Genomic DNA, 72,089 nt, shown 5'->3' on the forward strand with positions numbered 1-72,089 from the left:
TGTTCATTAGATTTTACATATGTGTGAAATTACATGTCTTTCTCTGACTGGCTTATTTCACTTAGCATAATGTTCTCTAGATCCATCCATATTTGTTGCAAGGTAAAATTTTATTTTTTTACAGCTGACTAGTATTCCATTGTTTAAATATCCCATAGTTTATCCACTCATCTATTGATGGACACTTGGGCTGTTTCCATATGTTGGCGATTGTAAATAATGCTACAATGAATATAGGTGTGCATATGTTCTTTTGAACTAGTGTTTTGAGTTCCTTTGGATATAATCCAGGAGAGGGATTGTTGGGTCAAAAGACAGATCCATTTTTAATTTTTTGAGGTATCTCCGTACTGCTTTCCACAATGGCAGCACCAATCTGCATTCCCACCAAGAGTGTAGAAGGGTTCCCCTTTCTCTGCATCCTGGCTAGCACTTGTTTGTTGATTTATTGATGATAGCCATTTTGACAGGTGTGAGATGGTATCTCATTGTGGTTTTAATTTGCATTTCTCTGATGATTAGTGATGTTGAGCAGCTTTTCATATATATATTGGCCATCTGTATATTTTTTTGGAGAACTGTCTATTCAGTTCTTTGCTGATTTTTTAATCAGGTTGGTGGGGTTTGTTTGTTTTGTTTTATTTCGGTTATTTTTGGTGTTGAGTTTTGTGAGTTCTTTATAAATTTTGCATATTAACCTTTGTCACATATATCAGTGAATATGTTTTCCAATTCTGTGGGTTGTCTTTTTATTTTGTTGATATTTTTCTTTGCTGTGCAAATACATTTTAGTTTGATGTAGTCGTATTTGTTTGTATTTTCTTTTGTTTCCCTTGCTTGGGGAGCTATATGTGACAAAATACTACTATGAGCAATGTCCAAGATTTTACTACCTATGTTTTCTTCTAGGATTTTTATGGTTTTGGGCCTAACATTTAAGTCTGTAATTGATTTTGAATTTGTTTTTTTGTGTGGCATAAGAAGTTGGTCTAGTTTCATTTTTCTGCATGTATCTGTCCAATTTTCCCAATACCACTTATTAAATAAACTATATTTAGCCAATTGTATGGGTTTGCTTCTTCTGTTGACTATTAATTGACAATAAAGGTGTAGGTTTATTTCTGGGCTCTGTATTCTGTTCCATTGATCAATGTGTCTGTTTTTATGCCAGTGCCATGCTGTTTTGATTACTATGCCTTATAGTATAGTTTGATATTACATAGCATGATTCCTCCAACTTTGTTCTTCTTTTTCGGGATTGCTGTTGCTATTCAGGGACTTTTGTGGTTCCGTATAAATTTTTGAAATATTTGTTCTAGTTCTGTGAAATATGTCATTGGAATCTTGTTAAGAATTGTGTTGAATCTATAGATTGCTTTAGGTAGTATGGATATTTAATGATATTAATTCTTCCGATCCGTGAATACAGAATGCACTTTCACTTACTTGTATCTTTTTCAATTTCTTTCTTCAGTGTCTTATACATTCTTGGTCTTTTATATCCTTGGTTAGGTTTATTCCTAGGTATTTCATTCTTTTTGAAGCAATTGTAAGTGGGATTGTTTTCTTAATTTCCCTTTCTGTTAGTTCATTATTGGCATATAAAAATGCAACTGATTTCTGGAAATTAATTTTGTATTCTCCTACTTTGCTGAATTCATTTATCAGTTCTAGTAGTTTCTTGGTGGAATCTTTGGGATTGTCTATGTACAGTACCATGTCATCCTCAAATAAATATAATTTTACTTCTCCCGTTCCTTTACTTTTCCTGTTTGGGTGATTTTTATTTCTTCTTCTTGTCTGATTGCTGTGGCTAGGACTTCCAGTACTATGTTGAATAAAAGAGGTGAAAGTAGACATTCCTGTCTTATTCTTAAGGGGATCTTAAGGGGAATGCTTATAGTTTTTGCTCATTGAGAATGATCTTGGTGGAGGGTTTGTCATATATGGCTTTTATTATGGTCAGGTATGTTTCTCTATTCCCACTTTGCTGAGAGTTTTTATCATAAGTGGGTGTTGGATTTTATCAACTGCTTTTTCTGCATCTATTGGCATGATTGTGTGGTTTTTATTCTTTATTTTGTTTATGTGGTGAATAACACATTGATTTGTGAATGTAGTACCAACCTTGCATTTCCAAAATAAATCCCACTTGATCATGATGTATGATATTTTTGATGCATTGCTGTATTCAGTTTGCTAATATTTTATTGAGGATTTTAGCATCTATGTTCATCAGGGATATTGACCTATAATTTTCTTTTTTTGTAATGTCTTTGTCTGGTTTTAGAATTATGATAATGCTGTCCTTGTAAAATGAGCTTAGGAATCTTCTCTCCTCTTGAATTTTTTGAAGTAGTTTGAGAAAACAAGGTGTTAGTTCTTCTTAGAATGTTTGGTAAAATTCACTCATGAAGCCACCCAGCCCAGGACTTTTGTTGTACTCAGAGTTTTTTGATTACTATTTCAATTTCACTGGGTGTAATCTGTCTATTCAGATTATCTAATTCTTCCTTATTTAGTTTGGAATACTGTATTTTTTAAGGAATTTATCCATTTTCTCCAGTTGCCCAGTTTGTTGGTATGTAGTTGTTTATAATATTTTCTTACAATTCTTTGTATTTCTTTGGTGTCAGTTGTTATTTTTCCCCTTTCATTTCTGATTTTATTTATTTGGGTCCTCTCTCTTTTTTCTTGATGAGTCTGGTTAAATGTTTGTCAATCTTGCTTACCTTTTAAAAGATCCAGCTCTTGGATTCATTGATCTTTTGATCACTTTTTGGACTATTTCATTTATTTCTGTTCTGATCTTTATTATTCCCTTTCTTCTCACTTTGGGTTTTGTTTGTTCTTTTTTATGATCCTTTAAGTGTAAAGTTAGATTGTTTATTTTAGTTTTTTCTTACTTTTTGAGATAGGCCTGCAATGCTATGAATTTCCCTCTTAGGATTGTTTTCCCTGTATCACACATATATTTGATTGTTTTATTCTCATTTTCATTTGAAAAATGAACTCATTTCCATATCACATTTTTTGTAATTTCTACAAATAATGGAACTGGATTTTTAGTTTATCTTCTTTATTTTACCTGGCCCTTTCCCTCCAGATTTGTGCCTTTTCTCACTGTGTCTCCCTTATCAAGAATGCCCAGTTACATCTCCAATGCCTGGCAGAGCTCTACCTCCTCCTGGAAGCCTTCTCTGATCACCCCCGCTCCCTGAGAGCAATGCCTCTACTTTCTCTAAACTTTTATGGTACTGAAGTCTGCTCACTTATTTGGCTTTTTAATGAGCTCTTGGTAACTCTTTCGGGCTGAGAGCTTTGGGTTGTTTTTCTCTGGGTTTCCCAGTGGTTTAATTTGCTTTTGATAAATGTTAGTTCACTAGTTAATTCTTAGCCCTCTAAAGATTTGTGAGTCATTTTCAGAATGATCACAAGGATAGCAATGAAAAGTGTGTTGACAGCTTTCAGAAAAGCATGAAGTTACTACTGCTGCACCTCTGTAAGAATAATAAATACCACTACTATTGCTAATGTACAACCACCACTACTATGAGCACCACTATTACTGCTAATGTCCAACAAAGGTCTCAAAGTAAAAAAAATTTAAAAAATTAAAAAAAAAAGGATTGAGTAGAGTTGTCCAGTGAAACTTTAGAGCAAGGGGACTACTGAACGGTGGTTGTGAAAGCTGGTAGAGGGGGAGAATTCTGGAAAGGAAGGAGAAAAATGAAAAGAATAGAGCTAGAGGAGAGAGAATATTGTGAGAGGAAAAGAAAGGAGGACTGAGAGTCATTCCCTGCATGAGTAGAATGTTTGGAATAACAAAATTGAAATGAGACAAAGAACCAAAAATTGGTATAATGCAAAAATGGTGTACTCCTATAGAAGGGAAGCTATTTAAGCCCCCTAGTCATACAGAAGATGCTTGCCCAAGAGCAAGCTTAATGAATGGCTCAGAGAAACAGGGTTTTCAACTCCACAAAACCACTTCTCTAGAGATGTAGCTTCATTCTTTCAGTGACCCAAATTCATTGGAATAATTGGAAACTATTCCAGAGGTTATAGAGGCCAAGAGCCTTCTCAGGGTACAGTCTCATATCAGTCCAGCTTGGATGGAAATTAGAGCTTTGTGTATTTGGCAGTTTGGGCTAAGCCAAGAGCTGACTATTTTGACCCTTTCCTTTAGTGTGATGAAGCTAAAGAAATACCTGGATCGATATTACCAAAACCACCAATAAGTTTGTCATAAGTGTCAATCCTTTATCACTAACTGACTGAGTTCATTTTCATGGCCTTTAATACTTTTTTCCCATTTTCAAATGGAAAATAACTTCAACCCCAAAATTTCTAATATCAGGCATCAGACTTATATTGTTTTATCCTTTCAAAGTTACAACATTCTTTTCTTGGTTAATTTATTAACTAAGTTTTCTATGTTGTATGTGATGTGTTTTGATTAAAAATGCCTTGCTGAGCACATCAATCTATCTAGTTGCTGACTTTCAACTTTCTGGCTCAATCAATCACAAAGCACCCTAATCCTTCTTGACTTGTCCTAAATTACATTTGATACCAGTCCAACCTTATCTTTAATAAGTTCACCTAGGTAATTTGCATATAACAAACAAAATAGGTCTTACAATGATTATTTATAGGACTTCAAAGCCATAAATCAATCTAGAAATAATCTACCACTAGAAATTTTCTGGCTAGATGGGGAATTGAACTTAATAAGGAAATTAAGTTAATTCCTTCTCTCAAATTCAATTTGTTCTTTACAACTATACAGTTCCATTTGTCATCTACAATTAACAGATAAATTTAGGTCAGGAATAAACTTATGTGACAATTTTAGATGTTTTGGCATCAATTCTTTGATTATTTTGAACCTGTGATCACAAATTTGTGGTGTTCTCTGTTCTGCTTTAATGGTTCAACTAACTGTAAGTATACATGTGGAATGGGACAGAGAAGAGCCATAGGGGACCTGTGTTGTACATCTAGCTCTGACACAGAACCAGTTAGTTTTCAGTAATGTGCCACCTTTCCCTCAATTCCTCACTATAAATTGAATGAAAATGGACCTGTGGATAAATTTCAAGCCATCTGTAAACACTTGAAATGACATGTGACATTCTTGATGTGTTTGTGCATTTTTTCCTGTTAGAGAAAATTCCAAACTTTAACCTATTTCTAACATCAAAGGCTTAAGAAATTCCAGGTTACAGTGCATCTCATTCCTATTTCAGTATTTACATAATAAAATTTTATTATTAATTTATGTTTGCAAGGGAGATTTTTATCTTTCAAAAAGTTAGAGTTTAATGCACTTGACTGTATTTTCTAAATTGAATGTACCTTCAAATTTGGTGTAAGAAATAATTGGCTTTTGACAAACTATCCTGGGATAATTTGCCATATGAAGAAAAATTGAATCCTTACCTCACACCACATATTAGAAAAATCCAGATATATTAAAAACTTAAATGCAAAAAGCTAAAACTAAAAACTTTGAGAAGATATGCAAGAATATCCAGTAGTAAAGTATTTCTAAAATAAGGCAAAAATCACAACATAGAGAAAAACATGGATAAATGTTTACTATGCTATAGTTGCAAACTTCAACATTGTCAAACACACCTGATCAAATTTTTAAAAAACTCATAACTGACAAAGTATTAATATTTTCAATATATTAACATTTTTATTTTTCTATGTTAATAAGAAAAAGACCAAAAATTACCAAATAGGGAAAAAGTATTAAAAAGTAACATAAGGCAGAGGTACTGTGAATGGCCTCTATCATTCACATCCCTTCATACTCAAATATGCCCTGCCATTTCTACAGTCCATATTATTTTGTTATCAATTTAAAAATTTATTCTATGCCACTTGCCATGGTTATCTATTTCATCTGGACAACTTTTTTGTTAAATCTTTTGAGATAAGTACTAAGTTTTAAATTTTTTAATATGTATATATTTATCATATAGCCCCCAGCTCATCACTGGATACCCAGGAAAAACTAAATAAATGCTATGTATATATTAGGTTGACCAAAAAGTTTGTTTAGTTTTTTTTTCCATTAAATAAAAGACACATTTTTCATTTTCACCAATAACTTTATTGATTTGGATATTTGAATGTGTCAGATATCTCCTGCTATTGATTTCTAGTGGATAGAGGCCAGGAATGCTGATAAACATTTTCCAATCCATAAGACAGCCCCACAACAAAGAATTACTTGGCCAAAATGTCAGTAGTATCATTAAACTTCATAAACCACCCTTGCCACATTTAATCAGTCACAGCACCTTCTCTATACACTGCAAAAGTCTTTTTTGTTTTGGCATTTGAGTTGCATTTTTACCTTTCTTTAAATAATAAAGCAAAATACACTGAAAATGTTGTGTATCTTCTTCCGTGATTGATATTAAAATTAAAACTCAGAGAGGAATCAAGATGGCAGAGGAGTGAGTGGAACTAACACTGACCACCTCCCAGGACCAATCTGGAATTACAACTAAATTGTGCAAAAATCATCTGGAACAAACAACTGAACAATAGTGAGAGAGAAGCCTTAAAACCTCAGACAGACAGAAGAATCAGCTTTAGCATAACCTAACCGGTAAGGAGTGTGGTAGAGACTTGAGAAGGCAGGCAGGGTGCCCACAGGCGGCAATACCAGAAAGATATTGAGATGGCTAGTTGGATCCTCCTGAGAAGAGCGGAGCTTAAATCATAAGCAGGGATCTCCAGCCTCCAACACCAGAGCCAAAAAAGGACACAGACAACAGCCAGCTGAAAAAAGTGGCAGGGTTGCTCTTTGCCAGACACAGGGGGCTGGAGATGCAAAGAGCTGTTTAAAGGGCCAACACATAAATTTTTATTTGCAGCCACTTACCCTGGTCTCCAGCAAAGACAGGGGGCAGAACGGACTTGAGATGTTGAGGAGAGACTGGGGAAGGAGGCTCTGGGGAGAGAACTGAGAGAGTAGCTGGTGGGGTACTGGTGCTGACTCATCTCCCATATTGCAGCCTCCATCTTGCTCAGGAAGACCACTCCCCAGAGTGACAACAGCATGAGATGACACAATAGCGCCACCCCTAGGAGGGAATCAGCCCTGATCCAGTGGTGCTAAAGTATGACTGCTGAGAACAGAGTGACAGCCACAGATAGTAAATCCCTGGCTAAAGGGAGCACAGAGTGGTCTAGAGACACCTGAAGAGAGACTAGAGACAGAGGCTTTGGGGAGAACAGAAAGAGGCTGGTAGGATCCCAGTGCTGACTCTTCTCCCATATGGAAGCAGCCATCTTATTCAAGCAAACCAATCCCCTGAGCAGCAGTAGCCTGAGAGGACCCAATAACCCCACCCCCAGGAGGGTCTCTGCTTTGCCGTGAGGTGTCTATACTGGCCTGCTGAGTGCAGAGTGAGCAGATAAACACCAGAAAGAGACTGCCACAGACAGTAGATTCATGGAAGTCTCGAACTGGCTGTCTAAGGTCAGATGGGGTCAACAGCTGACATCATCAGAGGCAGATCCAGAAAGAAAAAGCAGCAGTCTCCTCCCATAGAAGTTCACACCACAAGGTCAGGAAATCAAGACAGACCAATTTAAGAAGCAGAAGCAAAAGAGAAGAATCTCGCAATAATGGGAAGACAAAGAAACACCCACCAGTCAAAGGGCAAGGAGGAATACCCAGAAAGAGAACTAAATGAAACAGAGACAAATAAACTACCAAATATTGAGTTCAAAACAGCAGTTTTAAGGAAGATCACTGAGCTCAATGAGCTCAGTGAGCTCAGAGAGAATTACAAAAAACTCAGGGAAACTACAAGGAACTTACTGCAAACTGTATCAGCATGAAAAAAGACATAGAAACTATCAGTAAGGGACAAGAGGAAATGAAAAATACAATTTATGAATTGAAGAACACAGTAGAAGGAATCAAAAGCAGATTGGATGAAGCAGAGGATTGAATCAGTGAGCTAGAGGATAAGGTAGAAAAAAGCTCCTAGAAAAAACAAGAACATGAAAAAAGATTCAAGAAGAATGAAGAGGTGTTGAGGGAATTGCAGGACAACCTGAAACAGTAGTATGGATATAATAGGGATACTAGAAGGAAAAGAAAAGGAGCAAGGGATAGAGAACCTTTTTGAGAAATTAATGATGGAAAACTTCCCTCATTGGAGGAGAGAAAAAGTCACACAAATCCAGGAAGCACAGAGGGTCCCATTTCAAGAGGAACTCAATGAGACCCACTCCAAGACACATCATCATTAAAATGGCAAATACCAAAGACAAACAGAGAATCCTAAAGGCAGCAAGGGAGAAACAGGTAGTAACATGCAAGGGAGCCCCGATCTGACTAGCAGCTGACTTCTCAATGGAAACACTACAAACCAGAAGGGAATGGCAAGAAATATTCCAAGGAATGAAAAGCAAAGGCCTGCAACCAAGACTGCTCCACCCATCAAGGCTCTCAATTAAAATGTAAGGCGAAATAACGAGTTTCCCAGACAAAACAAGACTAAAAGAATACCCCTCCACCAAACCAGGATTGCAAGATATGCTAAAGGGACTGCTTTAAGAAGATGAAGACAAAGAGTCTATGAATACCAAGCCCCTTTCACAGTTACCAATCTTGATATCACCAATATTTTTAATACGTATTAATTTGATTGTGACAATTATGTGTTATTTTCATTGTTACCTTATTATTTGTTGAAACAAAACCTGTTTTTGTGTTTTCCTTGCCTATTTCCATTATTTTTAAGAAGCTTTAAATGACTTTTTGGTGTTCTCTATCCATTTTTTGAATAAATGTTTGTAGAACTTTTTTTCCCTAAAAAAAGCAAACTGTTAACCCTTTTGTTGATGTGTTGCAAATACTTTCCTATTCTATTACCTTTCCTTTAACTTTTTTATATGTATATTACTGTATAGTCTTAAATGTTTAATATAATCATATTGTCAATATTTTACTTTATAGGCTCTGGGTTTGAATATTTTATTTAAGGGTAAGAAAAATATCATTTTGTATTTTCTCCTAAAACTCCTTAGATTTTACATATTGATTTTTTAACTCACCTGAATATTTTTTTATAATGTGTGAAATAGGGCTATTTTTTTAAAAGTTCAAGTAATAGTGGTCCATGCACCCTATTTGTTGAATAATCCTTATTTTCCCATTGATTTGAAATATCAGTTTAATCTTATATTACATTGTTAAAAAGATATATACATTTGTTTCTAGAATGCTCATTTTATTTCACTGATCTACTTAATTATTTCTGCGCTGGTATCATGTTGTTTTAATTGCTGAGACTTTATAATGGATATAAATTTTTAAATATTTTATAATGGATTTTGACATTTAAAAAATAAATAAATAAAATCAATTTTCATTTAAAGAAAAAGAAGGAACTCCTACCTTTTGTAACAACATGGATCGAAATGGAGAATATTATGCTAAGTGAAATAAGCCAGTTGGTGAAAGACAAATACCATATGATATCATCTATAAGTGGAATCTATTCAACAAGATAAACTAACAAACAAAATAAACCACTGACATGGAAACATGGAGCAGACTGAAAGTGACCAGAGGGGGTGGGGAAGGAGGATGATGCTAGAAAGAAGGAGATGGGACTAAACAAAGCACATGTGTGAATGACCCATGGACATGGAGAACAGTGTGGGAATTGACTGTGGAAGAAGGGGGCAGGGTGGGATGGGTGGAGGAGGGCAAAGGGGGGAAAATTGAAACAACTGTAATAGAATAAACATGATTGAAAAATAAAAAATTAAAAACAAAACAAAAAATGGCTACACAAAATTTCACCAATTTTGATATTTTTTATTAAATGCACACTGATATGAGAGCTGTCACAATACAATCTAAAAGAATTGTTTTGAATACTGTCAAAGATAACCAAGCTCTACTAGAGCCATCATAAAGAAAAAACTAAACAAAGTTTTTGGCCAACCTAAAACATTTTAAATATTTATTTATTTGTTTATATTTTGCTTTTTATTAAATTTATTGGGGTGACATTAGTTAATAAACTTACATAGGTTTCCCGTGTACAATTCTATAACACACCATCTGTTTATTGTATTGTACATTTACCACACCCAGTTGTCTCCTACTATCATCATTTATTCTCCCTTTACTCTCTTCTACTTCCCCCACATGCCTTTCCCTTTTGTAATCACCATACTATTGTCTGTGTCTATGAGATTTTGTTTGTTTGTTTGTTTGTTTTGCTTAATCCCTTTACTTTTTTCACCCAGGCTTCCATCTCTCCTTCCCCTCTGACAGCTGTCAGTCTGTACTCTGTATGTATGAGTCTGTTTCTATTTTGTTTATTAGTTTATTTTATTAGATTTCACATATAAGTGAGGTCATATGGGATTTGTCTTTCTCTGACTGATTTATTTCACTTAGCATAATACCCTGCAGGTCCATCCATGCTGTTGCAAAGGGTAAAGTTTCCTTCTTTTTTTTAGCTGAGTAGTATTCCATTGTGTAAATGTAGCACAGCTTTTTATTCACTGATCTACTGAGGACCACTTAGGCTATTTCCATAGCTTGAAGATTATAAAACACTACAATGCACATAAGAGTGCATACATTCTTTCAAATTAGTGTTTCAGGTTTCTCTGGATAAATTCTCAGAAGTGGAGTCACTGGGTCATAAGACAGTCCAATTTTTAAGTTGTTGAGGTAACTCCACTCTGCTTTCCCTAGTGGCTATACCACTTTGCATTCCCACCAATAGTACACAAAGGTTCCCTTTTTCTACATCATAGCCAGACGTTGTCTGTTGATTGATTGGTGATAGGCAGTCTGACAGGTGTGAGGTGATATCTCATTGTGGTTTAAATTTGTATTTCTCTGATAATTAGTGACACTGAGCATTTTTTTAATATGCCTATTGGCTATCTGTATGTCCTCTTGGAGAAATGTCTATTCAGGTCCTTTGTCCATTTTTTGATTGGACTGTTTGTTTTTTTGGTGTTGAGTTTTGCGAGTTCTTTATAGATTTTGCATATTAACCCATTATCAGATGTACCATTACTATGCAATGAACTTCCAAATCATTGTGTGTCTTCTTCTCCAGGTTTTTGACCACTGACAAGTTCACTGAGGTATTGCTGATCAACCTTATCAAAAGCTGCTTTCAAATCATCCCTCAACTCCTTGTTAACTTCTGGTGTGAGGATCTCTATTTTTCTTAAACATTGATAAGCATCAAAATCAGTTTCTCCAAATAGTCATATTGGATCTCCTCTTTCAATCTTCTGATAACCTCTTGCCTAGAAAGAGCGATGGCTAATTTTTCCTCTGCCAGTGCAAGTTCTAATACTGGATTTGATGACATTAATGGCTCTGGTCTTCTTCTTTGGCTGTATCTTGTAGCTATATCTTTCATTATTTTCCTCCTCTTCTCTTTTTGCAAGTTCACTATGCATGAAATATTTTTTTTTCCACTAACAGGTTTCTGTCCTCTACCAGCTGCCACTTCTGGAGGATCTCTGACTTCAGAATGTCCAAGTCTTTGCTCAGGTTTAAGCTTGAATTACCCTCTATAGCTCTTTGTGCCAAGCTTCACCCAATCAGGCACAGTGAACCCACATAAAATGTGAGCCCCAATACTGGAGGACAACACTAGCAGAGGCATTTTCAGCAGAAGCTGAGGCAAGCTATTTTTAAAAATATTTAAACATCTCTAAAATCAAGATGCATGTTACAATCTATGGCATTTGACATCATCAGCCATGTAGCATTCAAGAAATTATTTGCCTTTGACTGAAAAAGGATGAACTTTGTTATCACTATCATCCATTCAATTGAGTTATGTGCACTGTTGGCACTAAATTTATTGAGCTTAATTGTCATTTAAATGTATCTTAAAAGATTACACTGTGATTTGACGTTGATACAAAAAATTATAGTAAAGGCAGAAGTCATGGAAACAAAGTAATGGAACAAAAAAAGCAACTACGCATCATTGGCAAATAGCCACAATTCTACATCTTGCAAAATGAATACCAAGTGCTTTGTGAGGTTTCGGAAAGAAAGGGACCCACAAGTGCATGAATCTGTGAAAAATTATGTCCCCGAGATATGTGCAAAAAGTCCATCTAATGTAGGCCAAGCAATGCAGCCCTAGGCAAGAGAAGTTGCTGTCTCAAAAGGAAACTCAAAGCAATACAGGCTGACGTATTTAATAACTGATTCAAGCCGGATCTTATTCAATCAAGAAAAAATCAGCATAAAATTTGAAGAATATATGTTAGCAGCTCAGAAAAAAAGTTACCAATGTAATAGTGGAACACTCTTTGAGAAATGCTGCCTCATTAGTGCACTCAATGGCAAAGAGAGTGATATTGTATGGACAAACACAAACGTTGACTCAAGTCAGATTCTGAATATGAAGAAATTTTGGAAACATCTTTTTTCACTTTTATTTTTTTCTGTATGTGTAATAGTAATAGGTGATGAAAATATGGGCAAATATGTCCAAAAGATCTCTTTCACTTAGCTTATAAATAAACAACACTAAGTATCAAAAAACATGGTGTTATAGTTAGATATAAATAAAGGTGCAACCTATAGTTAGTTGAGGTAATAAAAGTGATCCTTTTTATTAGATTGTCATTTACTTTTTTACTGAAACTGAACTGGCCTTGTGAATAGCTTTGAGGGAGAGAGTGTAATAAAAGTGTTGAGCCAGGCCTAGCCTTTAAGAGACATGGCAGCTTTAACTTTTACTCTTTTGGAACTTAGACACCATTCTAAAAAGAAGGTAGTCTAGTCTACAGGCAAAGAGAGACCATAAAAGGGAGAAAGGAGGCAACCTGGTGATTGCCAGCATCATATGTCAGACATGTGAGAGAGGCCTTATTGGGTATTCCAGCCTAAGCTGAATGCAGTTGCATGAGTAATCTCAGCTAACACCACACGGTGTAGAACCAACCAGCTGAGCCCAGCCAACCTGCAGAATTGTGAATGGTAATAATTATTGTTTTAAGTTTTTAATAATTTATTATTGTACTGCTTTTTGAGGTTTCAGAAAGAAAGGGACCCACAAGTGCATGAATCTGTGAAAAGTTTTTCAAGGGTACTTTTTAATGTAACAATAGATAACTAAAAGTGATTGGTACCACTTTCAAGGGTACTTTTTTCAAGTTTTTCAAGGGTACTTTTTAATGTAACAATAGATAACTAAAAGTGATTGGTACTATCACAAAAATGTCAAACATGTAGTATTGGCTTTGGGGCAGAATGCTAAGAGGAGGCTGCACTGGCCACAAGGAGATTATAAAAAACAGCAAAAAGGCTCTTCTCAAAGAAAAATGATGAACATTCACTGTGGGCATTGCTATTGAAGGTTGGGAAAAATGGGAATAGTATTATGTATTAGTAGAACTTTGAAAAAGACTGCCACCTGGAAAAAGAAACATTACCAGGTAAATTTGCAGATCTACCTAAGAATATTTCCAGGCAGACTGTTAAAAATACCAAGCAGCTTATTTTAGAAACATATAATAAAGTGTTGTAAGAAAAAAATTGAGTTCAAAAGTAAGTTGTTTAGTTTTTAAGCATAGTTTAGAAGAAACATGGAGGACTCAGGCCACTTTCTTCACCTGGCAAAATATTTTCAAAGTAAGAAATGGCTTTATGGAAAATAACAAATCTAGATTAGTTCCAGTAAAAGTGTCCTTAGCCTCAAAATTAAATCAACAATGTATTTAAGTAGACACAAATTAAAACAAAATACTCTTTGTTTAGACCTCAGAAAGATTTAAAGTGGTACTTAGTAGACCTTTCAACTAAACAAAAGAGCTTCCAAAAATCTTAAGGCAGTGTCTCTCAGAATGAATTATGGATGTGACTTATTATAATAAAGCCAATACAATTTACAGAAAACACAGAGTTTTTAAGAGGATTGTATTAATCCTCTTAATGTTACCAACTTGAACTAAAGGGGACAAAACAGCTAATAGTAAAAAGAAAATTCTGGACTTCCAATTTTCTATAAGCAGTTTAAAAGAGCTATTCTGCTCCAAATAACTGCATTTCTTGTAAGGGTACAGTCAAGAGCTCAAAGAATTAGAGAACCAAGACCCGGGACAGAATCGATTGTAACCAAGGAATATTTCCTCCCAGTGACATATGCCCAGCTGGATTTCAAAATTACTAAGGACTAGTTAGTGTTACATGCTCTTCCTTTTAATAATTGTAAAATATATGTAAGATAAAATCGACCATTTAGTCATTTTTAAGTGCATCAATTCAGTGACACCAAATATATTCACATTGTTCATCTACAGAACTTTCTCACCATCTCACACTAAAGCTCTGTACCCATCATACAACAATGCCCCATTTCTCCCTCTCCCAAGCCTCTGATAATTTTTAAAGAATTAATTAATTAATTAATTATTTTTAGTGTTCAAATACATTTATCTCCATTTACCTGCCATCATTTTCCCCTGCCCCTCCCACCCCCCACCTCCCTGCCTCATTGCCTCATCACCCTGGCTCCGTCCATGTGTCCTTCATACATGTTCCCTGATTTGACCCTTTCCTTTCCTTTTCCCTCTACCCGACTCCCTCCTTCCCTCTTGTTTCTGTTGGTTTCTTTTTTCTTTCAATGTTACCAGTTCTATTTTCCTTGCTTGTTTGTTTTGTTGATTACATTTCACTTCTAGGTGAGATCATGTGGTATTTGTCTCTCACCCTCTGGCTTTCTTTTTTATTTATTTGGGTCCTCTCCTTTTTTTTCTTGATTAGTCTGCTTAAAGGCTTGTCAATTTTCTTTATCTTTTCAAAGAACCAGCTCTTGGATCAGTTGATCCTTTGAATCGTTCTTTGAGTCACTATGTCATTCAATTCTGCTTTGATCTTGATTATTTTCTTTCTTCTACTCTCTCTGGGCTTTGTTTCTTGTTGTTTCTCCAGTTTCTGAATCTGGAGGATTAGGTCGTTTATTTGAAAAGTTTCCATCTCTTTCAGGTAGGCCTGTATTGCTATGAACTTCCCTCTCAAGACGGCCTTCACTGTGTTGCATTGGTTTTGACTGTTATGTGTTTATTTTCATTTGTTTCCAAAAACTTTTTGATATCTTCTTTGATCTCATTATTCAATAGCATGCTATTCAGTCTGCATGAGTTTGAACGTTTTTGAGTTTTTTCCTTGAGGTTGGTTTCTAGTTTCAAGCATTTGTGGTCTGAAAAAATGTTTGTTATGATTTTGATTTTCCTGAATTCATTGAGGCTCGTTTTGTGTCCTATCATGTGATCTGTCTTTGAAAATATTTATGTGCATTTGAAAAGACTGTGTATTTTGCTTCTTTGGGATGAAAGTTTCTACAAAAATATCATTTAAGTCCATTTGCTCTAATGCATTGTTCAGTTCCACGGTGTCGTTGATATTTTGTTTGGATGACCTATCCAATGTTGCTGGTGGTGTGTTAAAATCCCCTTCCATCAGTGTGTTGCTGTCTATTTCTTTCTTGAAGTCCTCCATGATTTTCCTTATATATTTGGGTGCTCCTATATAGGGTGAATATAGGTTTACAATGTTTATGTCTTCTTGATAGATTCTTCCTTTGATTATTATGAAGTGTCCTTCTGGGTCTCTTTTTATGGCCTTTGTTTTAAAATCTATTTTGTCTGATATAGGTTTTACTACTCCTGCTTTTTTTTTTTTTTTTTGGCCATTTGGTTGGAATACTTTTTACCATCCTTTTATTTTAGGTCTGTGTATGTCTTTTATTCTGAAGTGGGTCTCTTGTACCAAGCATATGTGTGGGTCATGTTTTCTTATCCATTCAGCTATCTTATGTCTTTAGATTGGGCCATTTAATCCATTGGCATTTAAAGTTATTAATGATAGGTAATTATTCATTTTTTTCATTTTGTACATGTGTTTCTCTCTTTCTCACTCTTTTTCTTCGTCTTCTTAAAGCAGTCCCTTTAGCATATCTTGCAATCCTGGTTTGGTGGAGGTGTATTCTTTTAGTCTTGTTTTGTCTGGGAAACTCCTTATTTTGCCTTCCATTTTAATTGAGAGCCTTGCTGGGTAGAGCAGTCTTGGTTGCAGGCCTTTGTTTTTCATTCCTTGGAATATTTCTTGCTATTCCCTTCTGGCTTGGAGTGTTTCTGTTGAGAAGTTAGCTGCCAGCCCAGTTAGGGCTCCCTTGTATGTTACTACCTGTTTCTCCCTTGCTGCCTTTAGGATTCTCTGTTTGTCTTTGGTATTTGCCATTTTAATGATGATGTGTCTTGGAGTGGGCCTCCTTGGGTTCCTCTTGAATGGGACCCTCTGTGTGTTCTGGACTTGTGTGACTTTTTCTCTCCTCCAATGAGGGAAGTTTTCCATTATTACTTTGCAAAAAAGTTCTCTATCCCTTCCTTCTCTTCTTCTCCTTCTGGTACTACTATTATATGGATGTTATTATGTTTCAGGTTGTCCTGTATTTCCATAAATTCATCTTCATTCTTTTTGAGTCTCTTTTCATCCTTATCCTCCAGCTCACTGATTCAATCCTCTGCTTCATCCAATCTGCTTTTGATTCCTTCTACTGTGTTCTTCAATTCAGAAATTGTATTCTTCATTTTCTCTTGTCTCTTATTGATTATTTCCTATGTTCTTTTTCATGTTCATATAGTTTGCAGTAAGTTCCTCATAGTTTCCCTGTAGTTTTTTGTTATTCTCTCTGGGCTCACTAAGCTGTTTGAGTTTCCTTAGGACCATTTTTTGAACCCAATATCTGATAATTTACTTGCCTTTATTTCATTTATTTCTCTTTCTGGGTATTCTTCTTTTCCATTTGATTTTTTCAGGCAGGGGGAGTGTTCGTCTTCCCATTATTTGTGAGACTTTTTTTTCTACTTCTTAAATTGATTTGCCTTGATTGCCTGACTTTTTTGTGTGACCTTCTATGGTAGGAGACTTTTTTATTCCTTCTTTCTAGATCTTCCTATGATGATGTCAGCTTTTGACCCTGTTTGACCTTAGGCAGTCCTTATGAGGATTCCAGGAATCTACTGTTTATGTGTCTCTCCTCCCACTGTTATTCTCATCACTCTGCCCTCAGCAGTTATGCTTAGGCACCACAGCGTGGGGCAGAGTTTCTCCCCTGGGTGAGTCTATTGGGTCCTTTCACACTGCTGCCACTCTGGGGATTGGTCTGCCTGAGCAAGATGGCTGCTGCCATGTCGGGGAAGAGTCAGCTCTGGTATTCCCCTGGCTACTCCCTCAGTTCTCTCCCCAATGCCTCCATCTCCCAACTCTCCTCAAGCATCTCTAAACCACTCTCTGTCCTCTTTTGTCAAGGATGCACTATCTGTGATTGCCACTCTGATCTCAGCACTCAGGCCTGCACAATGTTGATCAGGGACAGAGCCTCCTGGTGGAAGGACTATCATGTCCTTTCATGCTGCTGCTGCTCAGGGGAGTGGTCTGCCTGAGTAAGATGGCTGTTGTGGAATTGGGGGTGAGTCAGTACCTGGACCTCGCTGGCCACTTTCTCTGTTCTTTTTCCACAGCCTCCCTCCCCAGTCTCCTCAGGTTGCTCCAGCCCACTCTGTCCCTGCCTTTACCAGAGTCCACAGTATGTAGCTGTTACTACAAATTTTTGCATTTTAATGGCTCTTTGTGTCTCCAGCCTCCTGTGTCTAGTAGAGAGCACCCTTATGATTTTTGTAGCTGGCTGTTGTCTGTGTCCTTTTTTTGGGCTCTGGTTCTGTAGGCTGGAGATCCCCGCCTATGATTTAGAACCCACTCTTCTCAGGGGGATCCAACTGGCTGTTCCAATATCCTTCTGGCACTGCTGCCCATGGGTGCCTGGTCTGCCTTCTTGAGCCTCTAACTGCACTCCTTACCAGTTAGATTGTACTAAAGCCAATTCCTCTGTCTGTCCGAGGTTTTTAGGCTCCTCTCTCACTATTGTTCCATTGTTTTCCAGATGATTTTTCCACTATTTAGTTGCAGTTCCAGTATGGTCCTGGGAGGAGGTCAGTGTGACTTCCACTCCTTCAACATCTTGAAGTCTCTTTGATAACCACTTTGTGTCTATGAATTTGACTGTTTTAATACCTCATATAAATGGAATCATACAATATTTGTCCTTTTATATCTGGCTTATTTTACTTAGCACAATGTTTTCAAGGTTTATTCATATTGTATCATGTAACAGAATATCATTCCTTTTTAAGGCTGAATAGTATTCCATTGTATGTATATATTACATTTCATTAATACATTCATCCATAATAGACATTGGCTTTTTTCCACCTTTGGTGAATGTGAAGAATGCTATTATGTAGAAGAAGAGGAGAGAGGAGAGGAGGGGAGGGGGGAGGATTATGTCTTTCAGAATACTTTTTGTTTTTGCAATATTTACAGTAACATTTGCACTTTCATCTTTGATTTTAGTAATTTTAAACTTCTCTCCTCTTTCTTTCTTTCTCTAGACATTCTAATGGGTGTGAAGTGATATTGTCATTTTAATTTGCATTTACCTGATGGCTAGTGATTCTACGGATATTTTCATGTACTTATTGCATATTTTCTTTGGAGAACTATTTAAGTACTTTGCCCATTTTTAGTTGGGTTGTTTGTTTCTGAGCTGTGGAAGTTTTTAAAATATATTCTGTGTGTTAATTTCTTATTTGATATATGATTTGTAAATATTTTCCCCAGTTCTCTGAGTTCCTTTTCATTCTGTTCATAGCGTATTTTGTGCCCCCAAATGTTTAATTTTTATGAGTCAAATTTACTGTTTTTTCTTTTATTGCCTGTGCTTTTAGAGACATATCCAAGAAATCATTGCCAAATCTAAAGATATGAAGATTTTTGCCCTATGTTTTCTTCTTAGGGGTTTACAGTTTAGCTCTCACATTTATGTGTTTGATACATCTTGAGTTAATATATTGTGTAAGGTAAAGGTCAAACTGCATGTGGATATCTAGATTTTCCAGCACCATTTGTTTCAAAGATTGTCTTTCCTTGTGGAAAGATCTTGGCACTCTTGTGAAAAATAATTCGTCTCCGTTTGACTTATATCATTTAGGATAATGTTCTCCAAGTTCATTTATGTTGTTGCAAATGCCAGAGTTTACTTTTTTATGACAATATTTCATTGTGTATATATAGTATGTTTTCTTCATCAATTCATATGACAGGCATATGATCTCACTTATGTATGGAATTTAAAATTGCCAGTTTTATAGAAACAGAGAGTAGAATGGTAGTTGCTAAGGGCTGGGGTACATGGGTAAATGGGAAGGTATTTGTCAAAGGGTATGAAATTTTAGTTACACTATGAATAAGTTCTGGGGAGTATAATATATAGCATGGTGAAGACAGTTATACAGTATTGTTTACTTGAAATTTGCTATGATAGTAGATCTTAAGTGCCCTCACTGCCACAAATTAAAAATAAAAATAAAAGGTTAATTAGGTGATAATGTATTAAATAGCTTGATTGTGGTAATCATTTCACAATATATGCATATATCAAATTATCACATTGTACATTTTAAATATACACAATTTTTATTTGTCATGTACACCTCAATAAAACTGGAAAAATTAAAAAAAATTAAAATTACTTGACAATATATGTGAGGATTTTTTTCTTGGTTCTCCATTCTATTCTATTAGTCTATATGTCTATCTATATGCCAGCACCACACTGTTTTGATTATTGTAGCTTTGTATTAAGTTTTGAAATCAGGGAGTATGAGTTCTCCCACTTCTTTTCTTTTTCAAAATTGTTTGGATATTCAGGGTTTGGTTATTCATGCAGTTTTGGGAAGAGATTAAAAAAGATTGGTGTTAATTATTCTTTAACTGTTCGGTAGAATTCACCAGTGAAGTTTGATTACTGATTTGATTCTTTGATTTTTAATTTCATTTAATATTACCAATTCAATCCCTTTGGTAGTACTATGTCTAACCAGTTTTCTGTTTCCTCATGATTCAGTCTTGGTAGGTTGTCTGTTTTTAGGAATTAATCTATTTCATCTAGTAATTTAGTAGTAATTGTTCATGGTTACTATGATTATGTCTTTTAAAATCCTTTTTATTTTTGCAACATTTATATTAGTATTTGCACTTTCATTTTTGACTTTAGTAATTGGAAATTTCTCTCTTTTTCTTTTCTTAGTCAATTTAGCCAAATGTTATTTTGGTAACATTTTTCAAAGAACTGGTGGTTGGTTTTGTTTATTTTTTTCTATTTTTTTAGTTCTCTATTTCATGTATCTATGCTTTGATTTTATTCTTTTTGTTAGCTTTGGCTCCAGTTTGTTTTTTCTAGTTCCTTAATGTATAAACTTAAATTGTTGATTTGAGATCTTTCTTCATTTTTAACGTGAGTGTTTACAACTATAGATTTTTTGTAGCACAGCTTTTACTGCATCTGATAAATTTTGTTATGTTTTAGTTTTACTTTCATTTGTCTCAAGGTATTTTCTAATTATCCTTGTAATTTTTTTGATCCATCAGTTGCTTAATAGTGTGTTTTTACATATTTTTAAAATTTTAGTTTTTATTCTGTTATTGACTTCTCATTTTATTCCATTGTGGTTCGAAAAGATACTTTGAATAGTTTTAACCTTTTAAAATTTAGTAATACTTGTTTTGTGGACTAACGTATGGTTTATCCTGGAGAATGTTGCATGTAAAACTGAGGAAAAATATGTATTGTGCTGTTGTTTGGTGTAGTACCTTGTATATGTCCATTACATTTAATTGACTTACAGTGTTCTCAAGTCCTCTCTTTACTGATCTTATGTCTGGTTGTTCTATCGAATTGAAAATGGGGTATTGAAGTCTACAATTTTAATTGTATATGTGTATTTTTCTCTTCAATTTTGCCAATGTTTGTTTATATATTTTGAAGCTCAGATATTTGGCACATATATGTTTATAATTATTATATTTTATTTGGGTATTAACTCTTTTATCAATATATAATATCTTTGTCCACTTTAATTGCATACAAAAACCTAGTTCTATACAGATTCTCCCTTTCATAAATAATATAAGTATTATATTAATACAACTTTATACATTATATATCCACTAACACAGATTTATGATTTTTGCATTTATTTTTAAATCCTTCAGAATGTATAAGTGGAGTTATACTAGTTTTTATATTTGCTCACGTATGTATCTTGACTGGAAATCTTTATATCTTAATATGATTGAGTTACTGCTTAGTATCTTTTTACTTCACCTGGAAGGACTCCCTTTAGTGTTTTTTTATTGAACAGGTCTAATGTTAATAAACTTTCTAAATTTTTGTTTAAATGGTAATGTCTGAATTGTTTCCTCATATTTGAAGAACATTTGCATTAGATATAGAATTTTTGCTTGACAGTTTTTTCCTCTCAACATTTCAAATATATTATCTGATTACATTCTGACTTGGAAGATTTCTTCTGGTAAATCAGCTGAAAATATTACTGAAGCTCCCTCGTATTTGACAAGCTGCTCCTCTCTTACCAGTTTCAAATTCTCTCTCTTTGTCTTTGTCTTTTGACAGTTTGGCTATAACCAGTATGGGTCTTTTTGGGATTCCTACTGGAATTAGGTCAGCTTCTTGGATTTATAGATTCATATTTTTAATCAAATCTAGTTCTTCAAATAACCTCTCTGCTTACTTTTCTTTCTCCTCTTCCTTTATCTTTCCTTTGCTCTTCCTCCTCCTCTTTCTTCTACTTCTCCCATAATGCATATATTGTTCTGCTTGATAGTGCCCCACATGTCCCTTTGGGTCCATTCACATTTCTCCATTCTTTTTGGCTTATGTTCTTCAAATTTGATAATTTTAATTTTTCTGTTTTACATTTACCTTTTTTTCTGTCTGCTCCAATCTGTTGTCAAACCCCTCCAGTGATTATTATAATTTAGTTATTGCTTTTTTTCAGTTCTAGCATCTGATTCCTGGTAATAACTTCTATTTCATTGTTAATATTCTTATTTTGTACATATATTGTTATACTGATTTTATTTTGTTCTTTGTGGGTGTTTAAAAAGATCTTTGAGTATATTTAAAACAGTTGTTTTAATTTATTTGTCTAGTATGATGCCTGTGCTTCTTCAGGAATGTTTTTTACCAATTTTAAAATTCCTTCTTTCAATGACTTTTGATTTCTTATTTTGTTACATGCATTGATTTTTTTTTGTTGAAAATTTGACATTTGTAAAACCAACACACAAACAACCACTTCTCCCAGATTTTGCAGACTAGATTTGTTCCTGGCCAGTCACTCACTAAGTAGGGACATGCTATGAGCCTAAGAATCAGCCTAGGGTAAAATCTTAAGATTTTCTCAGGTCTTCTCTGAACTTGTTTCTTCCCTGGGTTTACATATGACTCTTTCAATTTCTTTTATGCACACATGCTTTTGAATGTCTTAATTTTCCAAAGGGTTTCACTCAGATCTTCTGAGCCTTACACATGGTCTACTGAATGTCTCCACCCATAACCTCTTTCCCACATCTATGTGTGTCTGTAATCTCCCTGCAGCTTTCACAAGCAGTGGCCACCGCACTTTCGCACCCAAGATTCAAGTTAGGCAAAACAGAGACAAGTTCTTCAGGCAGTCCCCAGACAAGTTAGAACATTGCAAGTTATGATCTAGTCTGCTCCTTCCAGATTAAGGTAGTAAACTGGGAATTGTGTGACTATTTCTTTCTGACCAAGATCATATCATGCTGAGAAGGGGTGGACTACATTGAATAAAAATAACACAAAATTTTGTATGTAAATTTTTCTTTATTGAGTATTTGCTTGGTTAAGAGTATAAAGAGTAGACTTTATACTTTTTTCCACAGTTATGGTAAAGTTAATTCAGCCACCAGTTTCTGAACTTTTTTAACTGTTTCTATGGTGGGAAAATGGTTTAAAAATTTAACTCACCATTTTTCTGAAATCACTCAATTTTCTTCATTTGGAACAAGAGCATCTAGTAGCTATCCAGTACATGTTTTACCATTGTATGTTTGGCATTTGAGGACAAACGACATCTTTTTAGTTTACAGATCTTCAAATCAAGAGTGTTGCACCAAGGAGGTTCATGTACATCCAGGCTTGATGCAAGTAATGAGATTAGAACTTTGAGCTGTGGCTATAATGGAATGAGGCTTTTTAAAGAGTAGTATTTCCCATGTCGGGGAAATATAAAAGGTTGTGGCCAGAGGATATACTATGGTAGGTAGTTTCAAAGATAGACAAAAAGAAGTTTTCTCTTAATCATACATACATACTCATTCTTCCATATAGAGGCACAGTATATTTCCTCTTCCTTTGAACAGTCTTGGTTGAGTAAATTATTTGAACTAGTGTAATGCATTTAAAATGATGTTTTGGGCAACCAAGCCAAGACATTATAAGATCCTATATCTTTCACTTTTAACCTCTAATTCTGCTATCGAGTTAAGAATCTTAGGTTAAGAGAGAAACAGCTGAAGGAGACAGCTACAGACAACAGATTCCTGGAAGTACCGAACAGACTGCCTTAAGAGAGGCAGGGTCAACATCTCACATCATCAGAGGCAGATCCAGAAAGAAAAAACAGCAGTCTACTACCATAGAAGTTCACACCAAAAATCCAGGAGATCGAGACAGATCAATTTAAGAAGCAGAAGCAAAAAAGAAGTCTCACAAATAATGGAAAGAAAAATAAAACACTCCCTCTCCCCCAAATTGAAGGGAAAGGAAGAATCCCCAGAGAAAAAGCTAAATGAAATAGTGGCAAGTAAACTATTATATATTGAGTTCAAAACAATGGTTCTAAAGAAGCTCAATGAACTTAGTGAGCTTAGAGAGAATTACAAAAAACTACAGGGAAACTATGAGGAATGTACTACAAACTATATCAGCATGAAGAAAGACATAGAAACTATCAATAAGAGACAAGATGAAATGAAGAATACAATTTCTGAATTGAAGAACACAGTAGAAGGCATCCAAAGCAGGCTAGATGAAACCGAGGAACAAATCAGCAAGCTGGAGGATAATGTAGAAAAAAGCTCCCAGAAAGAGCAAGAAAATGAAAAAAGACTAAAAAATAATAAAGAGGCATTTAGGGAAATTCAAGACAACTTGAAACGTAATAATATCCATATAATAGGGGTACCAGAAGGAGAAGAAGAGGAGCAAGGGTTATAGAACGTGTTTGAAAAAGTAATGATGTAAAACTTCACTCATTGGAGGAGAGAAAAAGTCACATAAGTACAGGAAGCACAGAGGGTCCCATTCAAGAGAAACCCAATGAGGTCCACTCCAAGACACATCATCATTAAAATGGCAAATACCAAAGACAAACAGAGAATCCTAAAGGCAGCAAGGGAGAAACAGGTAGTAACATACAAGTGAGCCCCAATATGGCTAACAGCTGACTTCTCAACAGAAACACTCCAAGCCAGAAGGAAGTGGCAAGAAATATTCCAAGGAATGAAAAACAAAGGCCTCCAACCAAGACTGCTCTACTCAGCAAGGCTCTCAATTAAAATGGAAGGCAAAATAGTTTCCCAGACAAAACAAGACTAAAAGAATACACCTCCACCAAACCAGGATTACAAGATATGCTAAAGGGACTGCTTTAAGAAGATGAAGAAAAAGTCTATGAATATCCAGCTCCCTTCACAGTCACCATGATTTGATATACCAATATTTTTAATACTTATTAATCTGATTGTGAAAATGAAGTGTTATTTTGTTTATTATGTGTTGAAACTAAACCTCTTTTTGTTTATTTCTTGCCTATTTCTATCATTTTTGAAAAGCTTTAAATGACTTTTTGGTATTCTTTATCCGTTTTTTGATTAAATTTTTGTAAAATTTTTTCCCTAATTCCCCCCAAAAAATATTAACCTTTTTTTAGATGTGTTGCAAATACTTTCCTATTCTATTACTTGTCCTTTAACTTTTTATATATATATATATTACTATATAGTCTTAAATGTTTAATATAGTCACATTGTCAATATTTTACTTTATAGATTCTGAGTTTGAATATTTTACTTCAGTGTAAGAAAAATATTATTTTGTATTTTCTCTAAAAACTCCTTAGATTCTACATATTGATTTTTAACTCACCTGAATATTTTTTGTATAATGTGTGAAATAGGGCTATTTTTTTTAAATTTCAAGTAATAGTGGTCCATGCACCTTATTTGTTGGATATGCCTTATTTTTCCAATTGATTTGAAATATCTATTTAATAATATATTATATTGTTAGACAGATATATACATTTGTTGCTAGAATGCTCATTTTATTTCATTGATATGCTTGCTTATTTCTGTGCTGGTGTCATGTTGTTTTAATTGCTGAGACTTTATAATGGATATACATTTTTTAATATTTTTATAATGGATTTTGACATTTAAAAATAAATAAACTCAATCTGCGTTTTAAAAGGAAGAACTCCTACTTTTTGTGACAACATGGATAGAACTGGAGAATATTATGTTAAGTCAAATAAGACAGTAGGTGAAAGACAAATACTATATGATCTTACCTATAAGTGGAAGCCATTCAACAAAATAAACTAACAAACAAAATAAACCACAAGCATGGGAACATGGAGCAGACTGAAAGTGACCAGAGGGGATGGGGAACGAGGACAATGGTGGAAAGGAGAAGGAACTGAACAAAGAATATATATGAAGGACCCATGGACATGGACAACAGTGGGAATTAACTGTGGAGGGCGGGTGGTATGGGTGGAGGAGGGCAAAGGGAAAAAATTAAGACAACTGTAATAGAATAAGCATGTTTTAAAAATTAAAATGAAAAAGAGGTACTATTACTGATCTATTAGAATGACATGAAACACCAGTGAATGATGTAAAGGAATTCTCATTTATTCTGGTGGATTTGCAAAATAGTACAGCCACTGTGGGAGACAGACAGTTTTTTGCAAAACTAACCACAAGCTTATTATATGATCCTGAAATCATGCTCCTAGGTGTTTACTCAAATGAAGTAAAAACTTAAGTCCATACAAAATCATGTACATGAATGTTTATAGAAGCTTTAATTCTTTATTGCCAAAACTTGGAAACAACCAAGATGTTCCTCAGTATGTGAATGGATAAATGCTCTATGGCAATCAATACAATGAAATATTATTATGTGATAAAGAAAATGAGCTATTGAGCTGCAAAAAAAAAAAAAAAAGAAAACGTAAATGCATTTTGTAAGTGAAAGAAGACAATCTGAAAATGCTGTATGCTATATGATTCCAACTATATGACATTGTGGAAAAGGCAGAACTACAGAGACAGTAGTAAGATCTGTAGTTGCAAGGGTTTCAATGGGAGGGAGAGGGAAGCTGGGTGGAGAAATGAATAGGTGGAGCAGAGCATGTTTTTAGAGCAGAGTGAGTCTGTATGATACCCTAATGGTGGATACATGGCATGCATTTGCCAAAACCCACAGAATGTACAAGGCAAAGAGTGAAATCTAAACTCTGGACTTTTCTTAATAATAATGTATCAATAGTGGTTTGCCAATTATAACAAAATTACCACAGGAATGCAACATGTTAATAATAGGAGAAACTGGGTGAGGAAAAACGGGGCAGCATAGGAGAACTCTATGTACTTTTGGTTTTTCTGTTAACCTAAAACTGCTGTGAAAAATAAAATCTATTTAAAAGGAACAGACTCTAAAAAAATAGTTTCATCAACTAGGTTTGACTGTAATCATTTGAGAAGGATGACAGATGCCATGTTTACATTCTGGTGGACCATATCTGCAAAACGATAAAAGACTGTGTTTTTCAAACATTTTATTCCATGTAAAAGATTGGGTTTCTTTTCTAGAAAGACTTGTGCCTTGTAAGCAGGCCAGATTGTAATATAGGTTCCAATACTTACTGCCACATGACCATGAGTGAGCAGCTCACTTAACTGTGTGAGTCTCAGTTTCTTTACCTATGAAACGGAGATTGTTGTCTTTATCTAACTGCATCTGGTTACTGGAAGAATTAAATAGAGGAGACCTACATAAAACACAAGCCAGAAGTAGGCACCAATGATCAATAGTTTCTGTTATACAAATCCAAATAACTATGTTCTAAAAATCATCTTTACTTATTCTATCTTGGTTTATACAGTTACTGAAATTAAAAATCATGATGTGTATTAGAAATTCTCTCAATGATGCTAAACTTTACTGAAGCATAGGAAATAACTGAAAACCATAATAATTCTAAGTAATGAAATAAAATGAGGCCAACTTAAATAAAAAGGAGTTACCTACTGGCTTTTCTCAATTAATTAGCATACACACGTTCAATTATTCATACCTTAGGGAACTCATTTAGGCAATCAGGTACCCCATAAATATTCATCTTATTTACCTCCAGTGTCTTTGTCATTAGGACTGGAAATTGGCAATGTTTTCTCAATATATTTCACAACTGGTTGATTTGAAAAAAATTACCTGGGATTAAATTTGTATGCCATTAATAGTGAAAACGATCTCCCACCTGAATGCTGAATCAACACAGAGATGCTCTATGCAGTTGTCATCTCTTAGCTCCAGACTCCATCACCTACCTAAGAGACGTGAGCTTTCTCAGTGTGTCTGATGGGACTGCAGAGGTGCCATTCTGACCTTTGGCCACTAGCATGTGCTCTTGAATAGTTTTTCCTGATAGCCAAGCCCTGGGCCCACAGAAACTGAGAGACCACACCTCTGATTCTAATTTGTGAAAGAGGCAGAAAGAATGTGGTTTATAAATATGAAAGCATTGTGCCACCAATGCAGACATGACCTCATGTAAGTAGGTTCTTCAAAATACCAAGAATGGCCTCACAGCATTTGCAGAGGCTGAATGTGTCCCCAGGATAAGCCACAAACTTTGTGAGATCCAGTGTAATATGAAAATGCAGGGCTATGTGTTCACAAATCAAGAGTTTCAAGAGAGCTACAGCAGTGTCCTTCTCAATGTGACACCCTGTGCCACCACCCTGGTCGCATACCCTAGAGGCTGGCCCTGTGTGCGATAAGCTGCTTACCTTCTCTCTAACTGCCCCATCTTAGACAACAAAATGAAGATGAGTGACCCTTCTTGGTTATTAGGAAACCAGGTTTGGAACATAGTTACTATTCCTTGCGTGTTTATTAGAGCTAGGCCCTGTGCTAGGCTCTGACATTACTTCTAATCCTTATGATGTGCCTCCAAAATAGACTTCAGTGTTTCCATTTTATAGGTAAAGAAACTAAGTTTTAGAGAGTGAGTGACTTGCTCAGAGCTTCTACAAGACTGACTCAGGGTAGAAACCCAGGTGTGTCTGTCTGATTGCAAAGCCTCTGCTACTCACATGAATTATGTTGCTTTGCAGAGTTGGCACTTATGGAGATCTGAAATACGGCACATACAGTTTTGAGGTAACTTTTCTATTTCCCATATATTATTTACCTATAAAAATTTTGCCATGCTCCTCAGCACCCCTCACCAGGCCCTGCACTCCCAGCAATAGGAAACACTTCAATTTTTTTTTTCTTTTACAGAGCAAATTACAAGTGTGGCTTCTACCTCTTGCCCTCCAGGCTGTAGACAAAAGCTCTTTTCATTGTGTCAAAAGGATACAGTCAGCTGAATAGTATAAACTAGCAGGACGATTTAGTTTCCAAAGAGAAGCCTAGTCTAAACTTTTTTGATCTACACTTGAAATAAATCAATATGGTGCAGGACAGGTCATGAAAGACCCTTTGAGAAGAGAAAGGTCTTTAGAATATAGAGTGGGGCCAAGTCTTCACTTAACTTTCCCAGTTACAAATTGTGTAAAAACCAGGGGCAGAGTAGAGGGTGGATATCATGGAATGAACTCTTGAAAGTCTTTTCTTGCTTAATTGCGAGGAAACAATTCCAGAATGTCCCTACCTTAGGAAAGGAAGAATCCTTTTGTTTGAAGCTTAGCAGAGCTACTTTGGTTGCCATGAAGACAGAATCAGTACTAAGGACTTTTAAAAGCCATGCTCCTCTTGGAAGCCACAGCACCCTTGCAGCCAACAAACAGCATGAGTGGGCCAGCTTTCCCAAAGCTCGACTGCTCATTAGAGCCATCAGTTAACCCCCTGCCCCAGCCCGTTGCCTACTTATTGTAATTAATTTTATGGCCCCTTTAAAAAAAGCAAAAGAAAAGAAAAGGGAGACCTCTACATTTTATGCTACATTGCACAAGCAATTGAAAGTTCCAGGGAAAGAGGAAAAAAAAATCCAAGCACCAAATGTTTAGCAGGCTTTTCTTCTATTTTAAATGAGCAACCTATTTAAATCAATTATCGGCTCAAAATGAGCAGGCTGATCTAATTAGTCTTGGCCCCTGGTGGGTGAATGAATGAAAGGGAGTTGCTGGGTAGATGTGGGCTTTCTCTGGAGTCTTCACAACTGACCACACCAACAGGATGCCTCCTGGGTTGCTAAGTCTTATTAGGCAATATTATAGAAAGAAATAAGAGAGAGAGAGAGAGAGAGAGAGAGAGAGAGAGAGAGAGAGAGAGAGAGAGAGAACAAGGGAGTGAGAGAAATGGGGAAGAACTATTAGTCCCCTCAACAAAATTACTAAGCATTGCATGGCATAATTTCAGCCTGTATTTTACCAGGCAGTGATCATTACCATTTGATAAGTAGTTCTGAATTGTAAATAAATCAATTTGTGTTTTCTTTAAGCATGTTTGAAATGGAACAACGTATTGACTTCAGAAGAAAACATGCTGGTGACTGATGACAGCTCAAGCCTGAATCTTGGCACTTACAACCTCCTTCCCCTTCCCTCCCCAGTCATGTCTTCCCCTTTATTTAATTATCATGGCCCCTGGACATTAATATATGGTTAATTAAGGAACTAATATAAGGAAGCAGGAGTGGGAAATATGATGAGCAATAAGTTTGTGAGTGTTGAACTGGAAGGTCTCAAGTTTCCCAGGATTTTAATACATTTTTTTTAAGTATTCCTTCATGCAAGGAAGTAGATATTTGCTTTTTGGGTTATGACATTTCTTCCTAAATGTTAACTCTCTGGTAAATGTTACAAATGTTTATGGTTTGGGAATTTGATGTCTGTTACTTTTTGGGGTACTCCTTTTTAATGGAAATTTTGTGGGCCTCAAGGTTAGACAGACAAATTCTGCTGCTGCAATGTGTGACCTTAGGTAACTTTCTTCCTATTTCTGAGTCTCAATATTTTTTCATCTTTAATATGGGGACAATCTCACCTAGTTGTTCTGAGAATGGGGATGGCATGTATAAAGTGGCCACTATATGGCCCCACCTCTCTCCTCCTTCACTCAAAAGAGTGTACTTAAGTATGTTTCAGCAAAGGGCAGAAGTCATCTTGTGTTTTTCAAAATAATGCAATAGGGTATGAATTTTTCTGTGTTGATTTTCATTTGAATGAAGTCATTTTTTCAAGACCATACATGAAGGAATGATAAAAATTACTTTCATGTAACCAAACTCTTGCCTCCAGTTAAGGAAGGGGAATAAATAGGGTGACCCATGAGTGCCCTAGCTGTTCAATGGATGAAGCCACCAGGTATTTCTAGATTAGAAAAAACATCAATGAAAAGCTGAAAAGGACAATTTTTGTCATAGGTTTTCAGGGGGTCAATCATCACAGGATGGAGGGTGGAGGAGCTTGGCTGAAGGTGTTCAGGCTGCCTGAGCTGAGCGTGTGCTGGAAGGAGGTGAAGGCTTTGAGAAACTGGTCCAAGACATACTCCTGGGTATGGAAGAGCCACTCTCTCTATGATCTGTCTACCCAGTCCTCCTTTCCTTCCAGATTTTTTATTTCTTCAGGGTCAGAGAGACTTGGGAAATATTGGATAACCTTTGAACTACAAAATATTTTGGCTTATGTGGCTAGATGCTTCTTTGCTGCAAAACAGCTATATCCTTTAAGACATTTCTAAGAACTCTTAGTCTTTTATCAGTAAAATGGCCAGAAACATCGGGCTAAGAAAATCAAAATCCCAATGTTTTATGACCACTGGGAGAGATCACGGTTCTTTTCATCAAGCACCCAGCCTCAGCAAGACAAGAAATAACTGTTCTCTTTATCATCTTTTGTTTTAGGCTGAGATTCTTGCAGTAGAACTACAAAATGGCTTGTTAAAGATGAAAGTGGTAAATTTTGAAAGATGAGAGAAAACTTTGTAAAATCTCATGTGAATTATATTTTGACTTTGTGGGGCAGAGAGTGGGCGTGGGAGCATTCAGGAGGACATATGAAGGAATGCTGGAAATAATTTGTTATTTTTAGAGACACAGAAAGACAGAGAATAAAGGAAAGAAAACTCTTTTGCAGCCAGGGAATGCAAACTTTTTAGTTTATCATAATTTCAACATGGGTTCTTACAATGATTTATTCAATTAACCTCTTGCCTATAAGCCCCCATCTTTAAATAAGCAGAATCTGAGAACAACAATTATAACTTAGCTAACGAGAAGCTGGGTAACTATTAAGTATTTAAAAATCCCACTATTGGAACCTGGTAATTTTTAAACATATAATTACCTCTTTTATTATACTCTGATTAGATTAAAATTAATGCATTATTAAGTCATGATATGTTCAACCATCTAGACCTCTGTATAGACACAGATAGCAATTCCATTTTTTCCTCTTCCCCAGGTCTAAGTTAATTAAATTCCCTTTAATTATAATTTACTAAAAAGCTTCACTTTTGTCACTATTATGTCTTTTGAACTTTGAAATTTGAAAAAAAAGGACCTTAAAATGGTCTTTTACAGGAGAAATGAACTGTCAGCGAATTCAGGCAAAATTAATTATTTCAGCTTGATAAACCTTTTCATCTATTTGACTCCTTATACAGAAAAGCCAATTAATAATGTCAAACATGCTTTGCCTCCAGGGACCTGCAAGTCCTAATGAGTCTGTTTACTGTGGAGTGGCTAGCAGAATGAGCTTCATGTAGAAATTTTCTAATCGCGCCACACCTGTCAAGCTCAGTCTCATTATCTGTGTACCAAGGGCAAACCTCATTTTGTCAGTAGTGGTTTTCCAAGAACTAACAGATGCCTGGGGGAACATGCAGGACTGTCCGCCAGTAGACGAGTCACTTAATTACCAATCAGAGCAGCCAGGGTGAATGCCTAATGCTCCTTAGTCCTCACCTTCCTCATCCCAGCTCCACGCGCCCATCTTATCGGAGACTGGGGAGCCTCCTTCTCAGCTCACGGTGCTCATCTACCAGCACCCTTCTCTCCCGGGTGATGGGAGGTGATGATTGATGAGGCACCTCTGGAAACAGTGATTAATCAAATGTGTATTGTACCACCAGTGAGCCAGTCTGGGGGGCTGGGGGTCCACCTGCTCAGGAGCTGATAATTGTTCGGCTGGCGGGGGCGGAGCCTGTCGCGGAGGATGTTGACACAGCCATCCCTAAGTGAGATCACGTATCCCCTCTCACCGTTCCTATGCCTGTTTGACTTGCAAGAAGCCCAGATATGCAGATATTTGACAGCAGAATTCTGGAAAGTGCACATATTTTAGAACAGCTACAAATCACCTGGGGATCTAGTTCAGCCCAGTCTCTGATTCAGTGGGTCTGGGACTGAGAGTCTGCTTTTGTAACCAGCTGATGTTGATGTTGCAGGAGGGTAGACCACATGTTGAAGGAAGGGTTGAGACTTGTCCTTTTGGACAAGTTGCTAAACCCTTCCAGGCCTTAGATTCCCACCTCTGTAAAATATTACAGAAGATTAACTTCCTTCCTGTTGCCTTTAGCATAACAGACCAGGTTCTTTTCACACACACCCCCCCCACTCCAGCCGGGGATCTAGGCCCTGCCCAGCTTGGCATCTTCTCCCAGTTGCCTCAGGGCCTTCATTGCAGCTTCTTGGAATTCCCCTTGAGCACATGCTGACTGAGCTGTTCCTTCTCACCCTCTTTCTTGGGCAGTCTCTTCCATTTTCTTTCAAATTCTGTTCAGGCATTGCCTCTGACAGAGCATCTTCCTTGACTTTCCTACCCTCAGTCTCAGAACAACTTAGCAGACCCTCCCCTGTGGTTCCCTGCACTTGCTGACCTCATGCATACATGTCACCCTGCGTTGTCATGAACCATTTCCTCATCCACTTTTGTAACTAGGTGAGAACTCATTGAGGGAAAGTGTATCATTTGCCTAATGCTCCTACTGAGCCCCACTTCTCTTGATAATCTGCCTTCTCCTGAACCCCATTTCTCTGCCTTAATCAAAGAGCTCAAAGTTTCTCGGCTATTGCAGCAGCTTTCTCAGTATTGGTTTCTCTGATTCTTGTATCTTTCTTGTCTAATCCATTCTTAACACATTCTGCAGAATCAATACTTAAAATTGAACTGTGCTTACACCAACCACCATCCCTTCCCAATACCCCGAACTCCTGAATTGCCAGTTTCTCCATTCCTGATATTTGCTTCCAACTCTGACTTCTGAAGATCAGTGTACTCTTCTTTTTAAAAAAGACTTTTACTTATTTATTTCTAGAGAGAGGGGAGGGCATGAAGAAGAAAGGGACTGCAACATTCAAGTGTAAGAGAAACATCAATTGGTTGATTCACACAAACCCCCAACTGGGGCCGCCTACAACCTAGGTATGAACCCTCACTGGGAACTGAACTGGCAACCCTTTGGCCTATTGGACAATGCCCAAACCACTGAGCCACACCAGTCAAGAGAACATAGTTTTTCTGTCTCTTATTTGAAGAGATGTATCTTGGCTAGATCTAGACACACAGCTTGGGAGATAACTTTATAATGTTGCATTATGCCTGGGAGGGATTGAGTTTTGAAAGGCAGCCTGAAGAAGCATCAGACTCAGGGCTTAGATGTTGAAGTCCTGAATTCAAAATCAAAGTCTTCCATTTATGGTCAAGTCATCGATTCTTTTTCTGGCTCAATTTCATCTTCTGTGAAATTGAGGGATACTATCTAACTCACCTATCATGATGAGGATTAGAGATTAAATTAAAAAATGGTAGATATTTATTATTAATTATGGAAATAATCTGTGAAAGGGCTTGACATTGGATGAGTGCCATCCATGTGTAAAGCATCCATATATTGATATTTCAATTTATTCACAAATGTTTTCCCTCTGTTCTCTCTGAGCAATTCAATGTCTTTGAGCCATATGCTTAGGGTCTGAAAGAAATCAGTTCACATAAAATCAGACAATAGGCTTTGAGGAAATTAAACATAGTTGACCTTTCCTTTCATTAGTATTATTTCCCTAAGAACACTATGTTTCTGGGAAGATCTCAAAATGTGTCTGATTCAGCCAGAGCCTTCTAATTTCTTAGCCCAGGGAGCAAAATATAGATGGAAAAGTGGAACCTGATTAATTCTGTTAACACTCTACTACATGGCTTTCTATGCTGTCCTCCTGCTGAATGTTGAGCAAAGAGGTGGCTAGATACCAAAGCACTCTTCTCTCCGGTGTGTATGCTTCAGCCAAGCTGACATTGTTGTGTCTCCCTTGGACCTTTAGACCGTTGGTCACCAGAAAATATCCCCAGGCACTTTGCAATGATCAAAAAAAATTTTGAGAAATATTTCATATTGTCCTTTTTCAATATGTTGAAAAGGCTTAGCCCATTCTATATGATTGTTTTTACATTAAGGTCAATTTGTTTACCAAACAGTGTACCTTTAATTTTATAATGATAATCTAAATAGAGTTACATCCTGACAAAAAGTCATTTTAGAGTTGTATCTTTTGGGCCATGAGTTTTTATACTGTGCTCTGGGAAGCCCTAGATTTCAAAGAAAATGCCTTGAGCCTGTCTGGGAGGGAAGGGAAAAATAAGGTGGTGGAACCACAGATTCCCCATCCAAGTTTTAACCAGGTTTGCTCATATCTGTTTTACATATTGGGACTCTACTAAAATCTTATTTTAAATAGGGTACAGTGACTTTTTAAAATAGTGGAAATGATTTTTTTAGGTTAAATTTCAGTGCTAACAAGTTTTAGGGTCTTCATCCCTCAATGCCACATGCTTGCTTACCACAGCCAACTGTGCTCATCATTTCCTAATACAGAGTTTTCATCTACATCCCACCAATAGCTTCACAGCCATACAGAAAAAACAACAAAGAGTCCACAGGTCATTATGCTGACCTCATTGCTGACAAATAGCCATTGGGAAGGCTGTGCATTTGGTTTCACACTTTGTTTCATCCGGGAGCCTGGAGAAAGAATACAACATATGTAGAGGAGATGGCTGGTCCATTTCATTGACATTGAGGGCAGCCAAGAAAAGTCTCTGGGGTTCCAGGGCTCTGTCCCATGATCATTTTGGTATTTCCAAATGTCCTTCTACATTGTAATGGAGAACTTGTTTATAGAGTCACTCAAGCATTGAGCATCTTCAAACTGCTCTGCAGACTTTATTTGCACTTAGAACATTGGACTGTCTATGACTATGGAAGATTCTCTCATTTTGTGTAGCAGAAAACCACAGGTTTTGGAGTCTAACAGAACTGTTCTTCGTTTTGTTCTACCATTTGCTGGAGAGATATCTTAGGAAAGCTAAGTGCTCTCATTGGTCCATTTCTTCTGACATTTCTGGGCAAACAGAAGACTTCATTTTTTATCTAATTCACCTCATAATTAAGGGTAAGCTTATGTTAGTAAAGATATTTCGGGCCCATGTGAAATGCAGTGGGGTGACTGATAGGAAAGAGTGTTTCAAAGTAGATTTCAATTCAACCCAACACAGTTCACTATTTCTCTTCTAAACATCTATCTTATGCCAAGAACTGCCAAAGGTACAGTGAGGACTGTATACAGGGATGAGTCAAATGCCTATCCTGGAGCAGAGAGAAGCAAACCATAGACAAGTGGGGTAAGGGCTACCATTAGAGCTATAACTCTGAAATCATAAATGACTGACTGCATTCTACAGGCCCTCACTAAAATAAATAAGCAAAACATATTATATGTTTCATTAAACCTGTTATAGTGTTGATATTTTCAACTTTTAGTTCTAAAACTAACAAGTAAAACCTGACACCTCATTTGGATATTGTCACCCAGACAGTATCCAAATCCATTAAAAAAACCTGAGGTGGAAGATAGAAAGGTGATCACATGCTCTCATCCTTTCATTTTACAGTGAAGGAACCAAAGTCCTGAGACAAGGAGGACTTTATGGAAGGTCACATCTCTTGTTCCCCAGGCCACAGAATTCCTTATTCCACATAGGTGTCAACTTAAAGGACACTATATCATACTACCTGATGACCCTCCTGAGCAAGTTGGCACTAATTCCATAGTCATTTATGCATTGTCTACCTTATTCTTGTAAGTCTGGAAGATTTTCCCACTTTTTAAAAGAATGTGACACTCATCCTTCACAGATTTCCCATTGCATTTCTGTGCTCAGCTCTCCCAGCAAGCCCATGAGCACTTCCAAGTTCTGCAGAATCCTGTGGTCAGAAAGGGCTTGCAGAAGTTAGTGTTGATTTCTTGCTGCAGTATAATTTTATTACCTACCAAAGAGGGCCTCCTTAAAATTCCTTTTTTCAAAGCAACTAGAAGGGCTGGAGACAGGCAATTTATAAGCTCAGTAGTAGAGAAACTCTCTTTGGGGAAACCATGGTGAATGGTATTTAAATACAGTGTCTCATTATCTTACTAGGACAGAATTACAATACTCACACTCATTTATCTGGGCTGGGACTCTACATGAGGTATATTTCTAGGGAAGACTTCAGTACTGCATTGATAGGGAAGACATTATTTGCTCAACTTCCTCACTTTGATGTGAAAACAGTCCCTACTAAAACCCGTAACTATATTTTCAATAAATAAAGTACAACTTAGCCTATCTTTGAGAAGTTATAGGTTTTGAAAATTAGCTTGGGAAATCATATCATCAAAGTAGAGACAGTGTTTATTTATCTACTTGGCTGCTCATAGGCCAGATACTTTGTAAACTGTGACATTAAGAAATGATAAAGCTATAGGACTTTACTCCCAAAGAAGTCATGATGCAGTGAAGAAAACCTATGAGAAAACACAGACTTGCCCTCCAGGTTGGGAAATGAAATAATAGAATGATATACAAGCAGCGCTGGCATAAATGTATCAATGAAAACTTCATAGAGGTGGTAAGAACTGAATTGAATCTTTAAGGGTGAGTGAGAGTTCTCTGGAGACAATTTCAAATAGAGGCGATTTCCTGGGAACTTAGACCTAACAACTTGACATTTATCCCCAAAATTCTACAAAGCCTGTTTGACATTGAAGACCTTAAGGCAATAGCATATAATGGTTAAAGAGAAGACTCCAGACACAACTGCCTAAATTTAGACAGTTGTACCAATTCTTACTATGTAATACTGTGTAGGTTATTTATGTCTCTGAGCCCCAGTTTCCTCATCTGTAATATGAATGTAAAAGTAATAATTTCCTTGTAGATGACTGTAAAGATGAAATCTTAGCAATTATTATGTTAATTGCTTAAAATCAATGCTTGGTATGTGACAGATGTTAGTATGTGTTACCTCTATGGTTTCATTTGTCCCTCCCACATCAAAATAAACAACAGACATCAGTTATCTCCCAAGAAAAGTATCAGTAGTTCATTGTTCCAGATAGAGTCAGAGATGGCATGATCTCTTAGAAATATTTGCCACAGATATGAGATAAGTAGGTGCTACTTAGTTGTCATCATTTCTGTAGGCCTGTAGTTGGTTAGGACCAGAATAAGTACTACAAATGTTAACAGTGTGGGTGTCAGGGGAAGGACACCAAAGTGGTCAGGAAAGAGGAAAGTCTGGCTACTAGAGTCTGTATTGAAAAGGCAAAGCAGACTGAACAAGATGGCAGAGGAGTGAGTAGAAGTCACACTGCCCTCCTACCAGGACCAATCTGGAATTAAAACTAAATCGTGGAGAAATCACCTGGAACAAACAAATGAACAATAGTGAGAGAGAAGCCTTAAAACCTCAGACAGACAGAAGAATCAGCTTTAGCACAAACTGACTGGTAAGGAGTATGGTGGAGACTCCAGAAAGCTGGCTGGGTGCCCACAGGTAGGAATGCCAGAGGGATATTTGAGAACCCAGTTGGATCCCACTGAGAAGAGTGAGGTCTAAACCATAAATGGGGATCTCCAGCCTACAGCACCAGAGCCCAAAAGTACACAGATAACAGCTGTGAAAAGTGGCAAGGTAGCTCTATGTCAGAGACAGGAGGCTGGAGAAACAAAGAGGCATTGAAAGGGCCCAGGCAAAAATATTTATTTGCAGCCACTTACCCTGGTCTCTGGCAAAGGTGAGGGCAGAGTGGGCTGGAGACACCAGAAGAGAGACTGGGGACGGAGGCTTTGGAGAGAGAACTGAGGGAAAAACTGGTGGGATCCCAGTTCTGACTCCCCCCTCATAAGGCAGCAGCCAGCTCAGGTAGACCACTCCACTGAGTGGTTGCAGCATGAGAGGAAACAATAACCCTGCCCCACTGAGGGACTCTGCTCCCAGTGTGGTGCCTAATCCTGAGTGCTGAGTGCAGAGTGATTAGATTAATACCTGAAGGAGACAGCCATAGCAGTAGATTCCTGGAAGTCATGAACAGACTGCCTAAGGAAAGATGGGGTCAACATCTGACATCACCAGAGGTAGGTCCAGAAAGAAAAAACAGAGGCAATACTAGAGGCTAATGATGTGAAATCCACTGTAGTCTTCTCCATGATTTGTGATATTTTCTTTACTATATAGCCTTTTAACATTCCTCTTGGGTCCATCAACTTGTGCATATTAAGCCATTAGATTTTATACTAATAGTTTATTTCTATTCTTTATTATAGCAGTCTTAATCTCTTTACAGCTTTACTAATACTGGCTCATTTGCTGTTAATAGTGGGATTGCAGTAGGAAGTTATTTGTGCAGATGTGGGTTTGTTTACTGGGCTTTGTGGTTTTGTTCTGGCAGCACAAAAACACATAAGACCTGGTGGACAGAATGAACCTCAGTTAAACAACTAGAGGGAAGGACCCACCAAAGAATGACCAAACAATCAAAACCCAATTACTTCCAGAGAATCAACATAATTGGTAAAAAAGGCATCCAAAGAACCACAAATTCAGGAGATCAAGAGACTGCACCACAAAATTTCATAAGTTTCCTACCATAGAAGTTCACACCACAAAGTCAGGAAGTCAAAACATATCAATTTAAGAAGGAGAAGCAAAAAAGGAGAGTCTCACAAATAATGGGAAGACAAAGAAACAACCCACAATCAAAAGGAAAGGAGGAATCCACAGAAAGAGAACTAAATGAAATAGAGGCAAGTCAACTATAAGATGTTGAGTTCAAAACAATTGTTATAAGGAAGTTCAGTGAGCTCAGAGGGAATTACAAAAAACTACAGGGAAACTATGAGGAACTTACTGCAAACTGTATCAGTATGAAAAAGGACGTAGAAACTATGAACAAGAGGCAAGAGGAAATGAAGAACACAATTTCTGAATTGGAGAAAACAGTAGAAGGAATCAAAAGCAGGCTAGATGGAGCAGAGGATCGAATCAGTGAGCTGGATGACAAGGTAGAAAAAATATCCCAGGAAGAGCAAGAAAAATGAAAACAGACTCAAAAAGAATGAAGAGGCATTTAGGGAAATGAAGGACAACCTGAATATAATATCTGTATAACAGAGATATCAGAAGCAGAAGAAGAGGAAAAAGGGATAGAAAACCTTTTTAAAAAGTAATGATGGAAACTTTCCTAATTGGAGGAGAGAAAAAGTCATACAAGTCCAGGAAGCACAGAGAGTCCCATTCACAAGGAACCCAGGGAGGCCCACTCCAAGTCACATCATAATTAAAATGGAAAATATCAAAGACAAACAGAATACTAAAGGCAGCAATGGAAAAACAGCTAGTAACATACAAGGGCGTCCCGATAAGGCTAGCAGTGACTTTTCAACAGAAAGACTACTGGCCAGAAATGATTGGTAAGAAATACTGCAAGTAATGAAAAGCAAACTCCTGCTACCAAGACTACTGTACACTGCAAGGCTCTCAATTAAAAATGAAGGTGAAATAAGGAGTTTCCCAGACAGAAGAAGGCTAAAAGAACACACCTCTACCAAAACAGAATTGCAAGATATGCTAAAGGGACTGCTTTAAGAAAATGAAGAAAAAGAGTGAGAAAGAGAGGAACACAGGTACAAAGGGAAAAAATGAATAAGTACTTATCAATAATAACTTTAAATGTCAAGAGATTAAGTGATCCAATCAAAAGACATAGGGTATCTGAATGGATAGGAAAACATGACCCACACATATGCTGCCTACCAGAGACCCACCTCAGAAAAAAAGAACCTATACAGGCTGAAAGTAAAGGGATGGAAACAAATATTCCAAGAAAATTGACAGGGAGAAAAAATTGACAGGGAGAAGGGGTAGGAATACCTTTATTGGACAAAGTAGATTTCAAAACAAAGTCCATAAAAAGAGATGCAGAAGGACACTACATAATACTCAAAGGAAGAATCCATCAAGAAGACATAAACAATATAAACTTTTATGCACCAAAGATAGGAACACCCAAATATATAAGGAAAATCTTAGAGGACTTCAATAAAGATGTAGACAGCATCACACTGATAGTAGGGGATTTTAACACCCCACTGTCAACAATAGAAAGATCATCCAAACAAAGTATCAACAAGGATACTGTGGAACTGAATGGCACATTAGATTAAATGGACTTAACTGACATATAAAGAACCCTTGATTCCAAAGAAGTAAAATACACATTCTTTTCAAATGCACATGGAATATTTACAAAGATAGAACATTTGATAGGACACAAAACAAGATTCAAAAAATTCAAGAGACCTGAAATTATAACAAGCATTTTCTTGGAACTAGAAACTAGCTTGAAACTAGAAACCAACCACAAGGAAAAAGCTCAAAAACATTCAAATTCATGGAGACTGAATAGTATGCTATTAAACAATGAATGGATCAATAATGAGATCAAAGAATAAATCAAAAGTTTCTGGAAACAAATTAAAATGAATGCACAACAGTCCAATACCTATGGGACACAGCAAAGGCAGTCCTGTGAAGGAAGTTCATAGCAATACAGGCCTACCTGAAAAAGATAGAAACATTCCAAAGAAACGACCTAACCACACATCTTCAGGAACTAGAAAAACAAAAACAAACAAAGCCCAGAGTGAGTAGAAGGTAGGAAATAATCATGACCAGAGCAGAATGAATGACATAGGGACTAAAATAACAATTCAAAGGATCAATCAATCCAGGACCTGGTTCTTTGAAAAGAAAAACAAAATTGACAAGCCTTTAAGCAGAGTAATAAAAAAAAAAAAGCACCTAAATAAATCATATCAGAATGAAAGAGGAGAAATAACAACTGATACCATAGAAATACAAAGAATTGTAAGAAATCACTATGAACAATTTTATGCCAAGAATTTTGAAAACCTCAATGAAATGGACAAATTTCTAGAAAAATATAACCTTCCAACACTGAATGAAGAAGAAGCAGAAAGCCTGAACAGACTGATAACAGCTGGAAAAATTGAAGCAATAATCATAAAACTCCTGGCACACAAAATTCCTGTACTGGATGGTTTCACAGGAGAATTTGACAAAATATTTAAGGAAGAGCTAAACCATGTCCTTCTCAGACTATTCCAAAAATCCCAAGAAGAGTGAAGACTCCCAAACTCTTTCTATGAGACCATCATCATCCTAATCTCAAAAGCCAGATAAAGCCACATTAAAGAAAGAAAACAACAGGCCAATATCACTGATGAACATAGATGCTAAAATCCTCAACAAAATACTGGCAAACTGCAGGTAGCAATACATTATAAAGATCATACACCATGATCAAGTGGGATTCATTTCAGTGATGCAAGGATAGTTCAATATTCATGAATCAATAAATGTAATAAATCACATAAACAAAAGGAAAAACACATGATCATATCAGTAGATGCAAAGAAAGCATTTGATAAGGTACAGCACTCATATAGGATAAAAACACTAAGTAGAGTGGGAATAAAGGGGGCATATTTCAACATAATAAAGGTCATATGTGAAAAACCCGCAGCCAACATCTACTCAACTGGCAAAAACTAAAAGCTTTCCAACTAAGACCAGGAATAACACAAGGATTTCCACTTTCATGACTTCTATTCAACATAGTATTGGAAGTTCTAGCCATAGTGAATAGACAAGAAAAATAAATAAAAAGCATCCAAGTTAGAAAGGAGGAAGTAAAATTGTTATTGTTTGCAGATGACATGATAGTTTACATAAAAACCCCATAGACTAAACCAAAAAATTGCTTGATCTAATAAGTGAATTTGGCAAAACAGTGGGTTACAGAGTCAATATTCAAAAATTGAAGGCATTTTTGTACACCAACAATGAAATATCAAAAGTGGAAATCAGGAAAAAAATCCATTTGCTACAGCAACAGGAAAAATAAAGTACCTAGGAATAAACTTAACCAAGGAGGTAAAAAACCTGTACTCAGAAAACTATACAACACTGAAGAAAGAAATTAAGGAAGACACAAATAAATGAGAGCATATACCATGTTCATGGATTGGAAGAAATAACATGATCAAAATGTCCATACTACCCAAAGCAATTTATAGCTTCAACACAACCCCTATTAAAATAACAATGACATACTTCACAGATATAGAACAAACATTTAAAAAATATATATGGAACCATAAATGACCCTGAATACCTGCAGCAATTTTGAGAAAGAAGAACAAAGAAGGAGGGATCATTGTACCTGACATCAAACTATATTACAAGGCCACTGTAATCAAAACTGTCTGATATTGGCATAAGGACAGACACATAGGTCAAGGGAACAGAATAGAGAGCCCTGAAATAAACCCATGTCTCTACAGTCAATTAATATTCAACAAAGGGGCAGAAGCATAAAATGGAGTCAAAACAGCCTCTTCAACAATGGTGTAGGGAGAGCTGGACAGCTACATGGAAAAAATTGTAATTCGACAACCAACTTACACCATACACAAAAATAAACTCAGGGTGGATCAAAGACTTAAATATAAGTCAACACAATAAAATTCCTAAAGGAGAACATAGGCAGGAAACTCTCAGATATCTCATGCAGCAATATTTTCACCTATATGTCCCGTGGAGCAAGGGCATAAAGAAAAGAATAACAAATGGTACTTCCTGAAAATGAAAAGCTTCTTCATGGCTAAAGAAAACATCAGTAAAATGAAAAAGGAACCAACCATATGGGAGAATATATTTGTCAATGATACCTTGGACAGGGGTTTGATCTCCAAAACATTTAAAGAATTCACATCACTCTACTCCAGGAAGACAAACAATCCAATTAAAATAATGGGCAGAGGAACTGAACAGACACTCCTCCAAGGAAGACATACACAGGGCCCAGAGACATATGAAATAATGGTCAGCATCGCTAGCCATCAGAGAAATGCAAATTAAAACTGCAATGAGATACCACTTCACACTGGTCAGAATGACCATCATAAACAAGTCAACAAACAATTAGTGCTGACAATTTTGTGGAGAAAAGGGGACCCTAGTATACTGTTGGTGGGAATGCTGACTGGTGAAGCTACTGTGGAACACATTTTGGAATTTCCTATAAAAGCTAAAAATTAAATTGCCTTTTGACCTAGCAATTCCACTACTAGGATTTTACCCTAAGCATTCCAAAACACCAGTTCCAAGGAATCTGTGAACCCCAATGTTCACAGCAGCACAATTTACAATAGCCAAGTATTGGAAGCAATCTAAGTGCCCACCAATAAATGAGTGGATCAAAAACCTCTGGTACATTTATACAATGGAATACTGCACAGCAGAAAGAAAGGAGGAACTCCTACCCTTTGTGAAAACATGGATGGAACTGGAGAGCATTATGCTAAGTGAAATAAGGCAGTGGTGAAAGACAAATACCATATGATCTCACCTATAAGCAGAATCTAATCAGCAAAACAACAAGCAAGAAAAATATAAGCAACATTGAAAGAAAAAACAAATCTGCCTGAGCTAGATGGCTGCTCCCGTATGGGGGAGGAGTCAGCACTGGGATTCTGCTAGCTACTCTCTCTGTTCTCTCCAATGTCTCCTCAGGTGCCTCTAGACCACTCTATGCCCCCTTTAGCCAGGGATCTACTATCTGTGGCTGCCACTCTGTACTCAGCTTTAGGATTTATCACCACTGGGCCAGGGCAGAGTCCCTTCTGAGGGAGGGGCTATTGTGTCATCGCACGCTGTTGCTGCTCAGAGAAGTGGTCTGCCTGAGCAAGATGGCTGCTGCCATATGGGGGATGAGTTAGCACCAGGATCTCACCAGACACTGTCTCCATTTTCTCCCCATACACTCCTTCCCCAGTCTCCCCTCAGACATCTCTAGCCCACTCTGCTTCCACCCTTGCCAGAGACCAGGGTAAGTGGCTGCAAATAAAAATGTTTGCCTAGGTCCTTTCAACGACTCTTTGCATCTCCAGCCACCTGTCTTCTGCAGAGAGCAATGCCACCACTTTTCACAGCTGTTATCTGACTACTTTTTGGGCTCTGGTGCTGTAGGCTGGGGACACCCGCTTATGGTTTAGACCTCACTCTTCTCAGGGGGATCCAATTGACCATTTCAATATCCTTCTGGTGTTGCTGCCCATGGACATCCTGCCCACCTTCTATCACATTCCTTATCATTTAGTTTGTGCAAAAGTTGATTCTTCTGTCTGTCCAAGATATTAAGGCTTCTTTCTCACTATTGTTCAATTGTTTGTTCCAGGTGGTTTCTCCACAATTTAGTTTTAATTCCAGATTGGTCCTGGGAGGAAGTCAGTGTGACTTTTACTCACTCCTCTGCCATCTTGATTTCTTGCCTATTTCTATTATTTTTTAAAAAAGCTTTAAATGACTTTTTGGTATTCTTTATCTATCTTTTGACTAAATGTTTGTAGAATTTTTCCCCTATAAAACAAAACTACTAACTCTTTTTCACATGTGTTCCAAATACTTTCCTATTCTATTATTTGTCCTTTAACACATATATGTAACATATATATATATATGTTACTGTATAGTCTTAAATGTTTAATACAGTCATATTGTTAATATTTTACTTTATAGCTTCCATATTTAAATATTTTACCTCAGGGTAAGAAAAATATTATTTTGTATTTTCTCCTAAAACTCCTTAGCTTTTACATATTGATTTTTAACTCACCTGAATATTTTTTGTATAATGTGTGAAATAAAGCTCTATATTTGTTTTATTTCAATAGTGGTCCATGCACCTTATTTGTTGAATAAGCCATATTTTCCCCATTGATTTGAAATATCAATGTAATCATATATTACATTATTAGACAGATATATACATTTGTTTCTATAATGTTCATTTTATTTCATTGATCTACTTGATTATTTCAGTGTTGCTGTCATGTTGTTTTAATATCTGAGACTTTATAATGGATTTAATTTTTAAAACATTTTATAATGTATTTTGACATTTAAATAAATAAATAAAATATGCATTTTGAAAGAAAGAGCAAACTCCTATCTTTTGTGACAACATTGTTGGAACTGGAAAATATTGTGCTAAGTGAAATAAGCCAGTCAGTGAAAGACAAATACCATATGATCTCACCTATAAGTGGACTCTATTCAACAATATAAACAATGAACAAAATAAACCACAGGCATGGGAATATGGAGCAGACTGAAGGTGACCAGAAGGGGTGGGGAATGAGAACAATGGTGGAAAGAAGGAGAAGAGACTAGACAAATACCGTGTATGAATGACTCATGGACATGGACAACAGAGTGGGAATTGACTGTGGGAGCAGGTGGCGGGGTCATATGGGTGGAGAAGGGCAAAGGGGGAAAAATTGAGACAACTGTAATAAACATTAAAAAGAGAAAGTATATGTAGAAGAAATTGATAGAGCATAGAAAGTTGGAAGTTTGGACAACCTTTTGAAAATGTGTACAAAAATAAAATCATCAATGTCTTTAAAAACAAAGGAAAAATAACAAAAAATAGTAATCAGAGGGGAAGAAGAAGGGGCATCATGCAGAAAAGAAGGGGAGGGGTCAAGTCAAGGAACATGTATAAAGGACCATGGACAAAGCCAATGTGTGGAAGGATTGAGGGTGGGAGGTGAGAGTGGGTCAGGCTGGGGAAAAAGGTGGAAGGAAAATGGAGAGAAATGTGTTTGAACAATAAAAAAAAAGAAGGGGAAAGAAGAAATGAAAAGACAAAGCACTAGTAGGAACAGGGCATACAAGGATGGCTCATGGGTGTGGATTAGAAGGGTTGTAAAACAAAAGTACGGCATTCAGAAAACTAGATCCAGCAATTTCAGAAGCATTTACAAGCTAGGGTGATAGCACCAATGAGGGAATTATTGATTTTTTTCATGGGTGATACAAATACTGCTTAATGAAAAGTATCAGAAGTGTCAAGTGATGTCATACTTCATTCATTTATTTACTGAGCCCCTCCTGGGGAACAGTAGGAAGTATGGCAGGCCTTTTGTAATGCTAATAGTTGGGTATGTGGGGGTGTCAGGGAACAGATTAAAAACAATTAAGTTTGTAATATGTACCCTTGGAAAAATGGAATAGGCTAAAAGGAGAATGGTGGGAGGGGTGCCATTTTAGGATGGAATTTAGGGAAAGTCTCTCTGATAAGGTGAATTTCAGCAGAGACCTGGATGAAGTGGGGGTGTGAGCTGTGCTGACATTTGGGGAAGAACCTTTTAGGCAGAGGGAATGTAAGGATAATTGGGATAGCCAGCCTCAGAGATGACTCTTGAAGATTCTTTCCTCCTTGCATCCATGACCCAATGGAATCTCTTCCCACATTGAATAGAGCTGACCTGTAAACCAGTAGAACATTGTGCAAATGGCCATGTGATTCTCAGGGTTATGGTATAGAAGGCATTGCAGCTTCCTCCTTGCTCTTTCTTTGATCACTCACTTTGGGGGAACCTGGCTGCCATGTCATGAGGATACTCAAGCAATTCTACATAGCTAGGAAATGGGGCTTCCAACCAACAGCCAGGACTGACTTGGCAATCATATAAGTGAGCCATCTTGGAATCAGATCATCAAACCTTCAGAGACTGTAGCCCTGACTATATCTTGACTGCAGTTTCATAAAAGATTCTCTGAGACAGAACCATCAAGCCAAGCTCCTCTCAAATTCCTCACCCACAGAAACTGTATGGTAATAAATGCCACCTTAAGCCACTAAATCCTGGAGTAATTTGTTACACAGCTAACAAGTACAGTAGTAAAAAATTGTTTCCACGGAATTGCTAAGGAGTTAGCATTTACATATCATCTAGGACCAGACTTACCTCCTACAGTAAGCATTTAACATCTTTCATGTTATTGAACTCATTAAGGAGAAAGCAAGGGCAACATAAATTTATTAAGTTCATACTGTTGGCACATCTATTTATATGCATTATCTAATGGGACTTCCTGTAACACTGTGGGCTAGATAGTATTCATTTCTTTTGTTTAAATTTTTTTCCAATTTATTGATTTTAGAGAGAAAGAGAAGAAAGGAGAGAAAGAGAGGAACATCAATTTGTTGTTTCACTTATTGATGCATTCAATGGTTGATTCTTGCTTGTGCCCTGACTGGGAATCAAACCCACAATGTTGGTGTATTGGGAAGATATTTTAACAAACTGAGCTACCTGGTCAGGACCTATTTACTTTTTATAGATGGAAAAAAATGAAGCTCAGAATAATTACTTTATCATAGGACACATAGCAAAGTGATCATTTGAACTCAAACCTGAATTTTAATCTTTAAATTTTAAATTTTCTGTTTTTCTTTTTAAAAAATTATCTATCTATATATCTATTTATCTATCCATCAACTCTCACCTGAGGATGTGCTTACTGATTTTAGAGAGAGGGGAAGAGAAGGAGAAAGAGAGGGAGAGAAACATTGATGTGAGAGAGAAACATCAATTCATTGTTTTTTATAGACGCCCCAACCAGGTACTAAATCTGCAACCTTGTCATCTGCCCTGACTGGGAATCGCATCTGCGACCTTCTGGCTTACGGAACAGTGCTCAACCAACTGAGCCACACCATCTAGGACTGTTTTTCTTTTTTTCACTCTCCAAGACATTAATTGTGAAAAGTTTGGTAAGTTTAGGATTATACACACACAAATTATTAGTAACCCACAATTTGGATATAACCATTGCTAACATTTTAGATTAGATATGTTTAGTGCCTTTCCAAAGCTTTATAAAAATATTTATAAAATTATATTAGGCTATAGAAACTGTTTTTTAAACTACAGTAGTCACCCCTTATCCGTGGTTTCATTTTCCATGGTATCAGTTACCTGTGGTTAGTTGCAGACCAAAAATATTAAATGGAAAATTCCAGAAATAAACAATTCATAACTTCTTATTGTGCTCTGTTCTGACTAGCATGATGAAGTCTCATGCTGTCCCACTCTGTCGTGTCTGGGATGTGAATCTTCCCTTTGCCCTGGTACCCATAGAGTATATGCTCCCTGTTAGTCACTTAGTAGCTGTCTCAATTATTAGATTGCTTATGAGAGAGAGAAAGAAACCACATTCACATAACTTTATTACAGGGTATTATTATAATTATCCTACTTTATTATTAATTATTGTTGTTAATTTCTTACTGTGCCTAATTTATAAATTAAACTTTACCATAAGTACGTATGTATAGGAAAAAATGTACAGGATGAGGCAAAAGTAGGTTTACAGTTATGAATATGCAAAACAGAGTTTATTCTTGTATTATTTATTATTGTATTTTTTCCATAAGAATACCTAAAAACCTAATTTTGCCACACCCTGTGTGTGTATAAACATATATACATATAAACATATATAAATATAAACCTATAAACATAAACATGTGTTTATATAATACATATATACATACATATATACACATATTAGATAACATATCTAATATATATTATATATAATATGTATTATACATGTAATACATATGTGTATATATATATAGAATTTGAAGCTATCCATGAATTCAGGTATCCACTGGGAGTCTCGGAACACATCGCCTGTGGATAAGTGGGGACTACATTATCTTTCATCCATTAATATATCATAAACACTTTTTATGTTGTTACATAATTCTCTATAAGGTAATTTTAATGGTCACAAATGCATCCCATTTTTTGATTATATCATAATGTTTTTAATGAGACTTTATTATTGCACATTTATGTTGTTTCCAAATTTTCTTTATTGTAAAGAATAGTGTAAGAAGCATACTAGAAGACAAATCTTTGTGCACATCCATAATTATTATTAGGATAAGTTTTTTACAAGTAGTACAATTTATAAAATTTAAATTAAAATTTAGGTAGTTAAATTTAAGACAAAAACATTGGTAAGGCTTTTGACATGCATCACCAAATTGCTCTCCAGAGAGTGTGTATCAAACCTAATTCTATGAGAATACTCATTTCTCTGCACATTCTCCAAAATTAAAATTAGTATTACATTTTTAATAAAACTTTTTAGTTCTTAGATTTTAAATTAAATGTGGACTCTGAAGATCATTCGCTAAAAATTTCCCAAACAAAGCTTGGTGGAAAGCATACACATGTTCATTAAGAATGTTCACAAGATTCTTGGACACCCAGGATTCTACATAATGTAAACATTTGTCCAGGCACTGTTCAGAGAAATAGGAGACACTTGCCACCCAGTATTAGTTCGTAACAATTGAGGGAGATGTGACTTGGGGACAGTATCACTACTATTCTGCTATTATTACTACCATTCCTTATGGTGAGAAATGAGCTTGTAAATATCCAACTTAATCCAATCCAATCCAGTATGAGACTGCTATTTGCAAGTTTTGTGAAATGACTGTGCCAAGACTGTGGGGCTGCAGAATCAATTCACAGTCACACGATTTGCAAATATGCATTAATTTGAGGTCTGCCTTACCTCAGGGTGTCTGGATGCTATCTGATATTGCTGTGCAATGAAGTGTATTAGGCCTTTCACAATAGTGTTATGTCAGAGGCATAAACCTTGTGTCCCCAATGAGGTCACTGAGGTCCAGGCCATTAGCAAGCGAGTGAGTGAGCAGACCTGAGACCAGAACCCAATGAGTCTGATTCAGTGCTTGAGTTTTGCTTACTTCTGGCTTTATACAACATTCCACAGGTTGTTGAGGACCTCCCACTTGACCTGGTGGGCATAGTGTCTCCTTCTCTTCTGCTTGCACTGCAATCAGCACAGAACACTATGACAACAAAAGCAATATATGGTCAAGTATCTGAATGTCAGTCTTCACACTAGTCTGTGCTCTTTTGAGAATGGGAATGGTACTTAATTTACCTGTATGCAGTGGCTGGTATAATAATAGGTTTCCATTAAATGCTGCTAACAAAAGAAAAGTAGAGAAAGAGAGAGGGAGGTGAGGAAGAAGGGGAGAAATGAATGGAAGAAGGAACAATGGACTTGAATCTGGTCCCATAATTTGCCTGGGTGTTTGAAGAGCACTCTGACCCGATGTAGTAACTTTTTCAGGCGATTGTTTGTGAGAAGCAGATGCTCTACCACAGATCTGAATTAATTGTGTGGCAAAGTCAAATAGAGTGGTCTCCAGAAGAGGCTGGTCTGTAACTGGTGGGGAGCAACTCCATCTCTGTGTAGAAGAGCACCTTTCCTAGAGTTTGGAGCTTTGTAGTGAATCTCAGGGACTCCTGGTGACTTTGGGACAGTTGTCAATAAGTCTGAACCCTTTGGGTAGTAGTGAGCACTCCTCTGTGTGGGATGTGCCCTTGGTGCCTCCTACCTTGATGTCTAAGCTGTGCCTGCCCTTCATCTCCAGTTGGAATCACCATGGCAACCATGGCAAACATGGCATGCTTGCAACCATGTCCCTGATAAAAAAACATTTGAGAAGGGAATTTTCACTTAAGAAATGCTTTATTGTGTAGGAGCAGACTTTAACCTAATATTCAAGGTGTTATCTTTTCAAATTTTCTCTTTTTAAAAATGAAAAAAAAAATCTGCACAATGATGTACCAGAATATTACAGCTTTACGCTGATTTTTTTAAAAGAAATACTTACACGACAATTTCTGCTGAAGAAGACTGTGAGAAAGCATTCTCTTCTCTGGTGTGGTTTAGTGTAATAATTATTACTAATCACAGCAATAATGAACCACATTCACCTTGAGTTGTAAAAATTAAATAGGCATTATTAGATTCTGTAAAGGTGTTCTGCTTTTGTAATTCCCAGAGAATACTCACAAACATGACCTCATTGGATTTCCACAGCAGCCAGATGAGATGGAGAAGCGTTGGTGCTATTGGTCCCATTTTCAGGTGAGATGGAGAGAAGTTAGCTGTCTCGCTCAAGATCACAGCCTATATTAGTGGCTGATAGAGAGGAAGAGTCTGGGCCCCAGCCCTAATAGCCCTTCATCTTTCCCAGAACAATTGGGACAGATATGACTGCACTGGTACCTGGCTGTAGAATTCTAAGGTTGGTTCTCTAAAATTTTCCCTCCTGCTGTGCCATCAGTTGTGGCCCAAGTGTGGCTCCAAAGCACTCTCCTGTTATGTCTAACCCTCCCAGACTTTATAACAAAAGCTTGAGCTGCCAGGCCAATAGGAAGCATGTTTTTGTGTACTAATAAGTTTAACAGATGGCTTAACCTGAGACTTAGTGAGAACACACTACCTCCTCCATTAGCCATAAGACAGAAGGAAGAGGTTTAATGCTGCATTTAGGATCTTGGGCTCTGTGGACAGAAAACCTAGCTTTAGATCTAGGCTCTGACTCTCGTGACCTTGGGCAAGGTACCTCCCTCAGCCTATTCTCCATGTAAAATTTGTTAGATAACAGAACACACTGCAGAGATGATTTTGATAATTAAATGAGACATAGAGCACTCAGCACATAGCAAGCACTCAATACATCTTGACCATTAAGATTGTTAATATTATTATTACCAGGTGGGATGGAAATTCCTCTAGAGACCCCATTAGTGTCTCTGGCTTCAGTTATGTGGGCCCCAAAGTTGGCAGAAATAGTGATACCATCACAAAGTCATAAAGTCTCCTAAGCATGGAACTGAGTGATATTTCCAAAACTTTGAAGCCCAGTCTTTGGTATTATATTAGATTCCTATGGCTGCTGTAACAAATTACCACAAAGTTAGTGCCTTAAAACAACAAAGATTTATTATCTTACTGTTCTCTGGGTCAGAAATCTGATGTGGTGTCACTGGCTAAAATCCTGGTATTGGCAAAGCTGTATTCTTTCCTGGAGGCTCCAGGGAGAATTGGTTTCCTGGCCTTTTCCAGTTTCTAGAGGCTCCTGCATTCCCTGGCTCCTGGCCACCAACAGTGGGTTTAGTCTTTCTTATATTGCATCACTTTGTCATTTCTTTTGTCCCCTTTCTCCATTTTTAAAGGCCCTTGTGATTATATTGGGTACATCCAGATAACCCAGGATAGTTTCCCAATCTTAAATTCAGCTGATTGGTAATTTTAATTCTATCTGCACCCTAAATTTCCTCAGTGATGTGGATTAGGACATGGACATTTGAGAGAGGGGCTTTATTCTGTCTACTACAGATATACAAGCTCTACTCACTGAGTTCAAACCTGGAAGCAGAGTCTAGCACTTGGAAGCCACTTCAAAGAGGAGGGACTGAGGAAGGCCACTGGACCAGGCAAACTGGATTGATATAGTTGCTGTGTATTGCCAACTCTCTGCTGGCCATTTTATATACCTGTGAGTATTCTCTTTAGTCTACACAATCATGCAAAGTAGATATTATTAGCCTCTTTTTACACAAGAAGCCTCAGGCTCACAAGAATTTATTCACCTAAAGGTACCCCAAGGAACTACTTTTTGAACTTAAGTTTGACTCCCAAAGTCTATAAAAGTGTTTCCCAAAGAATGTTCTCTGTACCTGCATCAGAATTCACTGAAGGGTAGGTCCCAACATCCAAGTTTAGTGAATCTAGTATAGACCCAATAGAAAAAGAATGTGCGTTTAACAAACTCCCTGGGAGAATAGGTGATTCCAACATTCACTACATTCTAAGAATCTCCTATCTGGAGCATACAGCCCTGTGGTGGGCATGGCACGAGTAGGCAAACATGATTCAGAGTTCAGGACAGAGACATGAGAAGGCATCAGTAAGTGGAGTAGAAAAAAGAAGATCCTGTGAAGTGTCTTCTGATGTATGGCCTTGGCCAGGCCAGGAAAAAAGTTAAGACTGAAACCAAGGCCTAGCCTAGTTTTTCATATGCTAACACCAAGGAATTAGATGCCTGGCCTGGAGTTCACACAGCACATTTCTGACAAGCTTTTGAGTGCTTGTAGAGAAGAAGGGGTTCATGTGATATTACTGAAAAAGAGAGACATGCTGAGTGTGGAATACCTGTTCTCTTCCTTGGTGTAGATGTTGAGGGCCAGGGTGGCTCCCAGCATCCTGCTTACTGCTGAGGAATGTGTAGGATCCTGTTACACAGGGACCCTACCTCCCTACCATGTTTCACTCCCTTTGGACCCAGTGCCTATTCGCTGGAGGTCAGGCAGAGGTGGCGGAGCAGGGATGACGACCCAGACTGAATCATCCTTCCCTTGGAAGAGAGTTGAGATGACTTCATACAGAATTAGTACCTCCTTTGTAGACTTGTTCTCACATGGGGAGGAGACGTCTTCATGGACAGGTTTATCTGCCAAAGATGCTTAAGGGTTCTTGCAGCAAGCTGAGTTTCTCATTACGTGAAGTGGGTGCTGGTCCCAAAATCTCACCTATCTTTGTGTCGAGTAGTCCCTGCTTTCTCCATTAACCTTCAAAAGTCTCCATGCCTTCATTGGTCCTAAAGTCAGCTCCATGCACAAGACTGCTCAGAGATGCAGCTGTGCTGAAATCTAGGGTGCCTGGGACAGGGTTTTACCTCTCTATGGCCTCCACTTACAAATTTGCGGCAACTCCTTCACCCCCTGGCAGTCCTGGGAATCTCACCAGGTTAACTTCTTAAGAGGAGAGACACAGGTAAGAGTATTACCTCCTGATGGCCCTAGCTGAAGGCCATGAGACCCTTGCTAATAGTTCATCGGCTATTTCTCTAATTCCCAGGATTTTCCCATGTCCTAGAATTTTTGCCAGACCACCTTTGATCCTGAGGGTTCAGTCTACATAAGCACATGATACCAATGAAAAAGGGCAAGTCTTTTTAACCAGACAACACTTGTACAAGTCCCAGCAGAACTGTTTGCTTGCTATGATATTGGGCAAGTACATTAATGTCCCTGGGACTCATTTCACTTGCTTGACTCACAGGGTCATTTTGAAGATTAAGTGAGATAATGCACATAAAAACACATTATGAAGAGAAACACACTGTACACATTAATTAAAGATTTATTGAGCCTATTAATTGAGTGTGTATTCTATATCAGGCCCTGAGCTAGACACTGGGGGCATAGGCACCTAAGATACAGTGCATACTCATAATATTCTCATCAGTATGGTTAATAATAAGCCAACATTTGAAGGAGAGCAAGGCCAGCAGTGGTGAGGAGGATGTGGGGCCATATGAGGATCCTGGTCATGGTGATCACCTGGAAGCCGGTGTATGGAAAACCATTTTTATTAGTGTCCTGGGGAAATCTTTGCATGTACCTATGTCCAACCACAGGAGGGCAGTATTCTGGTTTGGTGTTTCTATATCCTACTCTCTCTCTCTCCTGGCATCAACCTTTTGAGATCGCCCTGGATTTTCCATCCATTCTGTTTGGAACCTCTTAACTTTGGGCATCCACTGGGCTTTGATTCCTTGGCTCCTCAATATAGGACAGACTCACAACAGTCCCTTGTTTGACATCCTGATGTGTTTCAGAAATCAGCTTTGGATTTTAGAAAAGTAATACTGTCCATATATTTCATATTAAGTAAACCCTGCAGCCAGATCTGGTCAGCACCGGAGATCAAATGTGAAAGCATTTCTGCAGCAAAGCATATGACTATTTTCCACTAAGTGAGGTCATTACAACTACAGGTAACCTCATGTCACTGACTGAGCTATGTTAACACTTGATTGTTAGAGTTTTTCAAATTTTGGAATTGTGAATAAAGGACTAGGGATCTATAAAAGCTTAGCCCTCGAACTCAGTAAATATGTTTCTACTTCCATTCAGGTCTAAAATAATTTATTATTTTTATATTTTAATACTTTAAATGAATGCATCCCATCCTGGTTCTGTGGAAGACATAAGGCATTTTGGACACTGTTCTTGGCCTGGGTATCCCTTCCTGAGATACAGCTTTAGGTATGCCCCTGTACACTGTCCCACTACTACATATCCACCAGAAAGGGCCTACCACTTGATTTTGCAAACAAGCAAACAAACACAAAGGAATTTAGAAAGAGACTGTTCATAGCAAAATCACCTTCATATTAGACATGGGTCACTATCATAAGAACTCCTCTTGCTTTAAATGACCTATGTCATTTCTTACTCACTCCTTCAACCATTCATTTACTTAATTACTCATTCATTTTTCACACCTTCCATTGTTTGATTAATGTATCTGTTCATTCAGTGAAAAATAAGTTCTGGAATGAGTTTGTATCAGACCCAAGGGCTAGATCCTTGGCGAAGAAAGACAAATGAGACATATTCTTGCCCTCTGGGGCTGTCAATCAAGTGAGGCAGACAAACAGGAAACTGATCTTGATGTATTTTAAAGCAGAATGAAATTTGGGGGAGTTCAAGCAAAGGATCTAGGTGGACAGACTAAGAAATGGCTTCACAAGTCTTTGTGGAGGAGAGCCCTTGCCTGGCCCTGAAAAAAGACTGGATTGAAACAGGAAGCAGGACCAGGGGTGGAACAGGTGGGTGTTCCAGACCAGAGGATATACACAAACTTGGGGGAGGTTTAAAGTCATGACCCAGGGCTACAGTGGCATAGGTTCAGTAGTTCTTATACCTCCTGGTAGACCTGAGAAAGATGTCTGTTCAACAATTAGGCTCGCAGTCATCCCCGCAACACTCTCCTGGGAAGGTCTTCAGGGAGCTGAAAGATACCTGGAGTTGTTCTCTGCTCCTGTCCTGGTTTCAAGCAGGTATTTGCTAACAGAAGTCACTAAGGCAGAAAGTTGTGAAGGGAGAATAGATGCTGATCATCTTAACTCCCCAGACCAGTTGCCAAAGTAACCCCATGATCTTGGAAGCATTCAGGTGAAGGAGACAAAACATTGTTTGGTTTCTGATTCCAGCATGGCCATCTTTCAGCTGTGAGACCTGTGGCAAGTTGCTTAACCTGTCTGAGCTTTATGGGGACAGGGGAAATTAGAAATATAGTTCCAGGCAAATAGAATGTACTCAGCAATAAAAATGTTCTAGATATAAAGCCAATCAGGACAGGTGTTTGTCTGTATGTGTGTGTGTGTGTGTGTGTGTGTGTGTGTGTGTGTGTGTGTTTAATTTGTTTGCTCACTGCTATTTCCCCAGGACCTATGAGTAGTACATAATAAGATCAGCAGATAGTTGTAGAATAAACAAGAAACTCCTCTTCACACCTTTCAATGGCTAATGCGTTCTTTTCTTGTATTTTTCTTTTTTGAAAGTCACTTATACTTACTTCCTCATGTTCAATTTCATATGTGTCCTTTTGCTTTTGAAGTATGTGATTGACACCATACCCCCAAACAGGCCGTTGTTATAGGGTAGGATATATGATACATTTACTGGTCAGGCTCTACCTGAGCCAGGTGGACCCATTATCAGTTTGGGAAAGTTCAACTATATTTGACTGCTTCAAGGAGAGAAGTTATGTAAGGGAAAAATAATCATTAAAGGGAAAAAATTGTTAGCCACTTGAAGAAAAGAACTCAAAGTCATCTCTTTATCTTAAGTGCTTGACAGCAGTGCTTGACTAACAAGTGTGTTGTAAGTGTCCAATGAATGTGAATAAATGCGGGGGTGAATGAATGCATTAGTTAATAAGAAGAGAGGAGAAGGGAACTCTCATTGGGTGCCTACCATATGCCAAATTCTGTGCTGGTTACATAAATCTATTTATCAATAAAAAGAAAGGTACTAATCAGGCTGAATGCAAGTCCTGCAACAAGGCAATTAAAGAGGAAGCCACATGGAGCCTGTTAGGAGGAACCAAGAGTAGAAGAGGTGGTCCCACATCCACATGTTGTGGATAAAAATTGGGAGAGATATCACTGCTGCAGAGAACACTTGTAAGGAGTGAGGGGATCCAGACTTACAAAGGTCCCCCAGACTAGGGTTCCAGTACCAGAAAGAGAAGTCTCCATAACTTGTGGCTCTAAAATCCAGTGGGGGTTGAGGTTGAGTGAGACAGAGGGCTTCTGGAGCTCCAGGCAGTTTCTCTTAAAGGGCTTACTTGGACTTACTCCCTCTGAGTTCCAGCTCTGGGACAGTGACTGAATTGTCTAGCATCAGGGCAAGAGCTGGGGGAGGAGCAGCAGCTTTTTCCAAGAGAGAAATGTTGGTAGAGGTCATTGTTTCTTTTAATGAGCCTTCCCCCAGCAAAGCTGGCAGGCAGACACCATATCTGAGACTTCTTTAACCTGGCTCTCACTGTTTGCCCACCCTGGTGATTCCCTGAGGTCTCACCCCACCCAGAATGTGGACCCAGCCAAGCTGTTTCCAGTGGCTTTTCCACATGGATGGCCTGCTTTGGCTCATGCTTCAGACTTTCTTAAAGTCTCTTAGACAAGCAGCACCTGGCCACAGCATGCTTCATGCCTCTTGCTAAATGGGCCCATGCCTGGCACTAGCAGCAGCCAACCTTGGTTCCCAGCTTGGCCTCACCTGGATACCTCCAAGCCCAGAACAACTGGCAGACAACCTCAGACCACTTTTTAGTTCATGATGGGTAGCCTTGGGCAGAACACAGGCAGCAGATGACCTTACCCTACACCTCTTGGGAGGTCTCAGAGCTAGTGGACAGCTTCAGAACACATTGAAGAACCACCACCTAAACACCTCCACAAGCAACACAGCCAAGGGGTAGACTCAGGGGGCACCAGAGCCACACTGAAGTAAACCCTGCTCTGTAGGATGGGCCTTTGAACAGCTGATTCCACATGGTGGTTAGAGGTCAGTGGTTGGTGGTCTCAGCCAGTCTTTGCAGCTCATCTGCCTGGAGATAAATACCTCTAATTGATGTGCCAACAACAATCAACACTCAAATACAAAAGGAAGGTGGGTGTACGCAACCCCCATGGTTGGAGGGGGCTCCCCTTGAGACCTCAGCTTGGGTGATTAGGTAACCTCCACCAGTAGACCATACAGAGCACCTACTACATTAGGTCACTCTACAGAGCTTGGGAGAAGTAACAGCTCTATCTAATATGTAGAAACAGACACAGGGAGTCTGCCAAAATAAGGAGAAAAAAAGTCCCAAATGAAAAAACAAAACAAAGTTCCAAAAAAGGAACTAAACAAAATGGAGACAAGCAATCTACTAGATGCAGAGTTGAATACACTAGTATAAGGACGCTCAATGAACTTAGTGAGATCATCAAGAGTATTAAAAAAAGTCACAAATGAAGGATACACTAACTAAAATGAAGAATAATTTAAAGACAGTCAATAGCAGTGTAGATGAAGCTAAGAATCAAATCAGTAATTTGGAATATAAGGAAATAAAAAACACCCAATCAGTACAGCAAAAAGGAAAAAAAAATAAAAAATGAGGACAGTGTATGGAGCCTCTGCTACAACTTCAAATGTATTAATATTCACATCATGTGTATGATAGAAGGAGAAGTAAGAGTGCAAGAAATTGAAAACCTATTTGAAAAAATGACAGAAAACTTCCCTAACTTGGTGGGGGGAATAGACATACAAGTGTGGAAGTGCAGAGAATCCCAAACAAGATGAACCTAAAGAAGCCTACACCAAGTCACATCATAATTAAAATGCCAAAGGTTAACGACAAAGAGAGAATTTTAAAAGCAGCAAGAGAAAAGCAGATAGTCACCTACAAAGTAGCTCCTATAAGACTCAGCTGATTTCTCAAAAGAAACTTTGCAGGTCATAAGGGATTGGCAAGAAATATTCAAAGTGATGAAAAGCAAGGACCTACAACCAAGATTACTGTACTCAGAAAAGTTATCATTTAGAATTGAAGGACAGATAAAGAGCTTCCCAGGCAAGAAAAAGCTAAAGGAGTTCATCATCACCAAACCGATATCATATGAAAAATTAAAGGATCTTCTTTAAATTATAAATTAATTAAACCCCCCCCCCCCCCTCCCACCCCCCCACTCTTCCCCTTTCCAGAGTCCTTGCTATATGTTAAAGGATCTTCTTTAAAAAGAAAGAAAATAAAAAATATGAACAATAAAATGGCAATAAATAAATATCTATCAAAAATTAAAGCTAAAAAACAAAATAAATGAACAAGTGGAATAGAAACAGACTAATAGATACAGAGAACATTTTTACAGTTGCCAGATGGGTGGGAGGTTGGGGTGGGTGAAAAAGATGAAGGGATTAAGAAATACAAATTGGTTGTTACAAAATAGTCATGGGGATGTAAAGTACAAGATAGAGAATATAGTCAATAATATTCTAATAATTATTTGTGAAGTCAGTTGGGTATGAGATTTATCAGGATGATCACTTAATAAGTTATGTAATGACAAATCATTGGGTTGTATACCTGAAACTTATAATAATGTCTACTGTAATTGAAAATTTTAAAAAGTGATTTAAAAGTTATTAAATAATAAACTTAAAAAAGAAGGTGAAGGTGAGAATAAATACATTGTAAACAAAACAATGTTAAGAAGATCTTGTGAAGTGTGAAATTCAAAAGGGAGATTAAGACTAGCAAATGCTAGAAACTCCCTTGATGAAATGAGGAGGTTTAAGTGTATTCAAAAGGGACTCACATTCTTACTGTGCAAGCCAATGTTTTTCATGTCTTGCCTGCACACCATCTACAAATGCCTGCAAATGCCTGGAGCAGATACTGTTTCACATGGGAAATGCTGGCCCGGTGGTCCTTAAGAAACAGGTGAGGAAGAGGTAAAGAAGTGGACAAATAAAGAGGAGGGCTTGTCGAAGTCACTTCCTTCAGCAAAGAGAAATATGTGAAACAAAGACTTTGCTTTGCAAGTGCCAGCTAATCCCTGTTCCAGGTTTACTACTTCCCTTTCCCTCACTATTTGAATGGGAGCAACAACACAAGTGTCCACTTCATGAGGATAAAGAGAGAAAAGGACTGAAAGCCTGTGTGTCTTACCATGTTGCTTTCCAACCTTGCCTGGCCTATCTCTTATCTCACCCTCCACACCTGTCCATACTAAGACAGGGTAAGAGCAGAGATGTCCTCTCAGTATCAGGACAGCTTCTGTAGCCTCATCCTCTTTTCAAATCAAAACCAGATCCTTCAGGTCTTTGTATTTTGAGTTTTGGCTAGATGGTGGGATCTTTATGGGATAGTGTTCCCAGTCTGTATGGAAGTGAGTTGTGAATGATGAACACCATAGATCATCTTGTTTGTGAGTGGCACCTTAATATGCTGAAAGTAATAGGAAGCCATATATCTTTCCACATGAATATAGCCAGGTCCTGAAACAACTTAATAGACCCCCCTACCCAATTCAGTTATTGCTGAAGTTCATCAAATAGAGTTCACCAAAAGACATTATGACTTTTGATCAGAACCAAAATTTCCTGTCTCTGATTTCCTGTAATTTCAAAGTTATTTCCCTTCTGTCCTGTAACTTGCAAACCCAAATCCTCTAAGTGAAAGAAACCCTATATTTTGGCCTCTTCCATATCCCTATAATAAATAATTAACATCTGACTCTTTTATACAGTTGCTTTGCCTTCAGCAAGGATTGCAAGACATTGCACATTCCATGGACTTCCTTTAGTTCTCAAGGAAGCTAGCATTGTCAGTCATTTTAAATTTTAATTAAGATGTTCAGAAGGAATAAAAAGCCTATAAAAGATTCTGGGTAGTTTATGACTAATATTTCTTGAAACAGGTACTTATTTTACTTCCATATTAACTAGAACACCTAAGAGCTTGCATCTTTAACCCATGATAACACTCTTTTTTGTCCACTCAGCTTTAAGTGCTTCCAAGTTCTTTAAGCCATCTTTGAAAATGATGTCTTCTTTATTCTTTAAAATTTTATTCTTGCTTCTGTCTCCCTAAAACTTCTAGAATATAAGTGATGATGTCTTTTTTTTTCCTTTGTTTTGATGATTGTTACGTTAGCCTCTTCAAGATGTCTTATAAAGAAGGCTAGTCTTAGGACATTCCAATGTCAAAATACTTTGCAAAATGATGCATATTAGCCTTTTAAAGGCTCTGATAATTATGGGGAATTAAGAAAACTGTGTAACATTTTGTAACTAGACTTTGTCAAATTCACATTCCCCCCTAAATGGTAGATTTGGCACAGGTGTTTAAGTTATTTCTACCACTGAGCTTAGATAGAGGATTTGTGTTTAAAGACAGTGTGGTAGTTTTAATATATGGCCTCAAATTCTTTGACACTCTTTTCTTCAAGAGTTGGGGGTCTATGTCCATACCCTTGAATCTGTATGGGATTATTACAGCTTTAACCAGTGGAGTACAGCAGAAGTGTGCGCTGTGCATAGTTCATACATGCTCATGTAGATTCTACCATATCACTTTTGGTGTCCTAAGCCACCATGTAAGATGTCTATACTGAAACTAAAATGATGATGAGCTAGAAGCCTACATATCCAACCAGCCTCTCCAAGGTGCCAGCATGTAAATGAAATCATGGATCTACCACACTGAGCTTATGAACCAGCTGAATACCCCCAAAGGACCTCAACTGATGGCGTAGAAGTAGAAAGATTGCCCAGGTAAGGTTTGCTTGAATCTTAAATTTCTAACCTATAAAATCATGAGAAATAATAAAATAATTTTTTAAACTTCTAAGTTTTGGGTTAATTTGTTACATAGCAATAGATTAACCTGGACAAGAATTGACTTCCTAGGTGTGAAAGAGAAACTTGAATGTATTCTCTGAGATATTTTAAAGCTAGGATGGCCAGAGCCCACTAGGAAAATCTGAGAGTGGGGACACCCAAGGATTAGCACTTTAATTTGGTTTGAAAAATACAGGCATTGGTTTAGCACTAAGCAAAACTGTGATCATAGCAAGAAAAGTTAGAAACAAGAACATCTTTGGGGTATCATACCTTACATGATTCACTGCTTCGTATATGGATGTGCTAAGCTGAGACAGAAAAACCTATTTTGCTCATGGAACGAAATCTTCTAGTACAGACATCAAGGGGTCAACCATATCCCCCTACCACAAGGGTCTTGGTGCTTCTGTTAAAGACATATCATGGGTTGGATAAAACATAAAGAAGAGTCTGATGTTCTTTTGCACATGGGGAGAAAAGAAGTGACAGTAATAGGAAATTAATGGCTTAAAGGGTCAAAGTAGTTGTGCTTGATTATCAGTCAATTCTCAAACTGTTGTATTTGGAAAGTGAGGCATATCACTCTATCTACCCACTAAAGCTCAATTATCAACACTAATGGAAAGAGTACAGCATTACAGTAAATTGAGAGGACATCATAAAACCCCCGTTACTTGATTCATTTCCTTTAAGATTTTTCTCTCAGAGTGTTCCATCCAATGGTATTCTAATGATCCACTGGTTACCTCATTGTTACATCTGACAAATCACCCAGTTCCTTCTTTGTGTACATGTTATACCAAAGAATGTATTCATCAGGAATAAACTTCCATCTTGGCAAGTTCTGGGAACTTCCCATTTACTGCGCTCCCAGGCTGCCCTCCAAGTGAGCCCAAGCACAAATCATTTGAGGCTAAATTTTGATGTGAATTAAAAGAAGCGGAATAAGAGAGAAAATGTGCCATTCCCTCACAGTCTTCACAGGCTCACATTAAATTGGCTGATGCTGATGTGCAAACACTCTCTTATCCAATTAGTCATTAGGATTTGACAATGTTACCTCCTAAATATATCACTAATCCAACACATTCTCTCAATTACTGCTCTAGCTCAGACACTCAGCATCTTTCTCTTATATAACATTTGCTTTCTGACTAATCTTCCTTCTTCCAATTTCCCCCCAATGATTGCTTGAGGGTTTTTTCTAAGGCAGAAATCAAACCTATAACTCTTCTGAATAAGACCCCTTCTTATTGTGAACAGGATAAAATCTAAATTCTATAATATTACTATATTAGTTATAGTCCAATGAGGTAAAGAGCAACTATTCTAGGTTTTTAAATAGACGGGACGTAATAGAAGAAATTTGTTACACAGCTAACAGAATTGCTAAGAAACCAAACAGCATTTGATAAGGCAATGCTGACATTAACCAGAAGGAGGTAGGAGTTAGAAGTGGGATCTGAGGTCATTAAGAGGGGAGTTTTTGCAGGAGCTTTAGACATTGAAACAATGGAACTGATGCTGGAGAGGCAACTGAATGTAGAGCAAGAAAGTAATACCCCAGTTCCTGCCTCTACCCTATTATTTTCTTCCTATGCCTTCCATTGCTTAAGCTTCCCCCAAATCTGCCCTGGCCTGTGTGGCTCAGTTGGTTGGAGCATCATCCTGTAACCAAAAGGTTGCTGGCTCTATTCCTGGTCAAGGCACATGCCTAGGTTGTGGGTTTCATTCCAGGTCCTAGAGCATAGTATCCCTGGTCTGGGCATGTATGGGAAGCACCCAATCAATGCTTCTCTCTCATATTGATGTTTTTCTCTCCTTCCTCTCTCCCTAAAAAAAAAATGAAAAAATGTACTTGGGTGAGGATTTAAAAAAAGAGAAAAAATTCAGTCATCAAAGAATCTCACTCTGTAGTTCCCTGCAGAACAGAGGAAGGGTAGAAACAAAAGCAAAGAAGGAAGTGACTAGTACAATAACGTAGAAGATCTCTGTGGTCTAAACCTGTTTACATCTCCATTCTCATGTTTCACCATTTCTCCAATTTCTTCTCTCCCTCCAGCAATGTTGAACTATTAAGTATCATTCTCTTTCATTGTAGATGAATTGAAACATGTTCTTTCTTCCACTTATAATGTCCTCCTCTTGATCTGATTAAAGAACTTGTATTTATCTTTCAAAACCCACTTCACTATCTTTTAAGTTAAAGTTTTCCCTAAATCTCTCCAATATATAGTTGATCATTCATCACATTATAAGTGAAGCAGAAAACTCTTATTTTTGTTTGCTCAAATTTTTGTCTCTTATAATTTGAAGGCACTCGTTTTACTTTTAGGAACCTCCTCTCCTAGTTTGTATGATGCTGGAGGGGCCTTCAATCACATCAATTTATCTTCTTGTTTTTGAGATTGACATATGACCCAGGTTGAACAATTGGAGAACATCTTCTCCAATGATTTTTGGTAGGAATGTGTACATGAGTAAATAACCTATCAGAGTTCCTTTTAGAATCTGTTATGGATATTAGAGGACAGAGTCTCATTCCTAAATATCAACTCAATGCGAGCCAGAGCTTCATAGTCATTTTTGCCACCTCTTGGAAAACACCTACCTGAGAATCAAATCAAAACAGAACAAAGCTAGACCAAGTGATAAAGAGATTCTTGATATTGCATGGGCCCCTGGATTTAAGTCTATGAGTTTTTTTTTCCAAATACATTTGTCTCTGCCTTCCCCCCACCACTTTCCCTTGCCCCCTCTCCCCTCCTTCCCTCAACCCTTCTCCTTTGGTTTTGTCCATGAGTCCTTGCTAAATATTCCTTGATTTACCCCTTCCCTTCCTTTCCCCCCGCCCTCCCTCCCTCCTTCCCTCTTGTCTCTATTGGTTTCTTTTCCTTTTAGTATCTCTGGTCTTATTTTCCTTGCATCTTTGTATTGTTGGTTAGGTTCCACTTATAGGTGAGATCATATGGTATTTGTCTTTCGCCCCCTGGATTATTTTGCTTAGCATAATGCTCTCTAGTTCCATCCATGCTGGAAAGGATAGTAGATCTTTTTTTCTTTCTGCCGCATAGTATTCCATTGTGTAAATGTACCATAGTTTTATGAGTTTTAAGTGTACTTTCAAAAAAATGTTTCTTAGCTTACATTTTGTTTGTGTATGTGTATTACAGCATGTGATCTGTTTGCTTTTATTCTCTCTTTGATATTTCCCTTGCTACTTGAGGTTATTTTTTTTTTAAAAAAAATTATTGTTAAAATACATTTGTCTCCATTTACCCACCACCACTTTCCCCTGTCCCTCCCACCCCCACCTACCTCCCTCAGTCCCTCCCCCCCTTGGTTCCATCCATGTGTGCTTCATACATGTTCCTTGATTTGACCCTTCGCCTTCCTTTCCCTGCTACTACACTCACTTCTTCCCTATCATTTCTGTTGGTTTCTTTTTTCTTTCAGTGTTGCTGGTTATATTTTCCTTGCTTGTTTGTTTCATTGATTAGGTTCCACTTATAGGTGAGAACATATGGTATTTGTCTTTCACTCCCTGGCTTATTTCACTAGCATAATCCTCTCTAGTTCCATCCATTCTGTCACGAAGTTTAGTAGTTCTTTTTTTCTTTCTGCTGCATAGTATTCCATTGTGTAAATGTACCATAGTTTTTTGATCCATTCATTTACTGATGGGCACTTAGGTTGTTTCCAGCACTTCTTTTTTGTTTTGTTTTGTTTTACTCATTACTTTTCAATAAGTATCTTTATACAATACCTTTAATAACTTTTTTATTAGATACTATTAATTTCTTATTATGAACAGTATTGTAATAAAACAGTGATATCTTAATCCTTCTGTCTTCCTATCCTAGCAAATATTGTACCCTCAGTTAATATCTATAAGACAATTAAGAAGCTTATTTTACTTTCTATATATTCCTCCACTGTTTTTTCATTTCAAAGGTAATTTTAATGGTTTTTACTATGAACCACTTTCAATGGTATTAGAGATCAGTCACTATTTTTTTAAATTTTGCAGCATGAAGTCAAATATATGGATCATATTTAAGTATAAACATTTCTCTGTATCAATCTCCTTCAATTGGAAAGTGTCAGAATACAGATTCACTTTCCAGTTAAGTGATTGCTGCATATTTTATGGAGGAAAAAAGGGAAAAATGTTTATACATAGAAATTTGTCCCTAATCCAGAATTACTCTCAGACTTTCTCGTGATCACATTTGTCTTCTCTGTACTCCTCTCAGCTTCTCATTAGGTTCTCCTAGGGCCAGGTTGCCTTGTGAATCACGGAAGGAATATGTGCCTCGGAGGCAGCTGTGGGTAGCCTTCTTGGTCTGTAGGGAAGTGTGTGGCCCACACAGTTCTAGGAGTAAACTTTCAGAGTGGCTTCAAAACACCTTCTCATTCCTCATACTTTGTGTGTGGATGAGGGGAACTTACCCTTTTCTGGGTTCTACTTCAGCTTGTTTGGGCAATCGTCAGCCTCAGAGGGATGTCTGGAAGGCAGGTTTCATTTTGTTTGTTGGACAGTCTGATCTCTTGTTTTCCAGCAAGGCATTGAGATGTCCTCTTTCCTCCTCCCCATTTGGGTTGCCTCCAGCGTGAGACAGAAGGAAGTGGGCAAATCTCATTGTCGACTCCTCCTATCTGGGCAGCTCTGCCTTAATAAATTCCTCTGTGAACTAAGAGAAGCCCCTCGTTTGGTCCACAGCATCACCTGGCCTCATGCTGCAGGATTATACAAATTCCGCACCACTGTGGAGAGCACAAATGTTCAGCGTTTAACAGTCTCTGAGGTCCCATTTAGTCATGACTCCTCCTCTTGCTTACTCCTTCTGTCTGTTCTCAGCCTTTCTACCTTTTTCCTGGCTTGCTACTTTCTATCCCCTCTCTCTGTCCCATCAATGGCTGAGACAAATAATAAATGACTTTTTAGTCACTCTCCTACCAGCAATTTGCATGCTCTATATCAAAGGCTTCAAGTTGCTCAGAGTCAAATTACAGAGCATTGGAAAAATGTAAGCCTGGATTTAAATCCTGGCTCAGTCACAAGGCAGCTGGGAAGTCTTTATAGGTGTTGTTTACTAAGTCTGTTTGCAAAGAGTTGTGCTACAACAATACCTTAATAATGGATCTGTCTGTAAATTGTAAAATCCTCATGATTTGAGCTAAATATATGTCAGCTAGAGTCAGTTTGGGAGAAAGAACTTACTTTTCAAGACAGAAGGGCAAAAGATATAGCCAGTAATGTTACTTACTTTTACAAAGTCTGTGAAAGGCTGTCAGCAGAAACATCCTCAGAAGCCGTTACCCTTCACGCCTGGCTCTAGCAAGCACCCTCCCATCCCTTGTCCCACAGTGGGAATATTTGGGAAGACTCTTTTCCTCTTGGACTCATTTTAATTACATTCTGGCAGCAGTTAGATAAATTCTATCTGTCTTCTGAGCCCCAGGACCCCCTGAGATAGCTACTTATAATTGAAGAAAGAACAGAAACCAAAACTTGACTCAGGCAGTTTGGGTTTATGTGCTTTGTCAATTTACCTGGTAATTCCCTGGAGGACCAGGAGGATAAAGTTACCTAGCAATGAAAAATAAGAAGGAGAGATCCTTACAATGGGAGTTCTGCTTTATACTAAATAAAAATGAACATTCAACCTTTGACACAGGGTTTTTACACACAAAAGGTTAAATTAAATAACTCAGAGTCCATGTCTAGCCTTCAGATAAACACCCAGCCTGGAGTCGATGGTGCATAATGGCTTTGTACGGTACTTTGTCTGTAGCAGGCACAAGTGTGGTTAGTTAGACCTGAGTTAATGACTTCAGGCTCTGGATGTGATTCCCACACAGGCAGGGCTCTGCCATAGCTGCAGCCTTTATGCAAAAATATGTATTTCCCAAAGCTCCAAGACTGGCCCTCAGTGTTTTCATTTTATGCTCTCTCCATCTGAGGGCTCATCTGGACTCCTGACTTTAATTACTACCTGGATGTGAACAGCCTTCCAGAGCTGAAATTTCCATCTTTTGCTATGTGTGGAACATTGATTCTAAGGCCCACATCAGCTGTCTACTACATTTCCACTGTCTCAGTTACCCAAGCACGTAACTCCCACTACCTCCAAAAGCTACTTTTTCTCTCAATTCTCTTTAGTAAATAGTGACTTTAAGAGAAGGAAACCCTCACATTAAGGAGAATCATTGAACAAGAAGCAGTCCAAAATATTCCAATATTGTATACAGCAAAAGAATTGAGCACTCTTATTTCAATGTATCCAAAAACTAAGTGGCTTGTGCAACATAAAAGTGGCCCCTATGTTATAGCTAAAATGATTTTTTTTCCTTTATTATCCCCAGTTTTAGATTGTGTAAGTTACTTAAGTGCATGGACTGTGTTGCTTATTTTTTGTATGCCCACAGAACTTCAAATAGTGATTTCGTAGTAGATGTTTAGTAAGTATTTGACTGAAGAATAAAAAGGAGGATGAAAAGGGATGGGGGAGGTAAAAGAGGGTATGGGGGATACATGGTGATAGAAGGGGACTTGACTTTGGGTAGTGAACACACAATACAATGTACAGATGATATATTATTGAATTGTACACCTGAAGCCTATATAATTTTGTTAACCAATATCACCCCAATAAATTCAGTAAAAAAGAAACCCCAAAGCTAGTGGTATTTTACCATAATGTTTCAATGACTTTTTCCTAAATTAAAAGATGAACCGTCATCAGCAGAAAATAAAATGCAGAAAGAGAGAGGAGAGGAGAGGAGAGAGAAATAGAATGAACAAATAGACAATCAAGGCATTCTCTTAAACGAATCTCAACTTTGAGTTCTATGGACTTTAATGACTATAGTGGGTTTCATGGCATTTCAAGTACATGCCTTCTCTGAAAATCTATTCCTCATGTTTTTGAAGAATTTAGTATATAGCCTATAAGTGGTGTCTAAAGCTTTTAGCTACATTTAAAAGGTGAGATAGCTGGCATTTGAGTCTCAGTGGTTTTGAAAATCAAATCTATAAATAATGCCTCTTTTCCTCATTCAAAAGACAGAAAATGGGTCAATCCCCTAGAAAATGCACATTTCTGTAAAGTCTCTAGGTTGGGAAAGGGTAAAACTGCATTACCATTTTCAAGTTTGATACATATCATTGAACTTTGAACACTAACCTTGTGGGAACTGTTCTTGAAGTGAAATCTGGAAAGTGGTGAAATTCTACTAGAGTTATTTCTTCTTGGATATGAGATTCATCTAGATCTCTAAGAATTCTGAACTCAAAGTTACAGACTAAATTGTGTTATTTTTTTCTTTCAGAAAAAATGCATAAAACTGCCTGAGTGGAATAAAGAAACCAATATCCTTCATAGGAAGGGGCAGGATAAGAAATTCTACTAAAAAAGTGAGACTAGGTGATCTCTACCATCCTTTCCACCTAAAAAATGTTGAGTAGTATATAAACTAATGGTCAACATGCACTAGGGATTCTGGTCATAGAAAGAAACCAACTTCATGTAACCCACCATGAGTAGGAGTACTGTATCTAGTCAAGTGACTGAACATCATGTATAATTGACTTAAACCACACAAGTGAATGTCAACTTACTTAGAATAGAATCCATAAATCTTACTATGGACTGTAAAGTCTTACATCATGCCCCCGTCAGTTCCTCCCATCTTATCTCCTACCACTCTCTCAATAGTTTTCTGTGTCCCATCCACATCAGTTCTCCATTAATTCTTTGAAAATATCAAGTCTATGCCTCAATTCATTCTCATGCTTTTCACTTCTTAGGTTATTATGCCTGGAATATTCTCCTACATCTTTTTATAGCTGGTTAATTCTCAAACCTCTTCTCAGTAATAACTAGAAAGTAGCATTTCAAAATCATTCTCAATCATTGGACTGTGTGCTTTATTTTATCTTATAGCTTTTTTCACTGACTAAAGTTAAGCCATGTATCTCCTATTTGTTTAATTAATTTATTTATGTACTTATTGTCTATTTCTCTTATTAGACTATAAATTCCCCAAAAGAATAGGCCTTACCATTCTTTTCCAGAAGAAAGTCTGGCAGAGTATGTGCCCACTCTTAGAATGTAGGTAACTGTACAAGAATGTAGCTCCCCACCTGGCAGCAAGAAAAAGCTGACTAATACACAAAATCAAACTTCCTTGAGTCCATTAGAGACTTAGGTTGCAAGATAACAAGCAAACTCAATTCCAAAATGTGGTAAATCTCTTAAAAGGAAGATGAGCACACATACTGTGTTTGACAGAGCATGAGAGAAAAAAGATGGCCTCTGTTATTTTAATTAATTCTTTAAGGCCAAGTGTAGGCTTGTGTGACAGTTTAGAATTACTGAAAGCCGCAGACACAAGACAAAGCTGTACTCATTTGCAAACAATGTTTTATGAGCCTCTACTGGGTGCTCCCAGCAAAGACTGGGGGCAGATCAAGAGAACAAGAGGATTGCATGGTGCAGGCATGTAGAAGACTATTGACAGCTCTGGGGTGGGAAGACAGGCATGAAACACCATGCACTTCCCTGAATCACTTTCTCATATGAAGCAAAGTCTTAAGTGACTGAAAGGGATGTAGAAAATCTTTATACCCAGGGCTCAGACAAAATCCATAAATTCCAGGGGAAAAAAGTATAGAATTCAAATCTGTGTTTCCTGGAGGAGAGGCAGAAAGCATTTTTAGTCCTAGGATCCTGCATGGATACAAAACAGAAGTTTACTGTCATTGAGGGAAGGATAAGAAATTGTCCCTTTTCCAACAGCCTCCATAGATATAAGGAAGAGTTTGAGTGTCATGGATTGGGGGAGCAGCAGCACAGAAAATGGTCCACCCCTGAAGCCCGGGTGCACAAAGTATACGTAAGACTAACGTAGTGAATAACAAGCAGTGCCCATCTACTTTTACAGGAGAGGCCAGAGCATGGTACAGGTAGGCAGAGACTGCTGAAAGCTGAGAGTACAGCAAGAACATTGAGTAAGATCTTTCTATACCTCGGACCTCATTCCAAGCACAGGTTAACAGCAGCTCACTGAGAGAGAAACTTGAAGTCTGTGGTCAATTCGCAATACTCAAACACAAATCCAGATCACATCCCCATCTCACCCCCACACTAATGGACCAAGAGAAGAGGTGTGGCTATTTCCAGCCAAAAGTACTATTTGCCTCTGCCACTTCTGTCTTTCTACATGTGATGTCTGATACATAAAAAAAAATTATAAGACATACATATAAGCAAGCAAAAAAAAATACTACTACAATGTCAAGAGGTAAGGGCATTGACAGAACTGTATTCAGAAACTCAGAGATAACACAGATGTTAGAGTACAAACAGACTTTAAAATAACTATAAGAATTTATTTGAGTAAAAGACCCATATTAGGAAAATTATAAGACACTGAAGAAAGAAATTAAGGAAGATACAAATAAGTAGACTCACATACTGTGTTATGAATAGGAAGAATTAACATCATTAAAATGTCCATATACCCAAAGCAATCTATAGATTCAGCGCAATTCCTATCAAGATTCCAATGACACATTTCACAGACCTAGAACAAATATTTCAAAAATTTATATGGAACCACCAAAGGTCCAGAATAGCAACAGCGATTCTGAGAAAGAACAGAGTTGGAGAAATCAGACTACTTAATATTAAACCCCCACCTTTATAGTCAATTAATATTCAATAGAGGCAGCAAGCACATACAATGGGCTAAATATAGTTTATTCAATAAATGATGCTGAGAAAATTGGACAGATATGTGCAGAAAAATGAAACTAGACCACCTTTTTACCCCACATAGAAGAATAAATTCAAAATAGATCAAAGACAAATGTTAGACCCAAAACCATAAAAATCCTAGAAGAAATCACAGGCAGCAAAATCTTGGACATTGCTACTAGCAATATTTTATTGGATATATCTCCCCAGGCAAGAGAAACAATTTTTTTCTCTTCTGAACA

At 37.4% G+C, this 72,089-nt stretch overlaps 1 pseudogene; it reads right to left on the bottom strand.

The window, feature by feature from the left end:
- Window positions 1–11,109: 11,109 nt before the first annotated feature.
- LOC129071627 (pre-mRNA-splicing factor 18-like) lies at window positions 11,110–53,596 on the bottom strand (annotated as a pseudogene).
- Between the last annotated feature and the right edge of the window lie 18,493 nt (window positions 53,597–72,089).

Source organism: Pteronotus mesoamericanus, unplaced genomic scaffold (genome assembly GCF_021234165.1).
Source record: "Pteronotus mesoamericanus isolate MK-2021 breed Mesoamerican mustached bat unplaced genomic scaffold, CSHL_Meso_final contig_27, whole genome shotgun sequence".
NCBI classification, from domain to species: domain Eukaryota; kingdom Metazoa; phylum Chordata; class Mammalia; order Chiroptera; family Mormoopidae; genus Pteronotus; species Pteronotus mesoamericanus.